The 72,089-nt window shown below is 31.3% G+C and overlaps 5 protein-coding genes and 2 non-coding genes across 7 annotated transcripts; 3 read left to right on the plus strand and 4 right to left on the minus strand.

Annotated features, from left to right (window-relative positions):
* Positions 1 to 15,482: 15,482 nt before the first annotated feature.
* On the minus strand, positions 15,483 to 25,998 carry LOC125422221 ((S)-coclaurine N-methyltransferase-like). The gene is made up of 8 exons (XM_048472871.2): positions 25,767 to 25,998; positions 25,406 to 25,517; positions 25,085 to 25,309; positions 24,478 to 24,577; positions 24,007 to 24,117; positions 23,712 to 23,813; positions 23,219 to 23,277; positions 15,483 to 15,794 (listed from the first exon to the last, which is right to left on the minus strand). Exons 1-8 carry the CDS (start codon positions 25,951 to 25,953, stop codon positions 15,575 to 15,577), a joined length of 1,116 nt encoding a protein of 371 aa, XP_048328828.1. The 5' UTR covers positions 25,954 to 25,998; the 3' UTR covers positions 15,483 to 15,574.
* Positions 25,999 to 29,458: 3,460 nt separating this feature from the next.
* Positions 29,459 to 30,804, plus strand: LOC125421934 (uncharacterized). The gene is made up of 2 exons (XM_048472143.2): positions 29,459 to 29,791; positions 30,429 to 30,804. The coding sequence occupies exons 1-2, from the start codon at positions 29,545 to 29,547 to the stop codon at positions 30,656 to 30,658; spliced, it is 477 nt and encodes a 158-aa protein (XP_048328100.1). The 5' UTR covers positions 29,459 to 29,544; the 3' UTR covers positions 30,659 to 30,804.
* Positions 30,805 to 31,174: 370 nt separating this feature from the next.
* TRNAV-UAC (transfer RNA valine (anticodon UAC)) lies at positions 31,175 to 31,247 on the minus strand. Its single transcript has one exon. It is a non-coding gene; the product is annotated as a tRNA-Val (tRNA).
* Positions 31,248 to 31,609: 362 nt separating this feature from the next.
* LOC107408285 (tetraspanin-19) lies at positions 31,610 to 34,798 on the plus strand. The gene is made up of 6 exons (XM_048472848.2): positions 31,610 to 32,127; positions 32,796 to 32,895; positions 33,240 to 33,320; positions 33,432 to 33,536; positions 34,188 to 34,377; positions 34,495 to 34,798. The coding sequence occupies exons 1-5, from the start codon at positions 31,961 to 31,963 to the stop codon at positions 34,347 to 34,349; spliced, it is 615 nt and encodes a 204-aa protein (XP_048328805.1). The 5' UTR covers positions 31,610 to 31,960; the 3' UTR covers positions 34,350 to 34,377; positions 34,495 to 34,798.
* Positions 34,799 to 43,727: 8,929 nt separating this feature from the next.
* LOC107417370 (expansin-B3) lies at positions 43,728 to 46,310 on the plus strand. Its single transcript, XM_048471308.2, has 4 exons — positions 43,728 to 44,055; positions 44,188 to 44,494; positions 44,669 to 44,798; positions 45,711 to 46,310. Exons 1-4 carry the CDS (start codon positions 43,884 to 43,886, stop codon positions 45,942 to 45,944), a joined length of 843 nt encoding a protein of 280 aa, XP_048327265.1. The 5' UTR covers positions 43,728 to 43,883; the 3' UTR covers positions 45,945 to 46,310.
* Positions 46,311 to 46,460: 150 nt separating this feature from the next.
* TRNAK-UUU (transfer RNA lysine (anticodon UUU)) lies at positions 46,461 to 46,533 on the minus strand. The gene has a single exon. It is a non-coding gene; the product is annotated as a tRNA-Lys (tRNA).
* Positions 46,534 to 47,771: 1,238 nt separating this feature from the next.
* On the minus strand, positions 47,772 to 51,965 carry LOC107417374 (clathrin light chain 1). Its single transcript, XM_016025989.4, has 3 exons — positions 51,129 to 51,965; positions 48,735 to 48,888; positions 47,772 to 48,580 (listed from the first exon to the last, which is right to left on the minus strand). The coding sequence occupies exons 1-3, from the start codon at positions 51,572 to 51,574 to the stop codon at positions 48,059 to 48,061; spliced, it is 1,122 nt and encodes a 373-aa protein (XP_015881475.1). The 5' UTR covers positions 51,575 to 51,965; the 3' UTR covers positions 47,772 to 48,058.
* Positions 51,966 to 72,089: the final 20,124 nt, after the last annotated feature.

The raw sequence follows: 72,089 nt of genomic DNA on the forward strand, positions 1-72,089 counted from the left end.
AAGAAATACGAAACAATGATGGTAAAACCAAAGAAGCAAGAAGGTCCTCTTTACCCCCAAAAAGAAACAACAAGTTTATCCCACCCTCTAATGGAATCAGAAGGCCACTGTAGTTGGGCAAAGACTCATTCTCAGCCTTGATGAAAAAACAGTTAGCTTAGTTTGTGATAAAGACATGACACCCAAGAACGTAACAAGAACATCACCACCACCACCACCACCACCAGAATGCATTACAAAGTCGAATCCTTCATAGCAATATAACTATATAAGGCACCTTTCAGGCGTAGTAGTCCACTATGAGAAATAGAGTACGTTAAATTTGACATTTGAATACCCCTTCAATTAATTCAATTTTTTTTTTTTTTACAAACAATATCATTTTTAAGGAAAAGAATCATTTAGGAGAAATGTTATTATTTGATTATTGAGAGATATATCCCCAAAATGGATCTAAAAGTCTAAGAGCAAATAAAAAATCCGGTACATGCAAAATGTTTATAGTTTGCTTTTCTTCGTCTATTTTGAATTAAATGGAAAAGATAATAAACTAAAAGATATATTTGATTTGTTGAGGGAATCAAAACCTCCAATAATAACTCGAAGAGTTTTCAAGTAATTTTAACCTAATGAACATATTAAAACTAAACCAATATATAGGGTATAAATTATACGTTATTTTACCTCAAGTAAAGTCATCCTAACTAAAAATTCCACTATTTCCATAATTTAAAGGATTATATTGACCTTATCTAAGATAATTCAAGGAAAAACAATTAAAATGAAAAATTAAATAATTAAATAACCATAACATTCCCTTCCCCTTAAATTTCATCTTTGTCCTTAAAGGTAATTTTATTCAACACTTTATCCCTTTCATGTGGAATTTGAATATGTAATGGTGACCCCTTTGGCTTCCTTGTTTCCCTTCACCAATCTCTTCTTCCTCCATTATCAAATCTCTATCAACTACATCTAGTTAAGATTCAATAAAAACTAATTTCTTGCAACAACGTCATGGTTTGAATTTTTCCTTGCAATTGTGGCAAAGCCCTCTATTTCTTCATTCTTGAATTTCTACAGGTGACAATTTACTTACAGCTGTCACTGAGTTGTTGTAGTTTAGATTCTCCATTTTTTTGTTATGATAGATCTCACGCTTTCAATAAACGAGCCAACCCAATTGCTTGAGATAAAGCAGTAGGTCTTCTTGCTTGTTGTAATATTCCAACCCAAGCAAACACTTCAAATTTGAACTTTTGACTAAGTTTGACTAGGGTTAATTGAGGTTATCCAAGTGGATTCTACAGTTGACTCTTTGCTGTGAGAGAAATCTTGCCTTGATCAAGGCCCTCGACAAAGTACTCATCGACCTAAGTTCATAGACTAATAATACGCAAAAGTTGAAGCTGAGGTCAGAAAGTTATGGTCAAAACAACTTACAGTCTGGACTGATTGAGTGAGCCTTAGGTTGACCTTTTAATTGTGTGGATTTTTATTTTGACTTATATATCATGTGATAGTGCTTGTCGATATAAGTCCATAAACTAGCAGCATGCTTAATTTGGATTTATGATTAGGACGATATGGTTTTGCAAAATTTATAATTGTTTTATTATTACTAATTTTTCTAGGTATTTTTATATAATAGTGAAAAATGGGTGTTTAAAAATATATATGACAGGTGCCATGTGTCAGAATTGGACATGGCTACATGTCCTTTTCCTTTTCCTTTTGTTTTTCTTTCTTTATTTTTTTCTTTTTTCTGTTCTTTTTTTTTTCTTTTGCTTCATATTGCTAATTAATATATTTAACTATATTATTAAGTTTTCACATGCTATATTTAATATAAATGAAAATTGCCAAAAAAAAAAAACAAATAGGTGACACTTTTGATGCTAAAAGCATTGCCTATTGCTCTTCAAATTATTTAAAAAAAAAAAAAAAACTTCGTCGATTTTTTACTTTATATTGCTAATTAACATATTTAACTGTATTACTAGGATGTTCACACACTATGTTTAAGATTAATTAAAATTGCCCCAAAAAAAAAAAAAAAAGACAATGCTTTTTATGCTAAAAGCTTTGCCTATTACTCTTCAAATTATTAAAAAAAAAACTTTTTCAATCTTTTGTTTCATATTGCCTATTAATATATTTAACTGTATTACTAAAATGTTCACACACTATATTTAACATTAATTAAAATTGCAAAAAAAAAAAAAAACAACAACAACAACAACAAATAGGTGACACTTATGATGCTAAAATGTCCCCTATTACTCTTAAAATTATGAAAATAAAAACCTTTTTAATCTTTTGCTCCTTATTACTAATTAATATATTTAACTGTATTACTAAGATATTCACATACTATGTTTAACATTAATTAAAATTGCAAAAAAAAAAAAAAAAAGAACAAATAGACAACGCTTTTGATGCTAAAAGCATCGCCTATTATTATGAACAAAAAAAGTTTGTTAATCTTTTACTTCATATTGCTAATTAATAATCAAATACAATTAATTTAAAATTTAAAAACAAAGAAATTAAATTAAATGAGTAGATTAATTATTTTATTTCATGTTACTAATTAATATATTGAATATTTAGATACATATAAATAAAACATAAAATATATGAAAATTTGAAAATTTCATACAAAGGTATGTTGAATATTTAGATACATATAAATAAAACATAAAATGTATGAAAATTTGAAACTTTCATACAAAGGCCGAGCTTTTGTTTACAAAAGCGTCACCTAACACTTTGTCGTCATAAATATAATAAAATAAATAATGTATTCTTCTTTAATATAGTTATTCTTCATAATGCTAAAATTGAATAAACTTGAAATAAGGTATGAAAAAAAAAATTACAATAGCCAATGCTTTCATCACAAAAGCATCAACCAATATCAATTATTTTTACTAATACATTGTTTATAAGAGCATCGGCTAATGTTTTTATTCATATAACAAATGATGACAAAAAAAAGTGTTGCTTATTGTTGTTATTAATCGATGTATGTATTATGAAAGCGTTGTATAATTTTAGGATTTTAGTCGACGCTTTATCTTCAGTATCGCAGTTTTATTTTTGCAGATCCAGTTTTTGTATAGTGTCGCTTAATTAGTGTCGCTAGTTTTCTCTTTTGGTGCAGTGTTTACAAAGCCATAACTTTTTAACCGTAGCTCCTTTCTAAGAGTGCAACTAGTATATGAACTCTTATCAAAGAGCACTATACAATGGTATGTAAGTCAAAACCATATCTTATATAATAAAAATTCAACTCCAATACCTATGCTAGTCAAATGATCAAACTTCGTCAAAAGCAAAAAATTTAAGTACAATTTTGCTATGGGATTTAACATTAACAATCTAACATAAATGATCAACATGATAATATGATAAAGGTTTTTTAGCTGTTTCTAATCACAATATTTCCAACAACATGTTGATTATGGAACATTTTTATCAACATTAGCCGAATGATTAAAATTTTTAATTAGTTATGATAATCATTATTATTAATAAATAGAGAAATAAGATATACATAAAATAGCATAATGAATTTTGCTTCAAATAGATATTGAACTTTTCATAACATACAAAATTATCAAATAAACGAAATTGAAATTTAAGTAAAACGGATTTATAAACTATCAAAAGAAAAAGGTATAATGTTAATTGTAAGCTATTCTCTAGTTTATAATAATTGTTGTTGTTGTTTTTACCAAAATTATTAAAGGAGAGTGTTCATTAAAAAATCATGTGAAAGGAAAACCTAAAACATAATAGAGAAAATATATATAACATCGAAGTTGAAGAATAATATAGGAAAAAAATTAGATTTATTTGAACGATTAAAGGGGAAAACTGGAATTGCAAAAGAATGGGCTAACAAAGGTTTGGGACTTTATTAATTTTTCTAAGTTTGGGACATGTATTATTTTTTAGGTTTTGAAATTTTATCATCAATGGATCAATTACTTCCTTTACTCATTAAATGGCACTTTCTTGCATGTTAAATATTACTTGCATCGGGTCATATATCTAATATATTTATATATATATATATATATATATACATACATATAATGAGGTTAAATTCAAATTTTTAATATCAGAATTTTTTTGTTTTCTGTTTTTTTAGTTCTTAGATCACACCAAAAGTTAATTTTTAAAATTACATTTATTAATTAGCATATTTTAACAAGGTTCACTTTTTTTTTCTAAATAAGATTTTGGTATATTATAAAGTCATATTTGACCACTTATTGAATTTTAAATCCTAGCCTTTGATGAGATCAAAGGGTTAATAAAAGAAAATATTGATGTTAAAACCATGAGGCCATCCTTTTTCAGCCTTCAAATCGCTTTGAAAGTTAAGATTTAAAATTATATTTATTAATCACCATTGCAAAAGTTTGTTTCCATCAATAATTGAATGGAGTTTTTCCATATTTCAACCAGAGAATCTAACATAGACATTAGTGTTAAGATTTTGACTAAAAAATTAAACATTCTATGCCTTCGAAGAGTGTTTTATCGTGTTAGGTCACTGACATATTGAAAGGATTTTCCTGTTGAACCCCTTTATGTCTGTATGAATTTTTGTCACATGGAATCTCCATAGCCAACTTTCCATTTTTTATTATGAAATCATAGAGTGGCTTTGGCACTACTCTTATTTCACATGATCTAAGAATGTTTATTTTCATAACCTTGAAGCTGTGACATATATCCAACTTTTTGCAAATCTACATTCAAAAAGTCATTATTGAAGTCAAGCTGTTTAATTGACCAATGTAAAAAGATAGCTAGACTCAAGACTAACATGATGGCTGCTAATCTAATCACTAGACTAAAAGTCTAATTGAAATCGAAACTTGGCTTTTGATGAAAGCCCTTGGCAACCAAATGTGCCTCCTAATGTTGGATAGATCTATTAACATTCTGTTTCCCTCGAAAGACCCATTTATGACCCACATTATTCATATTGAATTATAGGGGACCAAAGACTAGGTACCATTCTTTTGAAAAGCTTCATACTCAAATCCTAGCTGCGTTCCTCTTTTAATCTTGTAAAGTAGTTGAAATAGACACAGGTAAAGCGATAATAGAAGAAGTTGACATATAAACTTGCTAAACTGAAAAACATTTAGGTTTAATAATTCCATTCTTAGACCATGTTTGCATAGTATGAACATAAGTATTTTTTTACAGATTTGATCTAACTATATTCATGTTGTTGCTGATCAGTTGTTGAGGTTAAAACATGAGTAGATGAAATAGGTAATTCAACATAGAGATGAATTCCAGAATCTTGATCAACAACTAAAATAGAATCATCTTGAGCAGAAATAGAGCTATTGGAACAGGATGCTGAAGTATCAAAGGAAGAATTTTGAGAATTTGTAGACTTTGAAATAGGAAAGGGAAGATTAACATCACCAATAGTAGAAATCTAATGATGGTCTAAGTTAGGAAGTTGTGAAGCTTCATGAGACATATGAGAGCGGTAAGTTGGCTTTAAGAGTAAAATAGGAGCAACTCAGTAATTCAGAGAATTTTCAAAAATTTTTGAAATGATAAATCCAAAACCTGTTTGAAAAGGAAATTCATCTTCATTAAAGATGACACTTCAAAAAAGATAAACTCTTTTGGACTTGTCTAAGCACTTGCAGCTTTTTGACTGTCATTATAGCCAATGAAAAACGTTTGACTTTATGAAACTAAAAGTTATGATTATTATAAGGTTTGAGAAAAGGAAAAGAAGAGCAGCCAAAAACCTTGAGAAAATCATAATTAAGAATTTTATGAAACAACATTTGGTAAGGACTTTTGTGCTCCAATAGTGAAGATGGTAACTTGCTACTCACATAGACAGCAGAATTGAAGGATTCCCACTAGTAAACTAGTGGCATAGAAGCTTGTGACAATAAACATAACCCCGATTCAACAATATGGCGATGTTTCATTTCAACCTCTCCATTTTGTTGATGAGTATGAGGACATGAATGCTTAAAAGATACCAAGAGAGTTTGGATAAGGCGGAAAAACTTTATACTCACCACCCTAATAAAAAAATAAGTACTTCAGTTTGGTAGAGAACATCCTTTCAACCATGACATAAAAAGATTTAAAAACAGATAGAGCTTCTAACTTTACTTTTAGTGGAAAAATCCAAGTATAGTGTAAGAAAAATCATCAACAAAATGAATGTAATAACAAAATCCTTCTTTAGACATAGTAGGTGCAGGTACCCAAATGTCAATATACATTAATTCTAAAGGAACTGAAGCTTTAGATTTAGTCAAAGGAACAATGCACATATGTCATTCGCCATATTGACGAGCATCACAGAAAGTTGAATTGTTATTAATTGATAAACTTGGTTTATACATAGAAACAAATTTCTTGATCACCAAAGAAGAAGCATGACCAAGTTTAGGGTGGGTTTCGTGATGGTGTAGGCAGTGAGAAAGAAAACCGGTCGGAGATGGGGTGATTTGGCCAGAAAATTAGTTGTCCCCCCCCCCCTCTCTCTCTCTCTCTCTCTCTCTTTCCCCTACCATTTGTCTCCCTCTCTCTCTCTTAAAGTTGACAGGACCACCATCCAGATGCTGATGCATGGCATGTATTAGTAGATATTTTGAACTTTTCATCCATTCTCACGATCTCCTTCTATAAATTACTCGGAGAAACCTAACCAGAAAATAAATTATAAATTTTACAGAGCTATAACTTACTAATATTACCTCCTTTTAAGCATGCTACCAATCTACGGACACGTACTGACAAGCACTGCACAATAGTACACAAGTCAAAGCTGTCAAAAATATTACGAGAATATATGTAAATACATGTGGATATACAAATGTAAATAAAATATTCACAATTAAGCAAAAAAAAAATTAAAAAAAATTGAACCTGTATGTCTTTAGTTGTTGCTCTGTTTTTGATAAAATTAGTCTGAGGCCTGTGTGGTACCACAATGTCCTTAAAACTATTCATGTCCCACCGGTGAGGGTGTTTTCCAACGGTAGTCTTCTAGGATGCAACGGATTCGAAAGCCTCTAGAAACAGCATCACCAAACCTTTCCCTCGAACTTTCAGAGTACCTTCACTTTTCCACTCTATTATGCAATATGCAACAAAATATTCTCTTTTTTACTTTTCACTATTTTCCCTAAAAAACAATGTGAGTGCGAGAGATCGTGATTGAAAAGATTCAAAAAACTAAAAAACCTTTTTTCCCTTCTTTCCTCTTTTCAAAAGACCCAAAACGAGAAAAATTTAAAACTCATTTAAAACCATTAAAGGCCCAATTAAAGCCCACAAATCATTCACACTAAATTCAAATGTTCAAAAACGTTATAATCCCCTACATGAATGATTTGACTACTATGGACCATGCAAGACTCTGATGGTAAACCTCTGCAGTTGGAACCTACATAGGATAGGTAGACTCTTTGAACCTTTCCTTATGAGACTATATCCTCTTTACTGACTAATAGTAGATGTGATATCTTTGAACCATTTTGTCATTTGTGTAAACAACAACATAGTTCACACATATTCTTTCCCAGTACATTTCAGTTCTCACTGTTGTGTTCATTTTGGCCTTGAACACCTGCCTGGTTTTACAAAAGTTTCTAAAGAATTGAGTCCTCAACAATTCTCCTTTGAAGCGGCCACTCTTTTCTCTCACATAGATGATTCCTTTTTCCAATATAATCAGCATCACTATGCATAGATTACTAAACACACACTTATAGGAATCATTAAAAGCATACTTTATGCTGAACTTCTTTCTATCACTATTTCATCATAGAAATAGGTAGAGGATTAACCCCCATAGTGATCCATACCAGTCTTTATAATTGTGTTATCCCATTGAACCTAGATCTTGGGATCTTCAGTCAATTAGGTTGGGTTTCTATTATATCGACTTTACTCACGAGTTTTAATCCCATTCCCCTTAATGATTTTCTAAACTAATTCTCTATTTAACCCTTTGATTAGCGGATCCACAATGTTATCTTTCGACTATAGATAGTCTATCAAGATAACTCCAGTTGAAATTAATTGTCTAATGGAATTGTGTCTATGACGAATGTGTCTAGACTTTCCATTATACAACACATTATATGCCCTGCCAATGGCATATTAACTATCACAATGTATGCTTATTGCTGGCACAGGTTTAGGTCACCTTGGAATGTCTTCTAAGAATTGGCATAGCTATTCTACCTCTTCACCATATTTATCTACTGCAATGAACTCAGATTATATCATGGATCGAGCTATCACTATTTGTTTTGAGGACTTCCATGTTACGGCTACGTCTGCTAATGTAAATCACATAGCCACTAGTGGATTTTGAATCCTTGATATTCGATATCTAATTAGCATCACTGTATCCTTCTAATACAGCAGGATATCTCATATAGTGCAGTTCATATTCACGAGTATATCATAAGTACCTCAGTATTCTCACGATTCCTTTCTAATGATCATCATTTGGATTACTCGTGTATCTACTCAGTCTACTTATAGTATAGGCTAAGTCTGCTCTTGTACAATTCTTTAAGTACATCAGACTTCCAATCACCCTTTCGTACTCCACTTGAGATACACTCTCTCCTTTATTCTTAGATAAGTGTAAATTCACATCTGTGGGTGTTCTGTCTATACTAGTATTATCTTTATTAAAATTAGTCAGTATTTTATCTACATAATGCATTTGACTAAGAATGATTTCATTCGAAGTCCTCATGATTTTCATTCCTAAAATCACATCTGCAAGCCCCATATCTTTCATATCAAATCTAGATTTTAACATGGCTTTTGTAATTCGAACCATATTATCGTCAATACCTACTATGAGTATGTCATCTACATACAAACAAAGAATGACATATCCATTCTTAATATCTTTTACATAGATACACTTGTCACACTCGTTTATTTTAAACTCATCACTTAACATGGCATTATCAAATTTTTGATGCCATTGCTTCGAAGCTTGTTTCAGTCCATACAAGGACTTTACCAACCTACATACTTTCTTTTCTTGTCCTGGAGTGGAGAAACCGTCAGATTGCTCCATGTAGATCTCTATTAAAAAAGACTGTTTTCACATCCATTTGATGTACCTTAAGATCCTACAATGCAGTGATCGCTAGTACCATCCTTATGGAATTTATTCTCGTCATCCAAGAATAAATATCAAAATAATCAAAGCTTTCTTATTGCTTATATCATTTAATTACAAGCCTTGCCTTGTATTTATCTATAGTTCCATCTTCTTTCATCTTCCTTTTAAAAGTTCATTTGTAAACCAAATATTTACAACTTGGAGAAAAATCTACCAACTCCCAAGTGTGATTCTATAAGATAGAATCTATCTTACTTTTCATAGCTTCTTTCCATAAATTCCCTTCAGGAGAATTTATAGCCTCTTGGAAGCTTTGAGGTTCACTTTCTAACATATACGTAAGAAAATCCAGACCATAGGATTTTTTTAGTTCTTACTCTCTTGCTATGTCTAAGCTCAACTTTAGTCTCAACATCAGTTTTTTGTTCTCGATCACTATCATGATTATCTTCATCGATAGTATCATAAGTTCGTTTAGACAAACTCGGTTTTCTTCCACTTTATACGGAAAAAATATGTTTGAAAAATGACGTATTTCTCGATTCCATTATCGTATTCTTGTGTATATTAGGAATTTCTGACTTATATATGAGAAACCGATATGCATTAATATTTTGTGCATATCCTATGAAAATTCAATCAACGGTTTTAGGACCTATCTTCACTTTCTTTAGAGTTGATTCCACAACGTTGGCTAAACACCCCCACACTCATAAGTAATTATAGGGAGGTTGTCTTCCTTTCCATAACTCATAGGTGTTTTTACTTGGTCCTTCCGGGGCACCTTATTTAAAAGGTCGTTTGCCGATAAAACGGCTTTCCCCTATAAGTTCTGAGGTACTTTAGAACTTTCAGCATTTCCTTCAAAGTTCTATTTTTTCGTTCAGCCACACCATTTGATTGTGGCGAATATGGTGGAGTAACTTCATGTATTATGCCATGTTGAGCACAATACTCTTCAAATGGAGTCACATACTCCCCACCACGATCACTTCTGATCACTTTAAATTTTCTGTTGAGTTGATTCTCAGCTTCCGTTTTATAGAGAATAAATTTCTCTATAGCTTCATCCTCTTAAGCAAGTACACATAGCAATATTTCGTGCTATCATCAATAAAGGTGATAAAATACTTATTATCACCTCTCGTCGGTGCATATTTCAAATCGCATACCTCATTATGTATTAAATCTAAAGGTTCATTATTTCTTTCAATTGTTTGATATGATAACCTCGTTAATTTTGCCTCTACACAAGTTTCACATTTATGTTTGGAATCAATCTCAAACGTGGTAATATGATTCAAGTTAATTAACCTCCGCAGAGAATTATAATTAACATGGCCTAGTCTACCATGCCACAAAATGGAACTTAAGCAAGTAAATAGAAGAAGTATTAGCTTTATTATTAATATTCTTTGGCTTTACAGTTATTACATTCAATTTAAACATTCCATTGACTGCATAGCCCTTACACACAAACATCCCGAACTTGGACAAAATCACCTTATCTGACTCAAACACTAAGCGAAAACCATGTTTGCTTAGCAACCATCCAGACACAAAATTTTTACGAATGTCTGAAACATACAATACATTATTCAGAGTCAGATCCTTCCCAAAGGTTAACTTTAGGACAATCTTGTCCTCCCCTTGGATTTCTGAAGTGGCAGAGTTAACCATGAATAAATTCACCCCATTTTCCTTTGGTTCAAAGGAGGTGAACATGCTCTTATCTGCACTGACGTGGTGGGTTACACCTGTATCTATCCACCACTCTCTTGGATTAGAACCCACTAAGTTCACCTTAGATACAACAGCGCTTAAGTCAATCTCATCAACCTTTCTTGTGATGTGCTCGATCATCTATGTTTCTTTGTTCCTCTTTCTCTTCGGCAGTCTATAATTCGCCACTCTATGACCCATCCTATCACAATTGAAATATTTTCCTTGGAAATTGGCCTTCTTGGAGATGCCTCTTTTAGGCCACAATTAGAACTTTTTCCAAATTTCTTCTTATTCTTGGAGCTACTTCCATACTCCACAACATTGGCCTTCATAAATCTTCTGTCAGACCTTCTATTTCATCTTCAATTCGAAGCTTTTCAACAAAAGCTTCCATATTCATTTCTTTTTTCTTGTGCTTTAGGTAATTCCTGAAGTTTCCCCAACTAGGAGGTAGCTTATCTATCATAGTAGCAACTTGAAAGGCTTTATTGATGAACATCCCTTTAGCAAGAAGTTCTTGGATGAGCACTTGCAGCTCATGTACTTGACTTATCAATGGTTTGGTATCCACTATCATGTAGTCTAAGAATCGGCCTACAACAAACTTTTCGAATCCAGCATTCTCAGTCTTGTACTTCCGGTCCAAAGTTTCTCATAGCACTTTTGCTGATTTCATGCCACAGTACACTCCATATAGGGCATCAGATAACCCTTTCAAGATATAATTCCGACATAAATAATCAAAATTCTTCCACGCATCCACTGCCATCAGTGGTGCATCTTCAGTCAAAAACCTCGCAAGGTCCAACGTAGTCAAGTAAAACATCTTTTATTGCCACCTCTTAAAATTAGCCTCATCGAACTTCTCAGATCTCTTTGCATGACTTGTAGGAGGAGGCACTTGAAACATAGGTGTCTGAGTGGGCACTTGTGCAGCAGGCACATCTCCACTTGCCATTTCTATAAAATCACAAAAATAGAAATTAATTAGTTGTTATTTTTTGCCTCAATAAACTAATTAAAACCAATTTCCAATAGGAAAACACATAACAATGTGATTTTTAAGTGTTTCTATATACACCATAAAATTTCTGTATATACCCACCAAAATTACTGTATACACTCAAAAATTACTTTATACATCCACCAGGACTGACATCATTGTCACGTGTCAATGTTGCTTATGTGGAAATGTTGCTGATGTGGCATCCTACCACATCATCACTTGCTAACGTGGCTCTGCCATGTCATCAGTATGCTGATGTGGCACAGTGGCCACATCATTACAGGCTTTGATGTGGCACCAATGAGTCGACTGTGTTGCGCCATGTGGCATATTTAGGATCCAACATGTGGCGCGTTCTCTGACGGATACGTGTAGTGCCCCCGAGGCAACACGTTTCACCTGTAGCAGGTTGACACATGGTGTTTCCTCAGTTCAACATGTGGCTTGTGCCCAAGACCGAAACATGTCACTTGTCACAGGTCAACACGTGTCCCTCTTGAGCACTCAACACATGGCACATTGGCCGGTCGACACATGGCCTCGCCACCGTGCTCCATGTTGCCCGTCTCGCCATGTAGCGCTCTCTCATCTCGACATATGATGAGCCCAGAATCAGTTGGGTTGGTTTTCTCATGGGCCTGGGTTTAAATAGGGCCTGGATCTTGGGTTGAACAGTAGCATGTTCTAACCATGAGCTAGTCTTTGAAACTAGACTAGGTCCATTAGAATTTAAAATTCAGGCCCACCAACCCAAAATCTTACCCATACCCATTTAGTCGACCCGTTAACCCAATTTTGACTCATTTTCAACCTCCAACCGGGTTTTCTAGATCTTTTTCACTGGTAAACGGGTTTTCCGACCTGGTTCAAATTTTAAAGCCATTTTCACACTATCCTGGCGCCGGAAAATTGTTGGAAAGCCACCAAAAAGTTTAGAAATTCATGGGCAGATTAGTTTTTGGAAAAATTTGATTTAACAAAAGAAATATACATGCCTAGAAATTGATTAGAGACCCACAGGAAAAAAATAAAAAAATCATCTTTCAAACCGATGGAAACAAAAATAAAAACATGGGCAAGTAATTTTTTTTTTAATTGAAAAACAGGTTTTGATAAACAAAATAAGCACTTGCCTAAACAAAAACTTATTGATGGGTATGGAAGAAAATTTTTTTTTTTTTTCCTTCAACCGAAACACAACCATAAAGCAAATATTCACAGATCAAATAAATCAACATTTTAACATCCACATATATCTACATACATGGGCTATAGTCTTAAGATTGTTAAAAATATTATGAGAATATATGTAAATACATGTGTATCTATAAATGTAAATAAAATATTCACAATTGAGCAAAAATAAATTAAATAAATTTGAACCTATATGTCCTTAGTAGTTGATCTGCTTTTGATGAAACTAGTCTGAGATCTGTGTGGTACCACAGTATCCTTAAGACTATTTCCGTCCCACCAATGCGAGTATTTTCCAACGGTTGTCTCTTAGGATATAATGGATTCGAAAGCTTCTAGATACAGCACATCAAAGCTTTCCCTCGAACTTTTAGAGTACCTTCGCTTTTCCACTCTATTATGCAATATACAACAAAATATTCTCTTTTTACTTTTTTACTATTTTTCCCAGAAAACAATGTGATTGTGAGAGATTATGATTGAAGAGATTCCAAAAACTAGAAAACTATTTTTTCCCTTCTTTCCTTTTTTCAAAAGACCCAAAATGGAAAAACTTTAAAACTCATTTAAAACCATTAAAGGCCCAATTAAAGCCCATAAATCATTCACACTAAATTCAAACATTCAAAAATGTTACAAAAGCTATATCTTATATAAATAAAAAGTCTACTTCGATACCCATGCTGGTCAAATAGATAATCATCATTATTAATAAATAGAGAAATAAGATATACATAAAATAGCATAATGAATCTTTCTTCAAATAGATATTGAAATTTTCATAATTTGCAAAATTATTAAATAAAGAAAATTAAAGTTTAAGTAAAACGGATTTATAAACTATCACTAAAAAGGTATAATGTTAATTGTAAGTTATTCTCTTGTTTATTATAATTGTCGTTGCTGTTTTTACCAAAATTATTAAAGGAAAGTGTTCATTAAAAAATCATGTGAAAGGAAAATCTAGTAATATAATAGAGAAAATATATATAACAGCAAAGTTAAAGAATAATATAGGAAAAAAATTAGATTTATTTGAACGATTAAAGGGGAAAACTGGAATTGCAAAAGAATGGATGATAAATGCCCGTGGTAGCAACCTTATTTCGCATGGCAATAACCTCTACAGATATAATATTAATTAGACATTACTCAAACTAAAGGTTACTGTATACAGTGTAATTAATCCTTAATTTTTCTAAGTTTGGGACATGTATTCTTTTTTAGGTTTTGAACTTCTATCATCAGTGGATCAATTACTTCCCTTACTCATTAAATGGCACTTTCTTTCACGTTAAATATTACTTGCTTCGGGTCATATATCTAATATATATATGCATGTAATCAGGTTCAATTCAAATTTTTAATATCAGAATTTTTTTTTTTTTTTGGATCACACCAAAAGTTAATTTTTAAAATTACATTTATCAATTAGAGGATTTTAATGGGGTTCACTCTTCCTAAATAATGTTTTAATATATCACTATAGTCATATTTGACTACTTATTAAATTTTAAACCCTAGCTTTTGATGTGGTTAATGAAGGAAGATATTGATGTTAAAACCATGAGGTCATCCTTTTTCAGCCCTTAAATCGCTTTGAAAGTTGAGATGTTAAATTACATTTATTAATCACCATTGCAAAAGTCTGTTTTCATCAAGAATTAAGTGGAGTTTTTCCATATTTCGACCAGAGAACCTAACAGAGACATTAATGTCAATATTTTAACTAAAAAATTAAACATTCTATGCCCTCGAAGAGTACTTTATCTTGTTAGGTCATTGACATATTGCAAGGACTTTCCTATCACCCTTTGTGTATGTATGAATTTTTGACCACATGGAATCTCCATAGCCAACTTTCCATTTTTAATTATGAAATCATAGAGTGGCTTTGACACTACTCTTATTTTACATGATCTAGGAATTTCCATAATGTTGGCTTGATTCAGTTTTAGCAACGGATCCTAACGTGATAAGGGTTTGTTTTCTTAGTTAAGGTTTTAATATGCCACTAAATTTATATTTAATCACTTTTTGAATTTTAAATGCTAGTCTTTGATATAATTCAAGGGTTAATAAAGGAAGCCCTATGATGTGAATTTGACTTTATGTGTATATATATATATATTATTTGCTCCAACCTTCAGAACTTTAAATGCAATGGAAAAAAAATCAACCATACTAAAATATAATGTGAAGGCATGTATGAGATTCCAGCTCTATCTTTTGAACTAGCTATGTTTATTTTCTTTCTTTATTTATTTTTAAATAAATCCTGGCTTTTCTGTTTCTCTCTACTTCCAATATAAATAATAAACAAGAAATTAATCACCGGGCATATTTAAGTGTAAACAAATTTTTTTATAGTTAATATTTTGAGGAAATTGTTTCATAACAAAGGCCAATTAATAGTAATACATTCCCACAAAAACAACTAGGATATGCCATAAGTTTTATGTTTTTCGCTGAAGATTGCCTCATATTGTAATGGAGGCTTCATTATTTCCTTTCTTTCTGAAAAGATAATGAGCAACCATCCACTCTTCTCCATTGTTGAATTTAAAGAATTCAATAAAAAATATGAAGAATGATCTCCAATAGACAGTCCACTTCATAGCTGAATCCTTGCCATAAGTTGACTCCATAATTGGTTTTATAGAAGACCAATTTTGATCCATTCTTTTGAGCCACTCTTCACTGAAATGAAAGAACCAAAAAGTAGTTTTACAAATTAACACACACATACACACACACACACACACACACACACACACACACATATATATATATATTTTTTATTAATTGGTAAAAACTTTTTTATCTAATGTTGAAAACAAAAATTTCAAAAAAAAAAAATGGCACCTTGATTAATAATTTAAAACGAAAAAGCCAAAAGGTGAAGTAAACAATCCTTGGCATCATAATTTAGATGAGAATATATACTAATCTTGACATATCAAAATTATATTTGTATATATTACCTATACATGAACAAATTGCATGCTATCAACTAAACGATATAAACAAAATTTTGTCAGATGATTCGATAATCAAGACAATAAAGATGCATGATTTTTTCCATATCACTGTCAATTTGTCAGCATAAATTATATTTTGAAATTTTAAACAAATCAACTACATATTAAAGCAGCAACAATACAAAATGATGCTGTAATTTGCAACCTGGCAACAACTAGTATTTCTAATTAAACTTTGCTTCACCAACCAATTTTTCTCAAATAGCTCACCAACCTATAAGCATGTAAACACACCTTCTACAATCCCTCAAAATTAATGGACCCTTGTGTAGTTTTCTAGGACACCTAACACATGTCCACACACTTATCACAATACTCACACACATTTGACTCATGACACAATATGCATATATACTAGATACGTGTCACATACTTGTCACAAAATTCTCATATATTTGACACATGTGCAACATTTGTCATAATTCAATAATAATTATAATAAAAGAATATATTTTTATAATAATAATAATAATAATAATAATAATAAATAATTGTGATGCTTATCCATTTAAGTCCATAATAGGGCATAATTAAATAGAAAACACACTATAAGAGAATAAGCCCAAAAGGACCTTACTGTAAATACCAGTTAAATAGAATTTTCAATCCCATTATTGGGACATAAAGGTCAATGAAGTAAATCACATTATTATTGGCAGTCTACACATAAAAATTCTAATATTTTCTCACTTGGACTGCATAACCATAACATAAATAAAACTCACTTAACACAGAATCTCTCAAATGTAAGACCATTTTACTTAAGCACATTGCATACCAATAGGATACAACAATTTATATAGTATAGGTCATAAAGATTCACTCTTATAGCATTAATGGATCTAAAACACCCATATACAAAGACAAAAATGCCTCAAGCAAGCATGTACATAAGGAACAATAATTAATGTCTATAAACATCTCATTTATATATATTAATGATCCACATGCATGCATCTATACTCAACAAGGCAATACACTATAATTAATGCAAATTACTGTGCTCCCACTAGCTCTTTGCAGCCAACACCCCCATACGAGATACATATTTCTCAAATAACCTAAAGATAAATCTTTGATTACTGGATTCACCAACATATTATAAGTAGGCGTATACTCAACAAAAATGATGCTCTTCCTCCTCTACTTTGTAGAAATTTGTATCAATGTACTTAGCTCCGAATGTACATTTAAAATTATTGGAGAAAGATATAGCTGTGTAATTATCATAATACATCCTTATAGACCTTTCAATGGAGTAAACAACTTTTAAATCATTCACAAAATCCCATAGCCAAAATACATGATTGGTCGCTCAAAATATGCCACCTACTTTATCTCTATCGTTGAGGAAATTTAATTAACTAGTTAGCACTATTCCAAAATACAGCTCCGTTTGCCATAATGAACACACCCCCGATAATGGACTTTTTATCATCCATGAGACCACCATAATCAACATCAATATATGAAACAACATCAAGTTTGTTGGTCTGTCGATATGTTAATATAAAATCTTTTATACTTCGAATATACCTTAAAACCTTTTTAGCTACTTTCCAATGCATGAGTCCAGGATTGCTCAAGTATCTACAGAGCACACCAACTACATAAGCAATATCAAGCAATTTACAAACATGAGCATGCATCAAAACGTAACTACATAAGAATATGACTTCTATTTCATTATATTTATTTCACTCTTTTTCTTGGACATTGACTTTTAAAGAATTTGTCATCCTTTACCAATCGTGCACTAGTAGGAGAACACGTGTTCAAAACCAAACCTTTTTAGATTTCTATTAATATAGGCTCTTCGAGATAATTTAAGATAATTCAAAAATACAATTAGCCATATCTCAAAGAATTTTTATATCTAAAGAAAATTATGCTTCTTTAAGCTTTTCCATATCAAATGACAAAATAACATCTATTTTGTCTAAGCCAATATGTCAGAATCATTAGATGCAAGCAACATGTCATCAATATAAAATACCAAGAATATAAAACTACTCCCATTGACCTTCGCATATATGCGTCGGTCAACAATATTTTCCTTAAAACTATTATTGATCATAATTTCAAAATTTCAAATAATAGTGCCTAGAGGCTTGTTTCTATCCATGAATAGATTTAGTGAGTTTACATACCAAATTCTCATTCCAAATGGCTTGGATGTCTATTAGTTGAACCATATAAGTCCTCATACAAATCACTATTCAGAAAAGAAGTTTTGACATCCATATGAGGTAACTTTATGTCAAAGTGAGCTATAAAAGCCATCATGATTCTAAAAGAATCCTTTGTAGGTGTAGAGGAAAATGTTTCTCTATAATCAATTCCCTCTTTCTAGCTAAATCCTTTGGCAACGAATCTAGCTTTATATCTTTCCACTTGACCATTGAAGTCATATTTGCTTTTATAGACCCATTTACATCCAATTGGTTTGCTACCTTTTGCTTACTCAATCAAATCCCAAACATTATTCAATGTCATGGATGTTATCTCATCTTTCATAGCATTTAACTAGAAGTTGGAATGCAAATTGCTCATGGCTTTCTCATAAATTACTGGATCCGACTTATCATTTATATCAAACTCATGTTCTTTCAAATAAACCAAATAGTAATTAGGTATAGCTAGATCTTTAAACCCTCTATGACCTTCTAAGAGGTGCATTAACATTAGCTTTATATGGAACATCTTTTTATTCCATAATGGTTCATTCTAATTAACGATTGGTTGCTCAACTATTGAATCAATTATTTCTCTAGCAGGAACATCAATTGTGAGAATGAATAAACTTCCCTCTCTAAATTCAAGCTCTTTTGGTATTTGGCTACCAGTAATATGAACATTATCCTCAAAATAAACCAACTTTTTTTAGATATGGACAATATGAATCCTATACAATAACCAATGAAAAAAAAAAACCATTAATAGTTTTGGTATCCAATTTCTTGATTTGATGATTATAAGGTCTAACCTCAGCTTTATAACCCCACAACTAAAAGATGATGTAAACTAGGCTTTTTACTTAATCATAATTCATACGGAGTCTTTGGAACAGAATAACTTGGTGCTTGATTTAGAATGTAAGCTGTAGTCTTTAAAGCCTTTCCACATAAGAAATTTGGCAAATTAGAATTTGCCAACATACACCATGCCATATTTAACAATGTAAAGTTTGTCCTTACCTGAAACACTATTTTGCTAAAGAGTATCAAGCATTGCATATTAAGCATCAATGCCAATCATGCAAATACTTTTCAAAAGGCCTTGGGTTTCGTACGGTCTTGTCATATCTACCATAATATTTATCATCTTTATCAGACTTCACAACCTTTAACTTCTTATTCTTTTGAAGTTCAACCTTAACTTTAAACTCTAATGAAGGCTACTAGAGAATTAGATTTTTCACAGATAAGCTCAACATATTCATTACAGAAGAAGTCATCGATATAAGTGATCAAATATATATAGCCTCCCAAAGCAAGTAGTGTAAAAGGTTCACAAATATCTATGTGAATTAATTCTAAAATATCGCAACTCTACCAACTTTATTCTTTTTAACTTTAGTAGTTAGCTTACGTTTCATGCATTCATTACTAATGGAGAAGTTTGAGAAGTCAAGAATAGTGAGTATACCATCCTTCCCTGATCTTTCCATAATCTGTCTAGAAATATGTCCTAGACTTTACGTCATAGTATATAAGAATTATCATTAATTCTGGCACATTTAAAAGCAACCATAGGAGCGCCAATAGTATTAACAAAAGAATTAACAGAATCATCACCATATAAAGATCCATATCCTATTAAGATATCATCTTTATACAAAATAACTTTTCCATTTCTAAAAAGAAAACTATATCTACAGCTATCCAAAAGGGATATAGATATAGTTCCTCCTTGTTGATGATATGAAAGAAACTTCTTACAACTCCAAAAAGTGTCCAATGTCTAGTTTTAACTTAATTGTACTTAAGATATGAACCTTCGCTCTTGAGCTATCACCCATATATACATATTGCTCAATATTAGTTGGCCTCCTTTGGTGTGTCATTCCCTGTGGACTAGCAATATGAATTGTTGCTTCAATATCCAACCACCAAGTAATTACAAATACATTAATAATGTTGGTTTCAATCATTTTAGACTTCAAGAAAATCAATATTAAGGGATTACTTTTCTTCTCTTATTGTGCCTTTAATTCCAACAGTTCATCTTTTTGTGACCAAATGTATGGCAATAGTTACATATTCCATTAACGAATTCCTTCTTTCCACTTGCTATTGATGAGTCACCTTTGACCAATTAGACTTCGTACCTTGTCCTTCTTTCTTGGATGACTTAGATCCTTGACCGTTCTTTAAGAATGCTTCTTAGATTAGTTCTTATGATATGTCAAAATAGCCATAGACTATAATCCGTTATGATTTATGTCATCCTCCGTGACCGTTCTTTAAGAATGCTTCTTAGATTAGTTCTTATGATCTGTCAACATAGCCATAGACTATAACTTGTTATGATTTATGTCATCCTCTTCCTTAACAATGATTGTTGTATTCTCTTACAAAGTCTGTGCACATTTTAAGTGTTATAGCTCAATCTAATGTAATCAAACTTCAATATAAGTAAAAAAAGAAAAAAAAAAGTCTCATCCAAATTCATTTCCATGTTTTTGAGCTTATTATAAAAGGAGAAAAGCTTTAGTATATGTTCTTTTACACAATTAACTCCATCATACATGGTAGATGTAAGTAAACCTAAAAAGTGGTGTTTTTCATTCTTTTATCAAATTTGATAAATTTGTTGCTAATCTTACCTAGGAGCTTCTTAGCAATATCTACCTTTCGGATACTTATATACATGGAATCATCCATACAATTCTATATAACCATCATACAAGATTTATGCAAGTGCTTCCAATCCTCAGACAACTATCTAGCCTTGAGAGTGTTGTCATTATTAGAAGTTGATGGTGGATCCATTTCCTAAGATAAGTTTAGCTTCATACAGTCAAATTCATCATCAAAGTACTTTTCAACCATTGATAATTGGTCCCATTCAAAGATATCATGGCATTTATTGGTAGAGTATTTCCAAGAGTGCTACCAATTGCAGAAATAGCAAACATCATAAATGCATAGTATCAATAAAATTATGCAGATATTATTTTCCTAACTTCTTATTCATATTATGTCAAATAAAATCCCTACGGTCCTATAGCACAAAGCATACCCATGTAAGAGTTCAGGATAGTTAACCGAATAACCATAACTAAATGTATTAAATTAAGTTATTGACAAAGTAACCTAGAACCTGCAATTAATGATTTTCAATCAACTTTCACTTTCAATCTAAGCATTCTACCAAGTAATTAGACAAATAATAAAATGGACTAATCACTTACATGGACCTTAGTAAATAAAGTGAAAAGAAAGAGTTTCATTGGCAATTTCATGGCAATAGGCAAATTTAAGTCTTACGACAAGCAAGTACTTAAGTATCCTATTCATATGTCGACTTGTATTATTGCATTGCTAATTTTATGGTATGAAAAAGTTAAGTCTCATGAAGTCGAGTTCCTAATATTTCACACCACTGTGTCAGTTATGGCATTAAGCCTAAATCAAAAGAAAATATCATAAAATATTTCAATTTTGACCATGGGGTTGCATAAATTTATGATTGAATTCTCATGGTCTCAAACCAAATTCAATCATAAAAAAACTTTTTATTCCAAGCGAGAGTAAGTATTTAGCAAAACAACTGGAAAACCAAAGAACTGGTACACCTAACACAATAAAGCATCCAGCTTAACCATTCTTGGACTATTCTTGCCTAATTGCACTTAACTTTGAGTTCTTTTGAACTCTAAATCCAACCACTCTTAAAAGGCTTGATGTTTAAAAAGTGACTATCATTACATTTGAACCATATCCACCTCTCTTGGGTCTAGTAGCCTCATTGACACACTTCCAGCTGGATATAAAAGTGACTATTATTACATTTGAACTATATCCACCCCTCTGGGATCCAGCGTCCTCTCTGGCACACTTCAACTGGGTATAAGCTTTGATAACATTTGTAACACCCTGCATCCACTAGTGGACTTGTCACTCTCTACCAATATTGTCCTCAATTTAGCCACCTTACTTAGTATGAGATTTTATTTAAAGCTTCCCAAAAGGTCACTCATCCTTGAACCACTCTCGCCTGAACACACTTAGTTCCAAAGTTCTTTTAAGCGCTGAAGCCAATTGCTATAGTCTGCCAATGCCTTACACCCACACACACTGGTTGTGAATGATATGTTTGCTTCAATTCCAATACAAAAAATTGCATGCTATCAACTAAATGATATAAACGAAACTTTGACTGATGATTCGATAATCAAGAAAGTAAGCATGCATGCTTTCCCATGATCACCATACCAATTCGGAAGCATATAATATATTTTGGAAATTTAAACAAATAAACTACATACCCAAGACAATTGCAATAGAAGATGATGCCAAGATCTGCACCTATTAACAACTAGTATTTCTAATTGAACTCTGCACTCAACAATCAATTCTAAGTAGCTTTCCTACCCATAAGCATGTAAACACACCTTATGCAAGCCTCCAAAACAAACGAACCCTTATATAGGTTTTTAGGAGACATTTATACTTGTCGCATATCCACACACTTGTCACAAAACTCACATACATTTGACACATGTGCAACACTTGTGTAATTCAATAATAATTGTAACAAAATAATATATTTAATAATAATAATAATAATAATTTTAATAAAAAGATTGTGATGCGTATCCATTTAGCTTCATAATGGGCTTAAGTAAAGAGAATTGGTAATTTTGTTTAATGGTTCAACCAAGCATTATAAAAGATCGAGCCCAAAAAGACCTTATTGTAAATATCAATTAAATAAACTGTTTAGTCGTATTATTAAAATATATAGATCAATTGAATGAGTGATAAAATCATAGGCAGTCTATGCAGAAAAATTCTAACGGCCATCCTAACAAGCCTGTGTTACTTAAATTAATTACAAATTAGTTCAAACACGTACCATGTTCGTGAATTATGATTCCCATTCAAAAGCCATTGATTGACAACAGAAACATCGTCCTGCAAGAAAATTATCATGCCAAGATGCCTCAAAAGGATGAGTTGGAGTAATTGAGCCAAATTCTTATTACAATCTTTCTCTTTTTTAACCAATTGATGTTGAAAATATAACATTGTTCTTGATGGGACTATCTCCTAGCTTATGCTGAAAGACAGTAATATGGATATTGAAAATGAGAACTACATAATTTTATAGAAATTTAAATACTAATCCTTAAATATTTACTCTTTCATATTAAATTTTTAGTATTAAAAAAAGTTATAAAAAAATAACATATAAAACTAAGCTAACGTGAATCTCATTTTTATTATTAATATGATTATATCTTCTAGAATAAATTGAAAAATAATTTCCAAAAGATCAGTCCTGATTGAAAATAATATATGTATATATATATATATATAATATAAGTTTGAGAGTGAGAAGTACATACTTGAAAATAAAGTAGTAAATTGGCCGATAGCATTGTACCTCCCGCTAGAAAGTTTCTACTGAGCCAATCGTATTTTGCGATCCAATCGTTCTCATTTACATCCTACATTAGATGTAACCACAGAAAAGTTGCAAATTTTTTTTTCTTTTATTAAGCCAATGTAACACGTGCTTTTGATGTATTACCCAAGTTCCAAGAGTTATTTCCAATTATAAAAAAAAAATAAAAAAAAAATAAAAAAAAAAGTCAACCTGGAAATGAGAAGCAATTTAAAAAATAAAATAAAACAAAATACCTCAAAGCGGTAAGCAAATGCTTTATGACAGATATGATCAACAAATAGAAGACTATCTTGTTTCATCCAGCAGGAAATCTTTTTGAGAAGATCTCTGTAGTTTTTCATGTGCTGCAAGTCATATTACAAAATTAACCTTATACTACTTGTATTAAACAAAAATAATTAAATTATAACCATAATTAATGCGCTAAAAACATGAAACTGTTTATCTAACTTATTTGATTTATCAAATGAGATGTCAATTTTCAATTGGTTTCTATTAAATTTTATTATATGCCCCTTATAGTTATATTCAATTTATTGATTTCAACCACACATATGGATTTGAAAAAACAGAAAAGGAAAAAAAAAAAAAAAAGATTTCAACCACATATACTAATATATTATCGTATCTATTTGGCAAATAAATTTGAAACAATTTGATGCCTTTAATGTCATAGCCTTTAGTATCATAGCGAAAATTTGTACCTCAAACGTTCCAATTGAAAATATTCGGTCATAACATGCCTCCCTTTCAAATGTGGTAATATCAGCTGCAATGATCTCTACATTCTGTAGCTGAAGATCTCTGTGATAAGGTTAGAAAGCAGCGTGTTAGTGGTTATTAATAGAATCAAGCTCAATATAAATTATCATGAATATATGAAAAATCTCAAAATTAATATATATGTATATAATTTTTTTTATAATAAGTGTCTAATCAATTTTTTCGAGTCTGTATAAACATGACCGTATATATATGATTTTGTTATTGTAAATATGCACGTTCACATTTTTACATGTGGAGAGGTGTGATATGACTGTATATATATGATATTGCTATTGTGAATATATATGTTCACATTTTCACATATGGAGAGGTGTGATATGCGCAGCATAAGATGAACATAACCCATTATAATAAAATTGTATATAAAATTTTTTTATAGTATGAATGTTCATACTTTTTTAACATAAAAATGCTCAAAAAAACAATGGTTAATAATGATTTTATTAACCGTCTTTTTTTTTTTTTTTTAGACATCTGCACTACATCATAGAATATATATATATATATATATATATATCACATTACCGGCACTGTTCATCAACATATTCTTTCTGCGATACTGAATCGGTAATCCCAGCAACGCTGCAGTTCTTATACTTTTGTGCAATGTACAGACAGAGTGATCCCCACCCACATCCAATATCCAAAATACTTTGGCCATCTTTTATTTGGGCTCTCTCACAGTAAAGCTCCAACATTGCTTCTTCAGCATCCTCCAATGTGCTTGACTTATCAGAGAAGTAATAGCAGCTGTATTTGTACAGAGTTTTTTTCTTAATAAAACGGACAATTTATTTTATTAAATCTAATGTAATCAATTATCATAATAATTCATATATATAGTACCTGAATTTAAGATTCTTTCCGAGCACCATCTTGAAGAAAGACGTTGGTAATTCATAAAGGATATCAGACTCTTGCTGATCCGTGCTCAAGGCTATAGGCATTTCTTTCAAAGCTGCATAACATTTGTAAATATATATATAGTAATTCTCTTATCCAGAATATTTTTGTCCAAGATTGTCCTGGAAAACTCCCAGCACTTATATATATATATATATATAATATTTACACGTCCCAATGTATCTGGTGTTACATTTTTCTGGACAATTTCGGACAAAATGTTGCTAGATATATTATTTCAATACAGCAGGGAAAGGAGAATATATATTATGCTAGCCTTTCAGTCTGAGTGTTTAATACATACAGTGAACAAATTGGAGAAGTTGGGAGAGCTGAAGTTGGGCCGAGGGTCTATAACCGTAACGAAGACGACTGGCTAAGAACAAGCGGATGAGCCTTCTTAGGACACCGTCCGGTAGGATGTTGCGGTGCAGAGAAGAGATCATCAGTCTCATGATTGCATCAAACGGTGCCTGTAGAATTCCATACATTGTTAATTCTCTTCCCTAACTCAGTGTTAAAACTTCTGGTTTTATTTGTTTAAATGGCCAAAACCAAACTATGTTTATTAACATTGCGTGAACGGTATAAAACATGTGATCATTATTCAATAAATTAATAACAGAGGAAAGTTTGCATAAAAAACATAGAAAGGTTGTCTTTTATTAATATCTATTTTAATAAACATTACATTAGAGATACGGAGAGATTCGTAACTGAATTATTACCTAAAGGGTAGTGCTGAAAGACAACGATGCATCAACAAAATTGTAAGGTATATATATATATATATATATATATAATATAGCAATGATTTAGGAATAGGATTCGCGAATCATATAGACAATGTTAATTGATAGAATTTTTTATTTTTATTTTTTAATATTAATTAAAAATCTAATAAATGAAAGCAACTTTTTAATAGAAGGCAATTAAATTTTCATATGATATTTAAATGATGCTGAATTTTTTCTTTAGAAAAAATAATTGAAAATTTTATATATTTTTCTTTTATCCCATTTAATTTTATATCACATCAATATCTAGCATTATAAAATGAGATATCTAAGTCCATTGAATCAAAACTCTATGCTTATATATTTATACAAGATTACATATTATATTAATCTTTTATGCAGTAGAGATAAGATGCTCTCGTGGATTAAAATACTCAATTAAAATAAAACGGGTTTTGAATAAAAAAAAAAATTGGAGATTCCTCCTTTATATATATATATATATAATAGATTTTGTGAAAAATTGTATTTGGCCTCCCAAAAAAGAACTTCAAACTCAAATATAATGTTTTGAATTCTTTAAATTTAATATTTAGCCTTTTAAATTACTTATTTATCATGAATAAAATGTAAAATGTGATATTTGATTTTTTATAATGGAATACATAAGTTTAATGTTTAGACTGTATAATCACTCATTTATCATGATGATAATATTAAATATGATTTTTTTTTTTGGTCCAAAAAAAGAAAGGAAATGTTATTTGACGTTTTATAATGTAATAGATAATAAATGTAGTAATTAATATATTGTATATTTAATTGAAATTTTATTATATAAAAAATTTCAATTTCTTGTTTTTTAGTTTTTTTATTTTTATTTTTGTAATTTTGCAATTATTATTTATCTCAATAAATTTTGAAATATGTCTTTAATTTTATTCAAAATAAAAAAATTTCTTAGATCAATATTTTTAACTTATTATACGGAAATAAGTTTAAAATTTAAAGTTTAGATTTGATGTGTGGAAGCCTATGTTGGGACAACTAAGTAATAAAACCATTGTTTTTTAAGATAATGATTTTGAATTTGAATTCTTCAACCCCTAACATAAAATAAATAAATTAAAATTAAAAAAAAAATGATGTGTGAAGCATGATTTCCATCTTTTATTGGAATATTTTTATCTCTACCCCAAGTTAGTAGGTTTGAAACCCACCCCATTAGCGATGGAGTCTGCAGTGCTTAAAAAAATATATATATATATATTGTTTTAAGTGGATCCCTTGGTCAAAATTTCTTGATCCGTCCCTATATATGTATACGATTGATCTATGCTTTAAGTGATAGTTAGACATTTCACCTAACTAAAAATATAAAAAATGTCAAAAAACAAAACTATTAAATAGAAATTTCAAGCTATTTACAAAGTGAGATTTATTTTAATAAACATTCTTCGTTTTGTCATTACATATCATATATGACACTATTAAATATAATCTTAAGGATGTGGGCAATATCATCCATCACATTAAAACTATATGCATATAAAGGAGTAATTTTATTTAGACTATAAAATTTATAGTCATATTACATTTTACACACACTTATATTTAATTCAACTTTTACATCATACACCAATAAAATATAACTAATTTATTCTTAAATAAATAAAGTAAAATTACATATATTACATTATTTTTACCCCTAAGTCCCATTGAAATTGCTAGACACTTTTCAACCACACTAATTCCTATTGAAACTGGTCACCTCTCATTGAAATTGGTTCACTCTAATTTATAGTGGAGTATGAGTTAGACCCCAAAAAAATAAGACTGCATAAAAACATTGTTCAAATAGATTTAATTATTAAATATTTTTAATAATAATTTTAAATGAGGATAAAAATGTAAATTAATAATTAAACTTTATAAAATCAATTTGGTAATATAATTAGAAATTCTCTTTAAAAAAATTAGAAATTTTAAAAATATTCATTGATTGTTATACAATTTTATAAGCTCTATATTGAGGATGAATTTCATATAGATATTTTAATATACAATTTTTCTTTTAAAATCTCATTAAATTCAGTAAAAACTATTACATTTTAAAATACTTTAAAATCAATAATCTTTTAAATACTTTAAATTTAAAAAGATTTTTATAAATTTTTAATTAAATATGACTGAATTTCAACTAACTTTTATAAGATTTATTAAAAAACGTAGATTAAACATCCCTTACTTGTAAAGATTATTTCAAAATTTGAACTTAAACTTTTATACTTTTTTTAAATCTATCATAATATATTAGTTTTCAAATTTTAGTGCTCTTTCATCGTGTACAAAACTTCTTTGTCTTTTTCTTTTTCTTTTTCCAAAAACAATATAATAAAGATTCAACTAATCATTGTTATTTTTTAGTTTAAGTGGTAGCAGGTATAATCTAACATCACAGCTATCAACAATCTAATTAACGGGTAGGCGAACAAATAAACATATCCAAGATTTTAAATTCTAAGTAAATGGGGGAAGGAGACAAAAGCTTTTGCCTTCATTACTTGCCTTGCTTTCGTGGCCTTAGGCTTTTAGACGAGACGCCTCGTTATTGTCTCAGCATGTCCTACACTCAATACACAACATAATATCTATGATAGTATTTTAAAAAAAGCATCTTTTTATTTTTTAATAAAAAATTTTAATAGAATATCTTTTGGCTATTTTTATGGAATTTTAATTTTAAAAAAAAAGTTAACTTTAAATAAAATCAATGGACAACAACATGTTATTTTTGCACATAATATTAGTTAACTATTTATTTTAAAGGTTATCGGCTTTTGTTAATTCTTAAATTATATTTATAATTATACTTTGGTCTTTAAATTTCAATTTTTAATAAACTTTGATCTTTAACTGATTTTTTTAAATATTTTTAGCAGTTTCAAAATATACAATGTACTTGATAAAATTACATGGAATTATATGAAATTCTAATTTCATTGTAAACTAGTTACAAGATACTGCATGTTTCAAATCTGTTAAAAATTAAAATAAAAATAAAATTCACCAAAAGTGAAAATTTATTAACCAAAATGTTAAAAAAAAACTAAATCAGGACTATTATTCTTAAAAAAAAATAAAAGTGTTATTATTGGTCCATTTAAAATCAATTAGTAATAAAACTACTCTACTAACAATCAAAAGCAAGCGTGTTAACCACCAAAAAGAATAAAAAATAAAAAACAAAAAGTATATTCCTCCTGACCCTCCGTGAATCATCATAACTGAGAAAATAAAAAAAAATAAAAAAAAAATCTTGAAAAAGGTCAAACAAACCCGCCAATGGCGACAAGGAAAATTGTACAGCTTGAAGGAAACTCTTCAAACCGATCCAAAACAGTGGAAGATATAGTGAAGCTAGAGAGGAAGATCTTCCCAAAGCACGAATCACTTGCTAGATCTTTTGATGAAGAACTCATAAAGAAGAACAGTGGATTGCTTTACGTGGAGGTTGATAATGGACAACTTGCAGGCTATGTCATGTATTCCTGGCCCTCTTCCTTGTACGCTTCCATCACAAAGCTAGCAGGTTTTCCAAACCCATTTTTCTTTCTTTGCATATTTTCCTTACAAATATAGCTTTTCGTATTTAGATTTTTTTTTTTCCCCCCTCCAATTACGGTTTTCTAGCATTATTTTATTATGGTTTTGGTTGGATAGCTGTTCTGTAGCATAGATTTTCGATGCCTTATAATTTTTTGTTTCCTGGGTTTTGATGATTTGGTGGTATCGCTAATTTTGTGTTTCACCTTACACTGTTTTAAGATGGATATGGTGTGTGTCTGATTGAATGAGATTGAATGAAGCTCTTCAAGACCCATAAATGGAGATGTTCAAAATGTTTATATTGTCGTCATCTCTGTATAAATATGAATTTAATGTGCAAAACACTAAAAATTGCCCATTTTGTAAAACTGCTTGGTAAATGCAATGATATGATAATAAGCAATTGTGGACATGATCACAAGCTATTCGAAGAAAGTTCTCTTTCAAATATAGAACTTTCTAAAACATCATCAGAGTCTTCTTTTTTTTTTTTTTTTTTTTTTGATATAGTATTTTCTAAATGAGTGAAGCTTTTGTATATACAAATTTGGTTATAAATTAGTGCTTCCTTCTCACGTTTGCCACATATTGATTTCTTGTATGTGGTTTATTTTCCACAGTGAAGGAAAATTATAGGAGGCAAGGCTATGGAAAGGAACTGCTGGAAGCAGCTATCCAGAAATGCAGAACCAGAAATGTCCAGCGCATATCACTTCATGTTGATCCCTTAAGGACTCCTGCCATGAATCTCTACCAGAAACTCGGTTTCAAAGTTGATAGCCTCGTAAAAGGTTACTATTCTCCCGATCGAGATGCCTATAGAATGTACTTGGATTTTGATACTGAATAGTTTAATGGAGATGAGTATAGTTTTGTTAGAATTTTCAAGATATATCCATAATACTTTTGCAATTTGCTATCTCAAAACTGGATGATAATAAACTTTTGATCAAACGTAATAAGAAAGCTTTTAAGTGTGTTTTTGGTTTTTCTGCTCTTCTGTGTTGCCATTGTCTCTTAAGGGAGATAAAATGCATTACTTTCTGAGACAATGAATCTGCAGATTAGTCACAGCTTCTTGAGGGATGGTCTGCTTCTGTGCATGTGTAATGTAGAGACAGCAAGTGCATTAAAAAATGTTGTACATATATATATATGTGCACCAGTCACATGTCATCAAGGATTCGTGCACTGTAAATAAATCATTGACATTTAAAATTGAGTGAAAAAATAGGAAAGTAAGAATATAGTATGACCTTTATCCAAAAAATAAATAAATAAATGTTATGGCCCGCTAATGCAACTAAAATGTTCACAAATTGTAAGAAATATAAAGCAAATAAAAATTTATATAAAACATTAAATTTGATGCTGCCCAGGATCGAACTGGGGACCTTCAGTGTGTAAGACTGACGTGATAACCACTACACCACAGCATCCGTTAAGATTGCAAGCTGACAACTTACTAACTTCAACAACACTTTGATTTTATAAAATTATGTAATTATCTAATCTTGTTTAAGAACTGAACTGTTTTCTTCCTCTTGTTTTATTGTTAAAAATGATAGCTTTTACAACAAAATCAAGCATGAAGATGTAAATCCAGTAACTGAAAGATAAATGTGATGGTATAAATAAAAAAAATATATATATATATATATATAAATATTTTTGGTCAAAATATACGTGTATATATATATATATAGATATTAAATGTATAATTTACACAAAAATATTAAATTATATGCTCTTTTGAAACAACCAGGCGAAAAACATACATTACCCAAAAAAAAAAAAAAAAAAAAAAAAAAGCCAACAACAACAACAACAAAACGAAAAACATTTCAACCGAAAAAAAAAAAAAAAAGGCGAAGACGGAAAACAGTTTTTCAAACCCGAAACACCAACTCAAGCGTCAAAGAAAATGACAAATCCAAACAGTCCCTTAAATTTCGTATAAAATTGTCAAACACCATTATTCTGTAAATTTTCAATCGTTTTAACACGCGATTAAAGCCCTAGCTTCCAAAGTCTAGGACTTCTGCAATTTTTTTCTCTTTTCATTTGTTGCTTCTTTTATTCTTCTGTAAAAATTTTTGGTTTTTTTTTTTTTTTTTTGGTCTCTGGTGAATTATTGAGGTTTGGGTGAAAAATGGTTAGGCTGGTGAGGAGCTTTGTACAGTCGATATTGAAGTTGGTGAACTCGGTTATGGCGATGGTTGGCTTGGCAATGATTTTGTACGCCGTTTGGATGATTAGTGTTTGGCAGAGGCATACGGGTGAACTTCCCTTTGGTGGCTCTGATTATCCAGCTCCTTGGTATGATTTTTTTTCTGTTACAATTTTACTGTTTTCTTTTTTAAGCCTTCTATGTTATTGTTTGCTTGCAAAGAAAATACTTGCATTTAGATTATGGGTTTGCATCCTTTGGACCCAATATGGTAGTTGAGTAAATACTTTTTTTTCAATTTTGGGTTATGGGTCTAAGTTCAAAAACGTGAAGAAAAAAGATGTGGGATTGATGGGGAGGGGGGATGGACTCGAAAATTTGAATTGCTGAATGCTGTGTTTGTATGTAACCTGGAAAACATTGAGCTGTAAACAGAGCGTGATTGAGCTTATTCTATGACTTTAATTGCTAAATTTAACAACCTTGAATATCAATTTCTCACCACATCTTTGTCTTTCATATATATATATATATATATATATTATCATTCAAAGGGATGCTTATTAATCTATTTATGTTATTAGTTTTAATGTGGATATGCATATTGGTTTGCAAGGTTTAATGCTTCACTGGAGAAACTAAGATACAAAAGGAGGATGCGTGCTTGGTTGTTGGATTTATGTTATTTTCGCCATTTAGTTCATGATTTCTTGTTTTTTAGTTCATGATTTCTTGTTAAGGGAACAACAATATCTTGCTGTCATATGGATTACTTCATAAGCAACTAACTTTCATTTTTTTTGGGGCACAAATACAGGTTCATTTACACTTTTCTTGGACTTGGGATTACTCTTTGTGTGATTACATGCTTAGGTCATATTGCAGCAGAAACTGCAAATGGTTGTTGCCTGTTTTTGGTATCCTTTACAACTCTTACCTCTTATCAATCAAGATCAAAGTTGTTGAATACATTATATCTCTTAGCTTCAATTTTACTACCCTTAATGCTTAACTTTTTTTTTCAGGTCTTGATTTTTTTTTTCTTTTTTATTTTTTTTTTTGGTCTCCTTTTTAACTTGTAATGTCTACTTATATTGTAGTTAACTGTTTTTCTTTTTTACATGATTTTATTTTAAGTTATTTGTTTTTGTTAAAAAATGAAGTTTTCAGTTCCATAGTGCTTGACTTTTAATATTTCATCCTTTCCCTTTGATGAATTACGTGACAAAACGAATTTATAGTTGACCTTAAATGGATGCAGTATATGTTTATTGTCTTCTTGCTTCTCATGCTGGAGGCGGCAGTGACTGTTGACGTATTTTTAAACCATGATTGGGAGGAGGTAGTTACATTGTTAACTTTTTCTAGTGAGTTTATGAACTTATGAACTTACTAAACATGCTTTCCAACTATTCGTTAGGCTATAATTCTGTTATGATTTGATGTGAACCAGGACTTTCCAGCAGATGCAACTGGAAATTTCAATGAATTAAAAAATTTTGTCAGGTCAAACTTCAAGATTTGCAAATGGATAGGCTTGTCAATTGTGTCTGTGCAGGTCTCTCTCTCTCTCTCTCTCTCTCTCTCATATTAATATTTTTCCTGTATGTGCACTCATTTTTGTGTGGCCATTGTTCACTTGTATATTATATATATATATATATCCAAGTTTTTAGCATCCATATGAGGGAAGACGATAACTAATAAACGAGTCAATTAATATAATTCCCAAAACTGGTAGAACCAATAGAAACTTCAAAATCTGTTTTCTGGTTATACTTCGTGAAAACGAGAAACTTTTTTTTTTTTTTTTTTTTTTTTTCCTGGGTGGATATTGGATAAGTTACTTTTTCTGGGTCGATATCGGATAAGTTACTTGAATATGAATTTGTGAACTAGAAGTGAATTGTAGATTATACATGCCTTCTCTACAACTCAATTTCCAATTGTTACAAAGTGCATCCCAGGCTAGGTGCTTGCCTTCTCATTATGTTGTTCTATGGTATTTAATATTTGATGTATTCTGGAAAGTGGCATCTGCTTGTTGGTAATGTATTATGAGATCTCCAGATTGCTTCTTAAAAGCTTATATAGCTCATCCTCAACAGTATATTTTCTTCACCCAACTTGCAAACTGTTTTTGATTTATAGATGAAGTTCACTTCCATCTCTCTTTGATCTGTTGACCGTCCATGCCCTTCTTTTGCAGGGACTCTCCTTGTTATTGGCAATGATACTGAAAGCCCTTGGGCCTCATCGATATGATGATAGCGATGATGATTATTCTCCTGAGACAGCTCCACTCCTGAAAAATGCAGTTCACCCACCTTCATATGTCGTTGGTGATCCTGCTTATGGATCCAGAAAATGATCTGTGGAATACCAGGAATGATGACAAGGTAGAAAGTAGTAACACGAAATGCTTTAATTGACAATGTTGTAATTTAGGTTCTATAATATCATTGTCTTGTATTCTATGTTTTTTCTGCTTCAAATTTTTCTCTTTTTCCAATCAGACAAACAGGTAAAATGATATAGCTTCAGTTCATGAAGCATATGAATGCAGAGGAAGCACAGGATTACTGTCTAATGCTCGGAAGCTTCATCGACCATTGGGGGATTAACATGAAACTCCCAACAGCCATACATTAAAAGATGTTCTTGTGGATGATGGAAACAATATTATTATGATATTTGCGAATTGCTATACCAATCCTTGTTAAAATTACATGACATCAAATTACTTTGTTATGTAGAATGTTATCCATTTGTAACATGTATAAGTATTATATACGCATTTTTTTAGTTTATCATCTCAAATTTTTCTTCTCCAAATTTTGTTTACTTGTTCTTTGTTTCTTGTGCTATTATTCGAAGCCTGGTGCTAAGATTGGATTATTATTTCCTTAGGCGCCTTAGACCTTCTGATTGTTCACACTGGTCATTGACTTTCAAATGGTATTCAATTTTTTCAGTTTAAGCTGCTGCTTTTCTATACTGTCTATTTTTTCTAAAGTCCTCGAGTACAATTCCGGCATTTGCTTTTCTCGAGCTTGAATGTGTCATTGACTCGTTAGCCCACAAATCTTGAACTTCTTGTTACCAAACGACACATTAGTAAATAAAGTTTTGCTCTAATGCTACTGATGATTCACATGCTCTGTGGTTGAGCAGTGGACCAGACACTCTTTTTTATGTTGCGCCTAATTTTATAGTTATATTTCATAAGGTATTTGTAGGGAAACCAAATTTGAGTACCGAATGACTTTTTAGTTTGTTAACATGTAACATAATTTGTAGGGAAACCAAATTTGAGTACCAAATGAATTTTTAGTTTGTTAACATCTAACATATTAATATGTTTACCAAACCCAAAAAAAAAAAGAAAAAAGAAGAAGCTAACATACTAATATGATACAAAATTACGGAAATTGAAACCAATAATTTAATGATATATTATTTGTAGATCCAGATTTTTTGCATCATCTTTGTCTACCAAAATCAATTATATGATACCATTTTATGTAAAACACTAATAAAAAGATAAACCAAATGAAAAAACAAATAATAACAATAATAACAATAATAACTGTATTTTAAGATGAAATTAGTTTTTTATAACTTATTGAATATAAATAGAAAAGAAAATTTAAAACAAATAATCTTATTTTCATTTACTTCTCTTATAACAAAATCTTCATTTTTCATTTTATATTTAAAATTTGAAAAATAAATTTGATATCCGCTTTGCTGATCTTTTAGCTCGTTTAGTGGTCAAATTTTAACGAGTTACATATGTCTCGAATTTTCACACACTACGAATTGTCACTTCACTGAATAAAGTTTTAAGACCTTAACAAAATGTGGAGTGGCAGCCCATGATCGATTTGACATTAAAAAATATTTATGTACAAGATCAAGAAGAGATCGATCAGAATATATTGTTTTTGAGAATCGTGCGTGCTCGAAAGTCGAAGAATCAATGGACTACGTAAGTTATATTTCAGTTTCTGATCACGTTGGTCTTTTTTCTTCACATGCATTTCTCGGTGGTTTAATTATAAGCCAACCAGTATATATATAATAAACAAATAAAAGTTAAAGACAGAAGCTTCTTTTACAAATTAAGTCTGTTTCGGTTAACTAACACAATGAGACTCTTATATGCAGAATGACACCATGAGATATGTATGATTTGTAAAGCTGCATGACTTGTACATATACAATGTATATATATATGAAGTCTATGAATATCTGTCTAAAGAACCCCGCTGATTCTACAGTAACATGCTTAGAGCAGCTTGCTAGGGCGAAAGTAAAGGGACAAACCAAAAGAGAAAAAAGAAAGTTTAATTAGCCATGTTATAGAATATATATATATATATATATATATATAGGCCTTTGTTGGAGCTTTAATTTCATTGCTTTTCTAAAAGCTTGATTCGGCTACTCATTTTCTGGATCTATTTCATGTTGTAAGTAAAGGTGGCCATTTTTCCAATTACATTCTTTTTATTGTTATGTTCTTTAGTTAGGTATTTTTACCTAGAATTATTAATAATTCGGTATGGTTGTGTGGTTTTCTATAGGTATCTTTGCAATTTGATTGCAAAGAAATGCCCAAAAAAAAAAAAAATTGGTATGAATAGACAATGAAGAATGATGGAAGAGTGGAAAGAGAGATGGAAAGAATGAGGTTAAAAATAAAGAAATTTATAATTTTTTAGAAACACATGTTACCATATCAATGTGGACGGACCACTTAGGCATATGTGTCTTACCTACCGAAGATTTTCTCGTTTGATATAGATCATTATGTTTAGATTAATTAATATAGTGAACAATTGGATGAAACAAAACAAATCTTTCTTACTTCATACCCCACATTGTAAATTGTGACAAAACTTAGGAGGTATAATTAGTCCGTGATAAAGAGAAGCTAAAAAAGTAACATTTTTTTAATGGCTGATATGATTTGGTGGGTCTTGTTGAAAGGATTTGCTACAGGGAGTTGGTCAAAGACAAAAAATGCCTTCACATATTATATGAATTTTAGTAAAAGATCTTCTTTTAAGAGCACCATCTCTTTATTTGTCCGATGCACTGTACTTTTAATTTAATTATGCTGTTTATGTATACTACGTGGAGTTTTTCTATTGACTAGTCTTTTTTATATAAACCGATAATCAAGGCTTTGCTTAAATAAAATATGCATCTACTGTGGGTCCGATCCGCAATGTACATTATTATTATTATTACAACTTTTATAGTACATGACAAATTAAATTAGTTTTCCAAGCGTTAGGAAGTGCTGCAGTTAATCATTATGGCAAACGGTTAACATGCTTGTGTTAATTAATTAATTTGTATCATGGAAGTATTCTTTTACGTAATTGTCATTTAAAATGAAAATAAAAAAACCTTTTTTTCCACCATAAAAAGGAAATTTTTACATTAAATATGAAAGGATATGCATACAATATAATATTTATATAAAATTCAGATTTTCTGTCTGATTTTCTTAACCTATTTCATTTATTTTATTTAAAAATGGTAACAATAAAGAGAAAAGATAATTAAGAGTAACCACTTTTTAGACCATATGGAATTCTATCATCAACCATATACATATTGAGAAAGAAAAATTAGAACAGAAGATCAAAAATCCTTTTGTATAAAATACCCCTAGGAAAATGTGCATTTATATATATATATATATATATGAATCCCAAAGAAAAATATTAGGGTAATAAGCAAGAGTTAAAGAAATAGATGGTTTATTCATCAGGGTTTCTACATATATTTTGCATATATAGAAGTGGTTGAGAAACGCAATAAGTGAAAAGGATCAAAAACTTTCATAAGTAGAAAAGAGTGGGAATTTTTCATTATAATTAGATAATTATCAAGCAAAGCATCTTTTTTTCGAAGTTGATGACGCCTTGGATCACTCAACAATTGTCGAATCTATAAGACCTCCAGACAAACAGACAAACCTGTAATTATGCACAAAGAAACTTCTAATACTCCATGAATATCAATGTTGCTTCACCCACTACAAAACATTGAGTGGAGGGCCTCCAGACAAGAACCTTACTATCAGTGGAAAATATAGTAGTACAAAAGAGTCTATGATATGTATGTATACAATACATACATGTACGAGTTATAAGCCTTTGAACCATAGTTTTTACAAGATTAAATTTACATATTATATGTGACATAGTTATGTAATGATGAATGTTATCACTCATATATTATGAATATGTTATCCAATTACATGTAATTTTTAAAATGTATAATTCCAAATTATATGTAATAATTCAATATTAAAATTCTATCTATGCAAAATGTCATCCATTTGTAACAAAATTTTATATGTATATTATATTATAGTTAGAATGTTTAGAATGTGAATGAAGTAACACTTCCTCAATGAATTCTGTGAATTTAATTGGTGTATCCTGTGGCTGGTCCCTGTCACTGGATAGATGTGGTACATACCCTTGACATTTTGAACCGTTTGGGCCACACCCAATGCCAATAATTCATTACTTTTCCCCGCAATCGTCTCAAGTACATATGCTATTCATAGATATTTAATTATTTGTTAGAAGTTATGTTTTTGTTTTTGTAAAAATATGGGCATCCCATGTGATCAACTAGGCAATTTTCATAAATACTGGGAAATTTGTTTTCAACTTGATCATCATTTTTAATGAAAATAGTTGGGTGATGATTTTATGATGATGGGAAAGTTTTTCTCCACCCTCATTGAATAACGTAGCAACGATCACCAATTTTTTTTTTGGGAGCTGAATCACCAATTATATTTATTAAAATTTTTACCTAAATGATGTAATGGCATAATAAATTTTAGGATTTTGCTTTACTTACTTTCTATATGATTCATATTTAATTAGTTATTAAAAAACAACAATTAACATGTTGATGCATTTATTACAACAATATTGAAGTTAAATAAATGCTGTATTCTTAGTTATAATATTGTTTGGAAATATTATTTAGTTTTAATAAGACTAAGGTTGATATATATTTGAGATATTATCACATTTGCAAGTTCTTTTACTCTCATTTAATATACAATATTTTATTGATGATAATTTATATATTAGTGAAATAGTAAATTAAAGATTAATTTATACATTAATGAAAATACGAAGAAAAATTATTGTTAAAGGAATAATACCAAATTAGCTAAGTCCAATCAAATATTTTCAAAGGTATCTTCGATGGACATTCAAATGGACACCTCTATTTATATTTGAGCAATGATAGAATCGCAACTTATTTATAAAACAATTTTTTTATTATATATATTTTTTAATTCTTTGCTATCATTTTTAAATAATATGGTATCATTTCATTAATTGGCATAGAAGCAAGAAGACCAAAAAAAAAAAAAAAAAAAAAAAAAGAAGACAAAAGATAGATTTAAAAATATTTTAGTATGTGGATGTGAAGAATATACCAACTAAGCTATACTTAACACCTAAATAAAAGTTCAGTATATCAATAATTACATATTTGGTCAATAATTAAATTCTAAATATAATTGATGTAATCAAGTGATTAATAAAGAAAAACTTAGATGTTTGATGTAAGACTTACTCGATAATATATATATATATATATATATGAGAATTTTACATTGCGGACTGCATTAAAAAACGACGTTTTTTGGATGAAAACATTGGTTTTGATATGTACAATGTATAGCAAAGCCAACGTTTTCATTTGAAAAGCGTCGGCTTTAGATGTGTCCGTACCGTAGACGCCCTATATAACAAAATTAGTCAAACCCTTTTAAAGCATCTCCAAAGACGATTAATATTGATAAAATTTGATATTAGCATGAGTAAATACTAATGTTAATGCTAAAGTTTAACATTAGCTCTTCAATGATGCATGTTAAAAATTAACATTGTCAAATTATAAATATTAGACTTTTACCAATAAAAAAGCAAAGTCATAATAATTTATGTATTGAATAGTGATGAATCTCACTCATTTTTACTATATTATGAGTATACCTGGCAATTCGGGTTGGTGGGTCGTGTTCGTGTCAACCCGTTTAATAATCGTGTCAAAAATGCCTAACCCGAACACGACCCATTTATTAATCGTGTCAGGTACCTAAAACACTAACCCGACCTGTTTATAAACAGGTCAACACGACACGACCCGTTTAACACGATTATTTTAACGGGTCGTGTTGACCTATTAACCCGTTAACCTGAAATTGACCTATTAACCCGAAAACTAACCTATTAACCCGTTAACCCGAAAATTAACCTATTAACCCGAAATTTTTTTTTATTTTTTTTTATTTTTATGTTTTTGTTTTATTAAAGATGTATTTTTTGTTTTTAAAAAATTAGTAATAGAAAATTATTTTTATAAAATTTTTAATTTATAATATTTTTTAGTTATTAAATATTATATTAGTGATAAAATATTAATTTAAAATTAAATTTAAATGGGTTGTAATAGGTATATAATCGTGTCGGGTTGAAACTGACACGTTTAATAAATGGGTCGTAACGGGTCAATTTCGAGTTAAACAGGTCAACCCGAAAATGACACGATTAATAATCGTGTTAAACGGGTTGATCCGATTATAACCCGAACCCATTTATAATAAACCCAAACCCATTTATTCCGTGTCGTTTTCGAGTCGTGTCGCCGTGTCATGATCCAAAATGCCAAGTCTAATTATGAGTCCATTATCAAAATTTTTCACTTGTAAATTTGGCATCATGAATGACATTGGCCAAATTTGCCACTAGCATTGGACAGGGAAAAAGTTGCTCATATGTTATAACATGGTGATGCATTGCCAAAATACTATATCTGTATTTTCAATGGTGCTGTTTATTTTGAAAAACACAATTTTTTAATAAAGAGCCTTTTGAAGAATCTTATATAATAAAAAGTGGATTGTTTTATTAAACTCCAATACCACCTTTTATCATCATTATTTATTTTTCAAGTCTCAATAAAATAATTATAATTTACTTTTTTTCTTTTTTTTTTCCTCTTTTTTTTATGAAATTAAATAAAAAAATATGAAGTTAAGCATAATTATTATTGTGTATTGAAAATTGTAGAGTAATAAATAAATGTAGAGAGAGTAAGAGAGGCTGTTGGAGTAATAGATAAATACCTAAACAATTTCATTCTCTCTCTTTATTTTTAACTTTTCAATTTGAAAAGCTCATAAGAGTCATAAAAAATAGATATAATTATTTTAACTATGGAGATTTAAGGCATCTCCAATAACTTTGTCTATTATTATATTTTTTTACCATATCAAAAAAATAAACAATCATTCAAATATTAAAAAAAAAAAAACAAAAAAAAAAAAGAAAGAAAACTTTCTAAATGAATTTGTTTAAACACTCTATCAAATTGATATAACAAGGGAAAAAAAGAAAAGAAAAAAGATACTGTCAATGTGACCTTCTAGAAAGTCCACTTTTAAAGGGTTTATCAAATATTGTAAAAAGTTTCTTTAAAGACAAAATTTTACTTAAAAAATCAATTTTTTCAAAAAAAAAAAACTTAATAAAATATATATAATTAATTAACAACTATAAATAATATTTTTTTTATATTTCAATTGGAAAACAATTTTGAAAATGATTGTATATTTATGCTATTTAAATTTTGACGGTATTAATTTTTTAAAACAATAATCCATATTTACAATCGAAGATGATCTTAAGTTTTTGAAAGACCTGTTGAAGATGCTCTTAATATAGTAAAATACAATATATTGTGAAAAGCTATTTTTTAACTCCAATCAAATTTTTAACTCCCTATCTGTATATTGTGAAATGAGGTTGATTTAGTTAGTATGTCATTCACATCTACATGTATAATATTGTGAGTTTGAAATATTAGAAAAAAAAGAAATTGTTGTAAATGAAAAAAAAAAAAAAAAGGAAAAGAAAAAAGAAAAAAAGAATTCCTTTAGCTGTGTTCCACTACCTTTTTACATCTGTACAGTTAAGGGTAAATTTACAAAATATCCCGCTAAGCATTCACTTAAGTTTCAATTGGCCCTATAAATTTTTATTTTTTAAACAATTTAATTTTCTCGTGAAGTTTTTCTCAACCAAAATATATATATATATATATATATTGTGGGCATTTGGCATAATTTATTGGCTAGTATTTAAATTGATTACTAAAGTAAATCAAAATATTTCTTGAGCAAATTTGATAAAAAAAAATTAAAAAAATAATATCAGAGATAAATTGTTTAATTTGTTTTTTTAATAATTGTTTTAGAAACATTTTATTTATATATAAGCAATCAATTTTAGTATTAACAATCAATTTCGTTAAAATCTAACCGAAAACTAATTGGTCAATTTCATTAAAATCTAACCAAAAAAAAATTAAGTGTGGAAATTGAAAATATGCTAATTTTCAAGAATAGGAAATTACTGAATAAAAAATAAGAATAACAACAAATTAGGGGGCAAATTGAAATATTATTAAGAATTTTTTATATTACTATGTATATATATAGATACTTTTTAGAAAAAATATAGATTTTGCTATATACATATACACAATAAAATTGTTATTAAAAAACATATCAATTTTGATAAGAATTCGTATACAAATAAAATATATTGTAGAAATATCATGTATATATATATATATAAGATAATTATATAGTATGGTTTGTCTCTATATGAATCCACATTAAAATCAGTATTTTAAAAAAAAATTATCAATTTTACTTTGTATATATAACAATAAAATTAATATTTTGATTTTGATGTTATGGGTATCCGAACGATCCGCACAAGGTAGCCTAAAACCTTAGTTAGGGGTTGGGAAGTAATTTTGTAATTTTCGTACAGTCTAAAAGTAGAAAATATGATATAATTACCCCATTGAAAAACTGAGTCAAATAATAATTGCCCCTGCCGTTCTACCTATCTAATAATAACAGGAAAGACGTTGCAAAAAAGAAAAAACAATAATAATAACAGGAAAGAAACCCAGTGACAAAATAGCAAAAAAAAAAAAAAAAAAAGGTAAATATTTTCAACCAAAAAGTCAAAAAAGAAAGAAAAATTGTATTATTTTTTGAAATAAAAAAACAGAAAGTAGAAAACAGAAAATAGAAAAAAAAATATTCGTAGAGCACAATCTCCAAAGTCTCACAACAGTCTCCGAGCTTATGCTCGACATACAAACAGGTCAACATAACAGGCTAAACCACTTCCACATTAGGAGCCACATATACTATCATTATTCCCACACAGCCACCAGTTGTTACAATAAACTAACTTCAACCGAACGTCGCCGTTTTCGTCAACTTTTTCTGTTTTTTTTTTCCCTGATAATAGTAAATTGCACATGCGCATCATGAATCTCTCTGGCGCTCCCCTCAAATCTCCTCCTCGCACGTGGCTCAGAACAAACAAGTTTAACGGTAGAAAGATCCATTTAGATCAAATTTACCAAAATACCCTCTCAAACCCCAACAGACAAATACGGTCGTGCGGGATCAACGCCTTAACCGCCGCTGGGTCCCAAACACTATAATGGTATTCCTCGTAAATAATACCTACAACCGTGGGTCACTTTGTTATACCAGAAAAATAAATAAAAACTGAAAAACTAAAAAAAATAAAAAAAATAATAAACAATTAATTTAATTCTTTTTTCCCGACCTATTTATATATGGGATAGAATGACGAAAAGGCTTCCAAAACAGTGAACCACACTGCCTCCTCCTTCTCTCTCTCTCTACACTGTCGGCAGAAACTCTCTTCTACGACTGCGTTTTGTGTCTCAAACACTCTCTTTTCTCAGCTCGACGGTGGTGGAGCAACCGAAAACTAATCAACGGCTCACAATGCAGCACCGTCGCGGTCCTTCTAACAACCTCATCTTCTTCTTCTCGGCCGTCATTTTCAACTGTCTCGTCGTAACAATGTCGGGTCCGGTCCAGCACCGTCTATTCGACCCGCATTGGAAACCCGCAACCGCCACGTGGTACGGTAGCCCGGAAGGTGACGGTAGCGACGGTGAGCTTCAACCTCAGCTTCATAAAAAATTAAAAAATAAAAAATAAAAAATTTTCCTTTTCGGTAATTATGGACTTGGTTTGTGTACTTTTATGTAATTTTAAGATGTTTTTTTTGGAATTATTAATACAGGCGGAGCTTGCGGTTACGGTTCGTTGGTGGACGTTAGGCCGTTAAGAGCACGAGTAGGTGCGGTGAGTCCCGTGCTGTTTAAGAACGGTGAGGGATGTGGGGCCTGCTACAAGGTTAGGTGTTTGGACAAAGAGATTTGCTCGAGACGAGCCGTGACAATAATCGTGACGGATGAGTGTCCGGGTGGGTACTGCTCCAACGGCAAGACCCATTTCGACCTAAGCGGAGCGGCTTTTGGTCGAATGGCTGTTGCCGGTGAAAATGGTCAACTCAGAAACCGAGGCGAGATCCCAGTCGTATATCGACGGTATTTTTACTATTTTGCCATTTGCCGCTCTTTAAGTCTTTAACGGTTTCCGTTTTGTCACTTTTATTTTTATAATAATACAATTTTTTAGCCTAACATCACGCCATTTTACTAAACTGCCATTGTGTTTATGTTTAATAGATTAATGGGATTTTTTTTACTTAATATATGCAGGACACCATGTAAATACCCAGGAAAGAATATAGCATTCCATGTGAATGAAGGTTCAACTAATTATTGGCTATCACTTCTCGTGGAGTTTGAAGATGCGGATGGAGATGTTGGAGCAATGCATATAAGACAAGTAAGCAAAATTAATTTTATTCTCCTTTTACAATTTTAATTTGTTGGTTACTATATATACATGTTACAGGTTACATTTTAGAACTCATTTTCCTTAAAAAACAAAAAAAAACAAAAAATTATTGTTATTTTTTATAAAAATCAAAAGGAGTTTAATATTAACAACATGTATTATATATATATATATATATGCCAAATCAACAAAAGGCATAAAAGAAGATTCATCTATGGAATGAAAATGGAGGGTCTTGAAAAGTTAACGCAAAATCCCAACTTTTCCTAACCCCAAAAAGAAAAAAAAAAAAAAAAGAGCACACTTGCTTAAACGTGCTCTCAGAAAAGAACACCACGAAAAGCAATGAGCCATTTCCAATTGACAAACTTTAAGGGAAAAAGGTACAAAAGCGATTAATGGCTTTTTATTTATTTACCCTTTGTGAGGTTTATAGAGATTCCTAATTTCCCGGATGTGGTTCCCTAATTATATGCTATATAGCCCTACTTTAGCTGTCTTTATTCAGAAAAAAAGATGTTCAACGAGTCTAATATTTTAATATTTACTACTACCTTGTTTCTCTCTTCATTTTATTACTATTACTATGTGTAGTAGTGTGAAATGGAGGGAGCCAATATGCAAAGTGTCTTAAAGCTCTTTTTCTTGCAACTATTTTCCTGACTTGGTGCATGTGATAGATGGTCCCCACTGAAGTTACATAATAAATTCCAGGCATGTCCAAAATTGTATTTATATTTTGCTTTTTCTCTCAATTTCTTGTATATTATATATGTATAGTAACCTAAGTGTATATAAGCGTGTAAGAATCTCTGTGTTTAGTCCGAAAGATGGTGATATTTCAATTTTGCATAAAAAGGGTTAGAAAAATTAATGAATAAATTTGATATATATTGGCAGGCAGGGTCAAGTGAATGGTTACAGATGAACCATCTATGGGGTGCAAATTGGTGCATAATTGGGGGACCTTTACAAGGACCATTTTCGGTGAAGTTAACCACACTATCAACAGGAACAAGTTTGTCTGCAAGAGATGTGATTCCAAGGAACTGGTCTCCAAAAGCAACCTACACATCTCGCTTGAATTTCTTCAACTTGAAAGAAAAATCTACCAACAACAAGAAGAATTTATAAACATATATATATATATATATATATATAAGCATTTTACCTTTTTATGCCAGAAAAAAAAAAAATCCTGCTTCTAAATGGCACAAAAAAAAAAAAGGGTACCGTTGTCGGTTTGGTTTGGCATTTTTTTTTTTTCTTGTTTTTAAGGGAAAAGTGGCCGTTGGATCGTACAAGTAAGATTAGCATCCAATGCTCTTTCCTTTTTGTTATTGTTTAGGTGAGGTGCGTAGTTGTGTGGAAGCTGTGTTGCGTAGTAGTAGATTGCAGCCCCTCTCCAAAGGAGAGAGAGCGAATGTTGTTGCTTGCTTTGCTTTGTAAGAATTTGTGGGCTCACTTGGCTTTTAAATGGAATTTGGACCTTTTGATTTATTGTTCTGGTGTTTGTTGCTCTATTATTAGTCTATCTAGACCAATTCTGCAATGTGGGTCCTATCTGTACTCGGATATCAATGAACGACATCACATGATCTTAAGGACAAACCAAAAAAAGAAAAAGGAAAAATTAATAAATAATAAAAACGCCGTCTGTGGGAATCGAACCCACGACCACACGGTTAAAAGCCGTGCGCTCTACCGGCTGAGCTAAGACGGCTAGACGGAAAAAGGAGCTGATTATATATTTATAACTTCTAAACGTTTCGGTGCATAATTAAAATTTTTGACCCTACAAAAAGTTTGTGCTAGAGCATGTTATACAAGTTGTTCTGTTGTTGATAGGACGGAGCTTTTGAGTAAAAAGTAATGGTTTTCAAAATTCCACAAGTTGAGGAGGTTTAAAAGGCTAAAGATTTGCCAGGGTGGGTCACACATGCTCATCCACATGCATAAAAAAAAAGCTGCTTGGAGAAATGTAGTTCTTTCACCAATTTGGGTCCCTGCTTTGGATAAATGGGGTGTGGATGACAAAACATTGTGTGTGACCACCACTGTCCGTGGGGGCCGAAATGCAAATCCCATTAAATCCAGGCTGATGCCCACATGATTTTCTTTATATCAAAAGCCAAATACAACACCACATGGACCAAGATACATAATATCTCCCACTTTGAAGCTCTTTTATAGTTTGAAAAGGTCCTTTGACAAATTAGTTTATCAGTCTGTCCCCCTCTATTCAATTCGCCAATAGACTGTTGATAACAATGGATAACATATTCAAAAGCTGACCCAGATGGAATATACACAAAATGGCAGTAACTCCAATTTCTTGGATAGGTACTCAAATTTGGAACTCAAATCTCTTTGTTGTTTTATACTGACCGTTAGAAAAAAGAAAACGTTATAAGGTAGTTTTATGAAGTTCACATTTCAAAAGCTGGATGTTTGCATCTAGACAAGGTTCTGTGCCCCATTGCCCTTGAACTTCTTGTAATTTTGCACTTTATTAGCCTCTTTAACATTTTTTTAATTTTTGCATTTTATTAGCCTCTTTAACATTTTTTTAATTATTTTTTTAGTTATTAGTATTATTATTATTTTTATGGCAACAATACTTTCTGAACTTTATAAATAGTGCGATTACAATCTCTAACACACAGTATACAAGTGAATGACACATTCGTTGTTCAGTTGCTTCACATGTATTTTATTTTCATTTGTTTCACAAAAGATAAGACTCGTATTTCTCTACTAATTCCATACTGATTACAATCCCAAATTACCGTGAAAATAAAACAGATAGTTCATCTAACTTACTGAATCATTCAGATAATCTCATAACCCATCAAGAGAACCACAATACTTCGTACACGGAGAAAGATAGAAGTACAAGTTGTAAAGAATACTAATATGTTTTATATATCTGGAGGCAGGGAGGAACGGGGCACACCCACAGACCCAAAAACTAGTAAACGTGACATTCAACTCTAGTGAATATATTAGCTAAATAATGAATGTCAAAACAAGTGGAAGAAACAGGGTTTTTTCCCTTACAAATGCTAGCCCTACAAAAATCCTAAAGCAAGGCAGGAAGAAGGTCCGCACAGCTAATTCCGCAGACTGGTGCTGAATCTAACTGATAACTGTGCTTATTCTTCGAAATGAATAGCAAGCAGAGAATGTAATAAAATTCAAAATAATCAACAGAAGGAAATTAATTAAAAGATGAGGAAAAAGTATTATCACTCAGCAGCGACCGGCTCTGTTTCTGCAACTTTCTTTTCCTCAGCTGCAACAGAAGCCTCTTGATTGGATAAGTCAGGAGTACCATTTGAACTGACATCTTTAGCAGGTGATGGAGGAATCTCTCCAGCTGCCGCTACCAACGCCTCCCCAGCAGCAGTTGGTGTAGTTGCTTTCTCATTATTGGCATCCTTTCCTTCTTTTGTGTCCTTCCCTTTCTCCTTTGCATCCTTTCCTTCCTTCGCATCCTTACCATCTTTGCTAGGTGCAGGTGGGGGAGGCATCATATGAGGTGGAGGAGTCTGTTTTAGCTTCACAAAAATTTGCCGCATTCTTGAAAGATCAGTTGGTTTCCCAGGCTTAGGGCCCTGAATGATCGTGATTGAAGACTTTTTCTCAGGATCTTTCTTCCCTCTTTTCTTCTCAATGTTTGGGACCTCACGAGGAATGAGCTCTGCTATTGCTTTCCAGTAATGTTTGTCAGCTTCTTTGTGAAACTTCTCTTGGTTAGCCAAGTAAAGCTACAAAAAGGTTAAAATCAGTTTATTGACATGAAACATCGATGATATGTGTTGCATTTGCATACGTCATTTGTATGAATGGGAAAATTGGTGCGAAAGGGATAGGAAAGAGGAAAGGGAAAGGAGGGATACAGAAACATAGAGGATACCTTACCTTCTCCCTTTCCCTGTTGTTAGCTTTGTTAGTTTCACAAGTGACCTTTCTTTTCTCATAAAAAGATTTTTTGTACTCCTCAGCTTCGTTGATGATTTGGTTCCTCATTTCCTTCTCTCTTTTCTCCTTCTCCTCGAGATGGATCATGTTCTGACTGCACTAATAGGTTAAAACCATGAAATCTACAAATTGAATGCATTAAAGTAAAAAAATACAAACGATCTTGTGAACAACGATGGCATTTTAACTGATTTTTACCAAGTGTTCAAGATTTTATTAGGTTATAAGTTAGAGAATGGTGTGGGCTTTATCTGAATAAGAATATATCGAACGCTGACATATTAGAAACAAAAGCAGCGAAAGGTAAGCAGGAGAGCACAACAAAGAACCAATATTAATGTTGCATAGTGTCGCAAAATTTTCAAAGAAACCTGGTATAAATCCATGAGAAATGCCACCTTGAACCTGAATTGTAGAAAAACGTGTTCTCTAACACTATGTTTGATAAGAAGGAATGAACTTCGGAAGGATGAAGAGATAAAGAATAGTCATAATAATGTTGTATAGCAATGTAAATTCCTGAAAATGATCTAGATTTCAACCCATGTGAAAAAGCCACCATGAACTCATATCCTAGAACAATAGATTCTTTATATTTTACTAATAACACTATCCTCGTAAGAAGGAAGAAAAGAAAAATCAGAATCGAGATTACTAATCCCCTGCGTTGTTTGATAGGACAGAAAGGACTGAGAAATGAAGGAATAAAATAAAGCAAACAAATTGAGCATAGTTCAAAGGGCATAGTTCAAGTATGTTCAATAAACACTCAAGTTGTCCATCTAGGGTAGCAGTCAACCTTATTTACAAGCAAATTAAGCATAGTTCATGTAGGAAACAAATTAGGGAAACCCCAAATGAAATAGGAAACCAAATAACTTAAGAAACTTTAATTAATAATCACAAGTCTTTAAATTCTTCTTTGGATCTCCATCAACTATATACATCCACTACTTGATCGCAAAGTCTACATAATTTTACTTCTAATCACAAGTAAAAGATAAAAAATTTGCTACACTTCCATCCTCAAGTGTCCAGGCATTTAATAAAAAATTTCTTCAACAAAAAACAGGAGCTTGGTAAAAACATGCAGCATACTTGCTTCACTGAATACAAGCCTAATGCTATCATCATATCATTGGTGAACTTTGCATTAAATTATATGACCTCAGATTTTTTTATAGATTCAACATTTAAACATTTTTGAGGGATCATGGGCAAACTGTAAACATTCCTCCAAATGTGGTCAAAAGTTCTAGCCAGATTAACTTTTGGGATACTGGATTCAATCATAAACCATCCTATGGCTTCTAGACTAACTCATAAACCATATAGCCAACGTGGGACTTTTTAACCATGCATAACCGAGTTAACAACCCAAAATGGGGGTCTACACTGAAGGGTAAGATAAAATTAAAAACAACATACACCATTGTCAAGTCAACAACTGGCCCATACTCCTTCCTATTTATTTGTTATTGATCGAAAAGATCTACGAAATTTCCAAGCACATGCATAACAAACAGTTAATCTATTCTGGATCCAGTTTCCCCTTACACAGACAATAAAATTACAAACGGTCAAAACCCAAGTTGAGTAAAGTCCATAAGTATAAATAATTAAATTAAAAAACCCCAGAACAAAAAGGACAATCAACTATAGACAAAAAACATTGATTCACAGCACCATACGAATATTTCACTGTAGAAAAGAAGTCCTATGCTGTTTTTGTAACTACTTTAGCAAACAATACTGTAGATACTTAGTGAGTTTTACGATATGGTCAACAATAAAATTTTGGGGCTTCAAGATCGATACCAAGTCCAATAAAGAAGGAAACTTGCTTATCATTGTATTGAGCTCAAAATATCCATGTTAAAATTATGCTTCTAAACGGAACGACCTGAAAGGTCATATCGATTGCCCTATAACACTATACAACCATCCATAAATATTAAAGTCAACATTTAAATCTCTTATCAGAAAAATTATGATTTTATCCGGATGAAGACACCACGATATATTAAAATAATGAGAAAACGCTCACTTCACATGATTTAAACCATATTGTGATTTTTGATTCCTTAGATTAGCGTATAAACCAATCCAAAATGCATGAAGACACGTCAAATAAAACCATACAGCCCGCTTGCGCAATTGAAAAAAAATTAGGAACTAAGCTCCTCTACGAGCAATTAAAATGAAGATAACAGAACCCAATTAACAAAAACGCAATCTGATTCAAACCCATAATTCAAAATTCCAAAATAGAAGCATTAAGATCATCAAAATCAATCCCTTGAAAACAACTCTATCGGGAAAGGCCAAACTCACCGACGCCATTCTCGGCGTGCGAAACCTTCCTCTTGCATATGTTCAGGCGGGGGTAGTATAGGCCCTTCGGAGGAGAAAAACCCATCATCATCATCAATAGGAGCACCTACACCGTACCCTTTGCCATCCCCATTGACCTCGGGCTTGGCGGATTCGAAACGAGAGGAATAGTCCGGATTTGGGCTCGTCGACATCCCGAAGCCATAATCGTCAGAAGCATGGTGGTCGTGGTGGATGGTGTTGGCGGCTACGTCGTCTTGGAAATCAGAGGAGGATGGAGGTGGGTGGTCGGCTGAAGAGGTGAAGTCATCGTCGTTGGAAGGGTTGTTGAAGGAAGGGTCGTAACCCATGTAGGAATCGTCGTCGAATGGTCGGGAGGTGGGGGAGTGGGTATGGAGGTGGGACTGGTCATCTGCTTCGTTGGTGAAGGAGTCGAAGGACGCCATTTTTGGAAGCCTCTATGTGAGGTTGGGTTGTTGGGAGTGTTTGAAATTTTTTGATAAACGGTGGGGGTGTTTGAAATGGTAAAGAAGCAGACCGCTATGTTCGGATCCGAAGAAACAATGTGAGAGGAATTTGGATTTTTTTTTTTTTTTTTTGAAAGAGAGAGGAATTTGGATTCAGACTGGGAATTTTGAACCCAAAACTCATAATTTAAAGGTTTAATGACATGTAACTCTATATTTGGAAATACAGATATTTAACAAGTTTATAAGTGTAAGAATACCAGTATAGCCTTTTATAGAATATAATGAAGACACATTAATTTCCTGTTTCTCCAAAATTTTTCACATTTCCACTCAATGATCATCTTTTTCTTCTCTTCGGCTTCTTCCTCATCAACTAGTTTCTTTCCAATTTACCCCCAAAAAAAAAAGGTTTCTTGCTATCAAACCCGCATAGCTTTTTTATATATACAGCGGAAAATATGTTAAACTACATTCCAATTAGTTTTACACTTGTGTCAACTCCAAAAGTTGAAATAGAAAAGAAAAATAAATAAATACGGCTTGTGGTAAAGTAAAAAATTCAAAATTTTGGATATTATTAATCGATTAAAGTGTTTTTTTTTTTTTTTTTTGGGTTTTTGGGGACGTTAATCGATTATGGTTGCGTATTAGTATTTTTCCCAAATAGTATCATAATATATTTGTGTGTGTATATATATATATATATATATATATGAAGAAGAAACTGTTAATGAAGGGATACCCAGAAATATTTTCTTGTGTCCATAAAACTAACGAAGATGCTAACCAATTGTTGACTATTTCATGAATTTAAGAATAAGCAGAAAATCAAAAACAACAGTAAAGTGGGTAAATCTCTGTCTTGTTGATTTTGTGCGCAAGTTATTATACTACATTAAAAAAAGAGCAATGAGTTTGAAAAATAATAATAATAATAATAATCATTTGTCACATACTGTAAATTTTCTTTAATTTTTTTTTTCTTTTAATGAAGGAAATTTCCAATGTTATGAAACAATTTTGAGGATTTCACATCAATGGCAGGGTAGGGACAACATAGCAAAATATAAATAACAATTTGCATAGGGATCTCATTTCAATAATAACTATGCGTTTTGTTTTGAGAGAGACTTCTATATTATTTTGTGATATAAAAAGTGGCGAGCAATTCGTTTATTAAAATTAAAGAAGAAACAAATAAAGCACTTATTTTAACTCTTTAAGGAAAAAAAATAATAATAATAATAAAATATTGTTTTCAAAGCTAACCAATTCTCCATCGTACCTAATCATAATACAGACTTTAGTCACACTTACAACACATAACAATCAATTAAGCACAATTTATTTGAAATAAATGTATTAAATACATAACAAACATTTAATAGTTGAAAAATTACAAACATCACTATAGTATAGTATAACACTATAGCAAAGTAATACTCTACTGTTAGTACAGTAATACTCTATATGTGGTTACACTACTATAGTAGATTAATACTATTTTATAGTAAAATTATTCTATTAGGGTAGTGTATCACCATACTTAAACTATGATACAATGTTTATTAGATCTTTGAAATAAATATATTAAATACATAACAAACATTTAATACTTAAAAAATTACAAACATCACTATAATAGGGTATAACACTAATTGAAGCATAGTAATACGCTACTAATTCTACTAGTAGAGTAATACTCTATTTGGGGTTACACTACCATAGTAGATTAGTACCATATTATAGTAGAATTACTCTATTAGCGTAGTGTATCACTATAGTTAAATTATGATAAGATATTTATTAGATGTTTGAAATAACAACCTGAAAATTTCATTTTCAATGTCCAAACATTATATACATATATATATATATATATATATATATGTAAATCTTATTTATTTTAATATTAATTCATAATACCTTTATTTTTAGGGTGACAATTTAGATTATAACATGGTAATATGATTCAAAAATGATATGTAGTTAGTAGATTTAGATTTATTATAAATGGGTTTGAATCAATTTCGTATTAGCTTGTTTAATAAAATTATTAAACTTGTTAATTTTGGATTGATCTGTTTAATTCGAAATTGATCCAAATTGATCCATTTTATTAAAAATGTTAATTAACGTGTTAGTCTAATCTGACGTGATTATAACCTGTTTAAATTGTAACTTTAATATATTAAATTTACCATTAATAAAATTTTAACTAATACTCTTTTATTACTAAATTACAAACTTATTTAAAGTTGTATTATTAATTTTCTTTTATTAATTAAAAAATAAAAATAAAAATATTAAAATAATATTTATTTACTTAAATATAATATGTTTAATACATGTATGGATTTATACATGTTGAAAAAATAAAATTAATATGCTTAAAAGTATTGAAAATGTAGAAAATTAAAAACATGATTATTAATAAAAAAATTTAGATATTATTTTTATGGAAATAGTATTAGATTTATTATTATATATATATATATATATTTATTTATATTTAGCTGTTATATAAGATTGTTATATTATCATATTATATGTTATATTAGTGTAAATTTATAATTATAATTATATGGTTTTACAAATATATTTTAATTTAGGATTAATTAATGACTAAATTATTTCTATTTTATATAAAATAATTAAGTCAAACAAATTAGTTTATTTAATTGGGTAAATTTCACATAAACGAGTCAATTTCATATAGATGGGTTAATTTGTGTACACTAGTCAATTTCGTATAAACGGTTCAAATTCGTATAAATGAATCAATTTATATAAATAGGTCGTGTTAGTCTAAATTGATCCATTTGATAAATGCGTTACTTAGATCGTGCAAGGTTTACTTTTTATTAAACAGATCGTATTTGAGATGAAAATTCTTGACACGATTAATAAATGGGTTGTGTTAAGATTGAATAATTTTTACACGATTAATAAACAGATTGATACGAATCGAATAGAGTGACACGAATTACCACCCTATTCAATTTCTTTAACTATAATTGTTAAACTCTTTTAAAACTCCAAAATTAAAAACTTTATTCAAAAATTGTTAAAATATAAAATGACCACTAATATTGATATTTCAATAATATATATGCAAATCCTACTCAAGAATCATTAAGTAACAATCAGATCTTACAAAATATACATTTTATATTCAATGAAAAGTGAAACAATATGAATTTATATTTTATAAATTTTGAACCATGAAAAGGTACAGAAGACGGTATATTACGCTAATGAAAACCTTTCAAAATTGGTAACGGATACATGAAAAATTTCAATCTAAAAAAATATAAAATAGAAGAAAAAGACAGGGTATAAAAAATTTGGGAAAAAAGAGAATAAATATGTGTTTTAATTCTTATCTAACTAAAAAGTGTATATTGGTACATTTACGTGAAAAAAAAAAGTTTAAATATCTTTACCTTCAAAAGTAGGGTCATATTTCATTAAGGACTTAAATCATGAGTTATTGGCTTAAATTTCCCAATGGTAGTGGATCAAAAACTCTCTCTCTCTCTCTCTCTCTCTGTGCCTACAATAGAGATGAATTACAAATATTTTAATGTATTAATATCATCTGTAGCCTTTCAGGTTTGGCTAATGTCAAATTTAATCTATGACTTTTCCAACAATTCAGCTGTAATCACTATTTTTCATGGACATTACACATCTGTTAATAGGCATCCTATGTGGCAGTGGCAATTAGATTTATACCCTTATTGCTTTATAAAATGTGGTCCAATATTCAAATTTGAAAAAAAAAATTGTCTAAAAATTGAAAAACTAGCTATTGGTTTAAATGGGTATAATTTAGCCTACATATTGCATTAACCTGCACTCATTCACCTTATCACCAGCATATGCCAACCTACATCAAATTTTAAACTTACACCATATACTAACCAGTACTACGCCTGATACCACCATATACCAATATTGCACCACCATATACGAACTTATTCAACCATATACCACTTGATACCACCTTAAAAATCTTGCACTAGCTTAAATCCAGCGCATATACCTTCCTACACCATCTTTACTTGCCTACTTGTTCAACCACCATTCAAATTTCACAATTACCATAAAGAAAAAGGAGGGCAAGACAATGTAATCATCTTATTCTAGTTCTACAATCAATGGAGGCATGATAAAGTTTAAAAATAGAAAATGTTATTGTGGTAGAAAGGTAGAAATAAAAATTTTATAGTCTGCAGGAAATCCATCCAAATTGTACTTTTATTGTTATAGTAAAAAATGCAATTTCTACTCATTTTGGACACTTGACGATGAAAAATACAACGTACATAAGAATGCAAATGAAGGTGAAAATCAACAAGGTAAAAATCAACTCCAAATTCAAGCTTTGACTGTTAGAGTGCAAAATTTAAAGTCAATGCAAAGTGAAATTAAAATGATGATGTTAGTGAATATGTTGCTTTTTGGCATAACAATTTCTATATTGCTGTTAGCAGTAATGAAGTAAAAGTAATTGAATGGAAACGTAATCTTTAGTTACTAAGTAAAACTAAGAACTTTCATTCATAGTATAAATTCATTAGGTGATACATCCATTAGTTCAAACTGTTAACAAGAATAGGGGATGTAGCCCCTTACCACAACCATGTAATGTTTCAATGTGGTTGTACAAAAAACAAGTGTATAACTCGAGCCATATAAAAATCTAACAATGGCTTTACAATTTCTGCACAAAGCATTCCTATATTAATTGCACCAACTAACAGTATAATGTTATATTATTTGCACCAAATAAATAGTATAATGTATACTATGTGTAGTGTCTTAAAAAAAAAAAAAAGACATAATAAGCATTCCTATATCATATGCTCTCTATCCTAAAATGATCAACAATAAGCACAATTGTCATTCATAGCCTCTCTCAAAATAAAACATATCAACAAATCTAACTTTGCAACCAAATATAACCACCTGATGTAAAATGAAAAAGTCACCACAAAGTTGTATGGCCACCTTACACCTTTTTCTTCCTTTTAATTATAACATGCTTCTTTAAGAAAAAGAACCTGTTGGAGTTGAAGCTGCTAGTGGTGTTAAAGCAACTATTGCTGATGCTATAGTTGAAGTTGCGGCTACTATTAACATGTTGAACCAATTCTAGGCCTTTTAACCTAAGTATTAAGACATGCCAATCATGATATTAGAGATTATATATATGCAAAATTTAGTTAGAATTTAACAACTAAGCAAAGAAACATATATTTGATTACTAAATCTATTGTTTACGGAATTAAACCATCCCCAAGCTTTAGATCTCCTATAACCTAAGACATAATAACATTGATATTAGACTTGACATGCAAAATGTAAAACACATAAATAAAGTAAGAAAAGAAACATATGATGTTTATTGATGTTGTTGAACTTGAAGCATTCCTTTGCCTATGTTGATCTCAATCATAACTAACAAAGTATATTAAGAATGACATTAGAGTATTTATACAAATTTTGTTAAAGAAAAAAAATAATAGAACAAGAAATTGCATTACCTTGTTGCTTCTTTCCTTCTTGCTACTATTTTGAACCTAATTGCATGACCTTTTACTAAATCCTTCTTCTTAGTGTATATGACCTATACTATTTTAGTGGTTCATGAGGCTCCTTTCTTCTAGCCATTTTTGGCCTTCTAGGTAACCTTCTTCTTTAGGGTGGTAATGATTCATCAACTTGCATTTCAGGTCACTAATTTTCATCAGCTATAGGATGGATCATGCTATCATAGATGGCCAAGTAAGCTGCCTTAGTCAAACTCAAATCCACGTAGGTAAAGGATTCAACTCTTTTGTAAGTAATGTATGCCATTGCATGCTTACAAAGAATGCCACTGGCCTGCTAAGCTCCACAATCACAACTAAACTTCTCCAAATGGATAATAATCTCTTGAGTCTCCTCTATTACCTTAAATTCTTCATCTCCAGCCTATATGACTTTGACATTTCTAGCTTCTTTTTTACATAAATTCAATCTATTTTGCACTTGACGAGGAATATTACTTATCTAAGCAAAGGTCTTGATTTGTCTTTTCCAAAACCTTTTCATTTTATGCCTTCTAATGACCTCAAGCAAAGATAATAATGACTGGCTCCTATATACATTCAACTTCCTGTTGAATGACTTGGTCATCTTATTAGTTACATGATCACTCTTCACACTAACATCAAAAGTATGTCTTGACTAATGAGGAGTTGGAATTGCCTTCAACAACTTATAAGTAGCCAATGAAATGTTCTTGATTGCTTTCATGTTATAACATAAATCTTGGCCATTAATTACCTTGGATCCAGCCTAAAATAAATTCCTAATTTGCAACCCAAGGAACTTAGTCTTGAAATTTAGCAAATATGCTAGCATAAAATCTATTTTTAGCTTTTGAAAAATCTATGTTAATGTAGTCATAACTCCTTTTGTTTGTTTATCATAAAGGTTATGGACCTTCTCTCTGCCTCACCAATTTGTTGATGCATTAATTGTAGAAACTACCTTTAACTATTTAGATTCTCACCCTCATATATTGCAAAAGCAATTGGAAATAAGCTACTATTTGCATCTAAACAAATAGCTATAAGCAGAACACCTGCAAGTTGACTTCTCCGATGACATCCATTAAGATCAATAAATGGTTTACAACCATTCAAATAACTTGACCTTTGAGTTAGAAAATAAGAAAGAACCTTTGAAATTGAGGGTTTTTAGATATAATAGTCCTTGGACTATATGAATGTCACTATTCTACTATTTGAATGCCAAAGAATATTGGCATACCTATGCGACCGAGAGGCAACCCTTTGAATGGTTACCATCAAGCTGAGCAAGTGCAATCCATTTAGGCTTGTAAAGTTTTTTCTTGCCACACTTAACTCCAAACTTTTTTATCACTTCCTTTTTTATTTATTTAAACTTAATCTCTGGATTTGACCTAAATTACTCTCCTAACTTATTTACAATCCATGTATCTATAGTTAATGGATTCTCTATCAACCTCTCACATGAATGCTCTTTAAAATATATTCTATCTTGAAAGTGACACCATCATACATTGGAGATGTATGGATCTTTCAAGGATAAGCCTCACTGTTCCCATACAATCTTTATCATTCTAAAACTCTCTTGCATAATCATTTAATACTTGATGCAATGTTGATTGGATTTCCCCATTCTTTAACGGCTTGTATGCCTTTCTACTTATTCCTCTAGGTAACTTTTCTATAAGTTTGCATCTCAAATTCAAAATCAATTGGCATATCTTAACCATCTGATTTAAAGTCAAATAAATCCACTTCACTACCTTTACTATCACCACTATTTTCCACATTCACATTGTCTTCACCCATATTATGACTCAAACCATCATCATCCTCATTATCAATCCATTTAAACCTCTCATGAGGATCTAATTTCTCTTCATCAATGACATTGTGTTTAGAATGGGGCTTAGGGATTGATTCTTGGTTAGGAATAGGTTTAGGGGCTGGTTCTTATTAGGGTGGTTTGAGAATGGGTTATAAAGTGGGGCTTAGTGGTTGGTTCTTGGTTGATGATAGGTTCAAAAGCTGGTTCTTGGTTAAGGATAGTTTGAGAATAGGGTTCAGGGGTTGGTGTAGACTATGACTGAGAAATTTCATTAAAAGACCAAGTTAAAGGTAAAAAAATCCACATTTAATTATACCCTTTCTATACCTCTATCAACAAACTCCTTAAACACATCAAGAAGCTGACTATTAGTGGTTAGTTTGACCTCTCCCCATTTTTCCAAGGTAACTTAATATGTACATTCATTGTCTCCCTTAGCTTAAGCCCAAAACTAATATTTTTGTATCTGACCATTGTATTACCAAGCTATGCTCATGCTTATCTCATAGACAACAAATTCCAAGTTCTAAAGACATTATGTTTTAAAATAAAAGAAAAAAATAACAAGAAAGTAACAAACAAACAACAAAATAACATATGCAACATAATTGACAACAACATAAATTTACATCAATATACTTTATAGCAAGATATAAATTTATGTAAAAGGCTTACAGAATATGTATATAAGAACAATTTAGTTTTAACCACTGCATTGCAATTTACATATCAATATAGTAAACTGATTAAGAAAAGTGTCCAACAATGTACAAATTACCATAAAACATATAGTATAGATGCTGTTAACCAACATTGGTATCTAGAATACATGTCACCACCCATTTAAGCATCCCTAACATACATGTAGTATAAGTTCATACGTTCAAGTGGAAATGCACTGTACTAACACTTTAAGTTTTGAATTTTCTGATAATGTAAGAAAATACAAGCACACATGCATGTGAAAAGTATATGCAACACCAAATTTAGAGCCAACCTATTTGTTTATCAACAATTACAAATTCAAAACCAACATGCATAATCAAACAAAAATATCAGGCCTATGCAACAATAAATATCTAAACCAGATACATGATCAAAATAGTATACCAATTTATAAACCTTAAACCACATAATCAAAGTTCACCAATTGAATTTGGTGTACCATATAACTGTTCAAAATATTATGTATATAATATCAATTATAATTATTAGGATCCTTCCCAGAGTTCCCTATTAAAATTCTAGGATGACCTCAACTAGAGGAAACCTCCGTAGAAATTCTACAAAAAATCCAGCAACATTTACCCTATCAAGGAAATTTCCTTAAATTTAATGCTGCACAAAAAATGTACTTCTATATATTTGTAGCCACTCACACCTCTCACTTGCTACAATTCCATAGATTTACAATACTTCATAAATATTTACTTACACATAAATATAAATACAAATATAAATATAACTATAATACGTATCATCCCAAATCCATAGTATTATTAATAATAATGAATACAACCACAATAATGTTGATAACAATAATAACATTAATTTAAATAACATAATCACTATCCAAAACCAACGTAAATATATATATATATTTTTATAAACACATGCAAATGTATACAATTCCTTAGGTTCTAAATAATCTGCTCATAGATTGAAAAATCTGGTAGAAATCTGAGATACCTGCGTAAAGGCTGCAATACCTGCTTAAAGGCAGAAATACTTATCTGAAAGCTAAACAACCTATCCATAAGTTGCAATACTACCCAAAGGTTGAATGACTTGCTTATAGGTTGAAATAAATAAATAGATAAAAATAAATAAATAAAAATATAAATGAATAAATAAATAAATAAATAAACAATTAAAATAATTATAACTAAACATAACGATTAAACTTACAAATATCATGAAAACAATTGTAACCTTACTCATTTAAATATCACCCCAAAACCAATAATTTATAATAAATATTTTGAGACCCAAAATGTAATTTTAAGAAAAATATACCATGTTAGAATCACTCTAACACTAAATATTTTTATAACTCTCAATTATTTTAAATCAATATATAAGTAAATAAATGAATGAATGAATAAATAAATATAAGTAAACAAATAATCTTAAAAAATCATATATAGATATATATGTATTTATTTATACACATACATATATATATATATATATATAAATAAACATGTTATAAGAATATGAATATCTCAGTAAATGTAAAGTTTATAATAAATATTTTTCATCACTTAAACATAGTTTAGGAAATGATATACCACTCATATTTATAAAACTTACACATATACACATATACATATATTTATAAACAAAATTAATGCATTAAAATATTTAAAAAGAAATTATATAAATAATACTTCTTAATTCTAAAATCAACCCAAATAAATAATTTCAACCATTTCTCGTAACCAACTTACAATACTATAAATACATCGGACAAGCATATTAATATCCCAAATCTTTTTTTTTTCTTTTTTTTTTTGTTTTCAAGTATAGTGGAAATCTTATATAATAATAATAACAACAACAAAAACAACATATATGTATGCATATACAGCACACGTAAAGATAGGCATGGTTGGGAAAAACCTCATTAGAATTCAATGTTAGAATAATAATAATTTAATATTTAATTATGCCCAAATTACTTTAGGAAGAAAATGAAACCACTTTTAAACCAACCTCAAGATCACAATCCGATACTTAAAACTAATAAATAAAATTAATTAAACAAAAACATATCGATTTGCAATTTACAAAGATTTATAAATCACGTTTCTATAACTTAATAATATAACCATTAACAATATAAATAACATGCTAATCTAAACTTCATAAAATAATCACAAAGAAACATAATAAATATACTTACAAGAATCCAAAAAAATACATTTACACATTCTATTAATATAAACACCTCAATTAATTAGACAATTGTTGTTCATATTATACTCAAAAATAGAACTTAAAGGAAATATACCATTAAAAATACTGATGCTGCATATTATTGCTTCACCATAGCGTCAGACGCATATTTTGTTTTACTTCCATAAAAATAATATAAATAATTAGAATTACAAATACATGTTTGAAATCATAAAATGAGTCTCCAATTATCTAACTACACAATAAAACCTGATGACCGATTGTTCGAAAATTGGAGTTTTTCACTTAGAACATAAATGCACTAAGAATTACTTTGGGAAACTTCCAATTACAGTCTAATTTCATAGTATTTACAGAAATTAGCTTAAAAATAGTAAAATTTTAAATACCTAACCATAATTGACAAATTATATACCAACTGAAAGCTTAAGGGATGGGAGTTAGAAATACTTAGCTTAATTTATCCAAACTCACCGGCAGTGGCCACAAAATGGATGGGAAATTTTAGCCAAACTTCAAATAACTAGGGTGGTTACACGGCCTAAATTTAGCTAAAATTGGGTAACTAAAGCATGATGACTCCGTCGGGGTTTTGGGCCGATCCTAGCACATGGAGGTGTTTGCTTGTTAGAAATTTTGGTGGCAAGTCGAATAAGAGGTCGGTAAACTAGTGGTAAGGATGGTGAGAAGGAACAGTGATCGGTTTTAGGCAATTTCACCGAATTGCATAGTAACAGTGGTTGCTCAGCACTTTTGCATGGGGAAAGAAAAAAACTGGTTGAGGGAGGAGAGGAAGAAGAAGAAAGGAAAAAAGAAGAAAATGGTTGAGGGAAGAGAGGAAGAAGAAGAAAGAAAAACAGAAACAAAAAGGTAAAAAGAGAAAAAAAACAAAAAGAAAAGAAAATAGAGAAAAAGAGAGAGAGAGAATGAGTAAGAGAGATAAAGAATTATAAGAAAAAGTATAATAAAATATAATAATATTAATAATATAAATGTATGAATTTATGTATAGAATGTTTATAGGTTTTAATTGATTCTAATAATAATAGTTTAGCAGTAATATAAATAATACTCAAATATGAAGGGTCAAATTGGTAAATGATCAACAAGCCTTTAACATTCTTTTAACCATATCTTTTTAACTGTAGCTTAAAATTAGATATGTCGCTAGCCTGTTAACTTGTGTCAATGAGTACCACACAATGGTATGCTAGTCAACACCAAACCTTGACTACGTAAAAAGTCAACCTTGGACTCTACTTGGTCGAATTAGGTCAAATCTTGTTCTGACCATAACTCTTTGATCCTAACTTTAAATCTGGCATGCCACTAGTCTATGAACTTGTGGTGATGTACTATTTGTAATGGTGCCTTGGTCAAAATGAAACTCCAACTACACCGAAAGATCAACTGTGGAATCCACTTGGTCAAACTCGATCAACTCCAATTAAACTTGGTCAAAATTTAACTTTTAAGCGCTTTCTTGGGTTGAAGTGTTACAATAATTACTTTAAAAAATATATTATCATAAGGAAAAATAATTTTATTTGAAATTAATAAGTCTCAAATTAAATTTTAGAAATATATAGTTATCGAAAAATCAAATTCCTATTTTCTCCTTCTAGTAAAAGTTTACTAGAAATTTGAAGACAAAAGAAATGAAGACTAATAAGGGTTTAATGGTTATCTTATCATTTCTTCCTTAGGTTGTTGTGGGTTTCATCTTTTTGGTCTTCTTTGTAAACCTTTCTCTCTTCGTTACTACAAATTATAGTCAACCACCTTTTATCTAAGAAAGACCTACACCTCTCATCTCTCTCGATCATATGCCCAATTATGTTCTCCTCCAAATGCTTAGCATTTAGAACTTGGCCATTTGAGGACACGGATGATCTCCTAAAATGGAATACCTTCACCAATGAGCAACATGATACGAACCTAGGACGACCTGCTCCTAAACCCGTATTATATTAGCCCGGATCTTTAATTAAGTTCAAGTTCTAATGGAAATGACCTCAACCCCTAACCAACCTGTGGTTAGAAACCTTGGTATAATGTAGACGCCACAATAGGGGATGGAAAACCTATTGATAAGTCAAGCTAAAACAACCAATTCTCTAATGGTGTTTTAAGGGTTCTCAAAGAACAAAGAGATAATTAATCTCACAAATATTTTCTTAATCAAATCAAAGTTGTATTATTATTGAAAAAATAAGCCTTTAAATAGGCTTTGAAAGAAACAAAATAAACCCTAAAAACCCTAGGAAAAACCGGCCACACAATGAAGAAGTCTACTTTGGCCGAAACTTTCCTTTTCCTAAACTAATTTGGATTAATTAATTCCTTTATTTTGAATTAGGAATTAATTAATTTACAATGAAAATAATAAAATAATAACTTTCCTAAACTTATTTGTCCAGAAAATAAATAAATAAAAACTAAAAAATAATGGTAGTTTCCTAAAACAAAAAGTAGAATAAAATTAGGAAACTATAATACTAGCTTTTTGACTAAATTGACTTTGACTATTCTTTGACCAAATTGAGCTCCAAATCAGCTTCAATATACTTTGTAGGATGCCAAATAAGCTTATTGTGAAGTTCCTCACGTTGCCCTTGCTTGGAAGTATGAGAAAAGGCTAATACAGTAAAATACAGTAAAGCCAGCAAGGAATACAGCAAATCCGGCCTTTCCTTCTCCTTGTGCGCAAACCACCTTGTTGGTCGGCTTTGAAGCTGCTTTGGCTGGTTTCTATGACTCATCCTCCATATGAATTGAACCCATAAAGATGGGGTTCCAATTCATACAACCCGGCCTCCTTATTATCACCAAAAACGTCACCCGACCCTGTTTTGGCTTCTATTGCTTGTATGAGTAAAACATGCCTTGGTTCTTTAGATGTGGCCAACCCCTCTTGACTATGTCTTATTCCTTGTATGAAGACAGCAAGATTGTCCTTGAACTTCTTGGCTTGGGCCCTAGTGATCGGTCCCACCTTCATTTGTATTGGGTCAGCACCCCAGCGGGTTGTCGACAGAGTAGTCTCGGGTGGATTCGTATCATTCCCCTCCTCTTGAAAAGGATTTGTCCTCAAATCGAAGTCATCACCTGTAGCAAAAGGAGATAAATCAGCAACATTAAAGGTGGCACTAACATTATACTCACCCGGTAGATCAAGTTTGTAGGCATTGTCGTTTATCCTCTCCAAAACTTGAAAAGGTCCATCACCCCTCGGCATGAGTTTTGATTTCCTTTGTTCGGGGAATCTTTCTTTCCTTAAGTGCAGCCACACCCAATCTCCAGGTTCAAACACCATTGATTTTCGGCCTTGATTAGCCACCCTTGCATATTGCTCGGTCCTTCTCTCAATGTTTGCTCGAGTCTTCTCATGAATCTGCTTTACAAAATCAGCTTTTTGTTTTCCATCTAGATTAGCACGCTCACTTAAAGGCAAATGTGTTAAATCTAATGGAGTCAAAGGATTAAAACCGTAAACAATTTCAAACAGAGTAAATTTAGTTGCTGAATGCAAAGACCTATTATATGCAAATTCAACATGTGGCAAACATTCTTCTCAAGTCCTTAAATTTCTACTAATTAATGCTCTCAACAATGCAGACAAGGTTCTATTTACTACTTCGGTTTGTCCATCAGTTTGTGGATGACAAGTAGTTAAAAATAAAAGCTTAGTACCTAATTTAGCCCACAATGTTTTCCAAAAATAGCTTAAGAACTTAGCATCCCTATCCGACACAATAGTTCTTGGCATGCCATGCAATCTCACAATTTCCTTGAAAAATAAGTTAGCAATATTGGATGCATCATCAGTTTTGTTACATGCAATAAAATGTGCCATCTTAGAAAACCTATCTACTACAACAAATATTGAATCCTTACCTGTCCTTGACCTAGGCAATCCAAGAATAAAATCCATAGACAAATCTACCCAAGGATAGGTAGGAATTGGCAAAGGCTTATACAATCCATGCGGTTTCAATGTTGATTTTGTTTTTCGGCACTTCAAACATCTTTCACAAATTCTCTCAACATCTCTCCTCATGTTAGGCCAATAAAAATGTTCTTGCAGCAAGGATAAAGTTTTTAAAATACCAAAATGACCCATTAAACCACCCCCATGTCCTTCCCGAACCAATAATTCCCTAATACTACAATTAGGCATACAAAGTTTGTTTTCCTTAAACAAATATCCCTCAAATATGTAAAATTTATTAAATTCATGTTTCAAACAGGTTCTAAAAATTTCTCCAAAGTCACTATCATGCTCATAAAGTTCTTTCAATTGTTCAAATCCAAGCAATCTAGCATCTAAGGTAGAAAAGAGCACATACCTTCGGGATAATGCATCGGCAACCACATTTTCCTTACCTTTTTTGTAGTGGATCACATATGGAAATGTTTCAATAAACTCAATCCACTTAGCATGCCTTCGGTTGAGCTTTCCTTGACCCTTGATATGTTTCAAAAACTCATGATCCGTATGAATCACAAACTCCTTTGGCATAAGATAATGCTGCCACGTCTCCAAAGCCCTCACCAAAGCATACATCTCCTTGTCATAAGTCGGGTAGTTTAGGGCAGCTCCATTCAATTTTTCACTAAAGTAGGCTATGGGCCTTCCTTCTTGCATTAAAACAGCTCCAATACCTACACCCGAAGCATCACACTCAATTTCAAAAGTCTTAGAAAAATTTGGCAAAACTAACAAAGGTGCATTACACAATTTTTCTTTCAACAAATTAAAAGATTTTTCTTGTACTTCCCCCCATTTGAAGCCAACATTCTTCTTGACAACTTCATTCAATGGTGCTGCTATGGTACTAAAATCCTTGACAAATCTTCGGTAAAAGCTTGCCAAGCCATGAAAGCTCCTCACTTGGGTGATAAAAGTAGGAACCGGCCACTCTTGAATTGCTTTCACCTTAGCTTGGTCAACTTTGATTCCTACAGCACTTACTACAAAACCTAGAAACACAAGCTCTTCTTTGCAAAATTCACATTTTTTAATGTTAGCAAATAACCTTTCCTTTCTAAGAACTTGCAAAACTTGCCTAAGTTGATCCACATGGTCATCCAAATTTCGGCTATATATTAGAATGTCATCAAAATAAACAACCACAAATTTACCAATAAATGGACGCATTACATGATTCATAAGCCTCATGAAAGTACTAGGTGCATTGGATAATCCAAAAGGCATAACTAACCATTCATACAGTCCATATTTAGTTTTGAATGCGGTTTTCCACTCATCACCTTCTTTCATCCTAATTTGGTGATAACCACTCCTAAGATCAATTTTTGTAAACATGCAAGCACCATGCAACTCATCAAGCATATCATCTAATCTAGGAATGGGATGTCTATATTTGATGGTAATATTATTTATAGCCCTACAATCAACACACATTCTCCAAGAACCATCCTTTTTAGGTACCAACAAAACAGGAACAGCACATGGACTTAAACTCTCACGAATGTATCCTTTGTCAAGCAAATCACTTACCTGTTTTTGCAGCTCCTTTGTTTCTTCGGGATTGCTCCTATAAGCTGGTCTATTTGGTATGGCAGCCCCTGGAACAAAGTCAATTTGATGTTCTATCCCTCGAATAGGTGGTAGTCGGAATCTCACTTGGGAAGACATCTTCAAATTCCTTCAAAAGAGAAATCATTGAACTTGGCAATTCAAGTTCTTCAAAGTTAGTTTGATCATTTAAATAATTTTCTTTGTAAAGCATGACCAGCAAAGGTTTCTTACACTCAATAACCTTATTAATATCCCCTAAACTCAAATAAAAATTCTGGTTTTTCCTCTCTTTCCTTTCTTTTCTTTTTCTTCCCTCGGTTTGGCTCTCATTGGCGAAAATTTCCAGATTTTGTATGCTCTCGGGTTTGCTCTCTTTTCTCACCCTTCTCTCAGCTTTTTCTTGGTCTTTCCACTCAATATGAACCTTAGAAACCTTACCTTGGTCAGCAACCTCAATCTTACCTTCTTGAAAGGATGGTGAAGCCGTTGGTGCCATACTTGCTTTTTCCTTGATCTTTTCGGCTTCTCTCCTTTGTTGCATTTGTAATTGGTCTTTGTAAACCTCTTTAGGAGATAATGGTTCCAGCTTGACCTTCTTCCCTTTAAACCTGAAAACAATACTATTTTCTCGACCAAAATGAGTAGCATCTTTATCAAATTGCCATGGTCTACCTAATAGTATATGTCCAGCAATCATAGGCACAATATCACATAAAACTACATCCTCATATCTACCTATATTAAATTTTACTTTGGCTTGTTTGTTTACTTTCATCTCACCACTATCATTAAGCCATTGTAATCTATAAGGTTCTGGATGTTTAATTGTTTTCAAGCCTAATTTATCAACTACAAGATTACTTATCACATTAGTACAACTCCCACTATCTATAATCATACTACAAATTGTACCTTGTATTTCGCAGCGAGTGTGGAAGATGTTTTCTCTTTGTATCTGCTCTTCATCTTTGTAGACAGCAAGTACTCTCCTTGAAACCAAGCTCAACTCGGCATTAGATGTATCTACAGGTTCGGCCTCTTCTTCATTGCAATCCTCCTCTTGCTCGGTTTCAGCCCCACTTTCTTCACTTGCGGATTCCAGCTCACCATCACCCTTTAATACCATGATTCTTCTATTTGGGCATTGGCTGGATATGTGTCCTCTTCCTTGGCACTTAAAACAAATTATCTCTCTGGATTTTTGAGGTTTAGGATCAGATTTTACCTCACCTCTAAGTGCTTCGACAGATTCGGTCTTGAACTCCCTTCTTGGCCGGTTGGTAGATTCGTCTCCTAACTTCGGCTTCAACTTGTTTTCATAAGAGGAATTGTTTTTCCAGCCACTTGAACTTGTCCTTCCACTGCTAGAAACTCCTCCAAACCGTGTACTAACACCCCTCCTCTTGAATTGGTTCTCAAGCTTAATGGCTACATGCAACATCTCCTCCAATTCCAAGTATTGTTGTAATTCAAGTTGGTTGGCAATGTCTCGGTTTAATCCTCCAAGAAATCTTGCCATGGTTGCCTCCCTATCCTCATTCATATTCAGCCTCATCATTAACATCTCCATCTCTTTGTAATAGTTCTCCACGGACCTACTTCCTTGAGACAAAGATTGAAGCCGTTGATGCAGCAACCTATGGTAATGGGATGGCACAAACCGCTTCCTCATGGCTCCTTTCATTTGTCGCCATGTTGTAATTAAGTCATCACCAACTCTCCTTCGGGTGCTTTGCTCTTTTTTCCACCATTGGAGTGCATAATGGCCAAACTCCATTGCTGCCAACTTCACCTTCTTACCTTCCGAATAGTTGTGGCAGTCAAAAATCATCTCCATTTTCTCTTCCCACTCCAAATAAGCTTCGGGATCACTTTTACCCATAAAAGGTGGGATATTAACCTTGATATTTCCCAAATCATCATCTGTATCTTCCCTCCTATATCTCCCACGGCCAGCTCTATCTTGGACAGTAAAGGTTTCGTCCATACCTTCCTCAAAATCACCGTCGAATGGATCCTCATCAATTTCCTCTCTCAGCCTCTCACGACCTCCTCGTCCTTGGCCTCGTGCTCCATGGAATTCTTGCCTATTTCTTGTATTCGGCCTTCCTTGTGAGGCTTCTAGTCTTCCCACTCTTTGATTTACATGCTCAACTTGAGCACTAACCCGCTGTATTGATTCCAAAACAGCTCTCATGTCTAATTGGTCTCCACTCCCGGTAGCTCGGTCATCGCCATGGAATGCTACGGACTCTTCCTCATTGATCCTCAAGGGTGGATCCCCTCTTCTTATTCTAGAATCTGCCATGTTAGTAAAATACTGCAAAAATAAAATAAATCCTCACAATATTCACTCCCTCACGTGTTTCACTCAAACAAGGTCTCGACACTCGTGTTTGCACACTAGTTTCGGCTTTTACCCTCTTCTAAGCTCTCACACTCTTGCCTTTTTCTACTCAATGAATTATCTCAAAGTTCTAATTAAAACACCCACAAAACAGCAATTAGATCACTAGTATGTTTTAATTAAACTTATCAACAAAGCAGTAGCAAAAAATAGGCAATACCGAAAGAATCCAACAAATCCTAATTTTTCGGCTTTCTAGACAAGAAAACACAAAATAATGGGAAAACGTTGGAATTTTTGAAAACTGCACCAGATGGTAGTAGATTATGAGTTTAAGAATAAAATTCCAGAAAAAGAAATTCCAATACGAACAAGAATCAAAGAGAACAAAATTATAGAAAAGTGTTGGTTGTTGTTCTTGTAATTCAAGTTTTGCATCAATTCCTTTATCTAATTTTAATCCAAATAATTTAAGCACCCAAAATCCAAATATCCAGCAGCAATATAATTTCCCAGCAACTCAAATATTGAATAGAAAATCAAAAAACCAGCAGCTCCAACAAATTTCCAGCAAACAAATCAAACTCCAACAAACCGAAATATTTTTCTTCTTTTTTTTATTTTTTTTATTTTTATTTTTATTCGGCTTTACCTCTCCTTTTTTTTTTTCACTCACAGAACATAAACAACTACAGTAGCAAGAATAATTACCAAAATTGCAATTCCAACTCCAAAACAAACACCAAACTCGTGACCTCCAAATAAACAAAATGTGCAATTTTTTTTTTAAATGTTGCCGCAAACTTCTTTTTTTTTTTTCTTGTTTTTTTTTTTTTTTTGAATATATGAATGCAAATATTTAAGACTAAAACAGCAAAGAAAAATCAACAGAAACCAAATTAACAAGAACAATGATAAAAGACAACCAACAAACTAGGAAACAAAAATACGATAAAACTAGGAAATCCTAATTCAACTAGGAATGAATTTTTTTTTTTTTTTTTAAGATGCTGAACGTGTATAGGATGGATGCAACCTTAACCTAATGCTAAAATTGCAGAATAACACAAAAACAAATAAAGCAAATAAAGATAGATCAAACCTAAACAAAATTTAGCTCTGATACCAAATGATACGAACCTAGGACGACCTGCTCCTAAACCCGTATTATATTAGCCCGGATCTTTAATTAAGTTCAAGTTCTAATGGAAAGGACCTCAACCCCTAACCAACCTGTGGTTAGAAACCTTGGTATAATGTAGACGCCATAATAGGGGATGGAAAACCTATTGATAAGTCAAGCTAAAACAACAAATTCTCTAATGGTGTTTTAGGGGTTCTCAAAGAACAAAGAGATAATTAATCTCACAAATATTTTCTTAATCAAATAAAAGTTGTATTATTATTGAAAAAATAAGCCTTTAAATAGGCTTTGAAAGAAACAAAATAAACCCTAAAAACCCTAGGAAAAACCGGCCACACAATGAAGAAGTCTACCTTGGCCGAAACTTTCCTTTTCCTAAACTAATTTGGATTAATTAATTCCTTTATTTTGAATTAGGAATTAATTAATTTACAATGAAAATAATAAAATAATAACTTTCCTAAACTTATTTGTCCAGAAAGTAAATAAATAAAAACTAAAAAATAATGGTAGTTTCCTAAAACAAAAAGTAGAATAAAATTAGGAAACTATAATACTAGCTTTTTGACTAAATTGACTTTGACCAAATTGAGCTCCAAATCAGCTTCAATATACTTTGTAGGATGCCAAATAAGCTTATTGTGAAGTTCCTCACGTTGCCCTTGCTTGGAAGTATGAGAAAAGGCTAATACAGTAAAATATAGTAAAGCCAGCAAGGAATACAGCAAATCCGGTCTCGCCTTCTTCTTGTGCGCAAACCACCTTGTTGGTCGGCTTTGAAGCTGCTTTGTCTGGTTTCTATGACTCATCCTCCATATGAATTGAACCCATAAAGATGGGGTTCCAATTCATACAACCAGGCCTCCTTATTATCACCAAAAACGTCACCCGACCCTGTTTTGGCTTCTATTGCTTGTATGAGTAAAACAGGCCTTGGTTCTTTAGATGTGGCCAACCCCTCTTGACTATGTCTTATTCCTTGTATGAAGACAGCAAGATTGTCCTTGAACTTCTTGGCTTGGGCCCTAGTGATCGGTCCCACCTTCATTTGTATTGGGTCAGCACCCCAGCGGGTTGTCGGCCGAGCAATCTCGGGTGGATTCGCATCACAACACCCACTGAG

This window comes from Ziziphus jujuba, chromosome 4 (genome assembly GCF_031755915.1).
Source record: "Ziziphus jujuba cultivar Dongzao chromosome 4, ASM3175591v1".
Lineage (NCBI taxonomy): Eukaryota > Viridiplantae > Streptophyta > Magnoliopsida > Rosales > Rhamnaceae > Ziziphus > Ziziphus jujuba.

Bases quoted from the DNA above. Each gene is read 5' to 3' on its own strand.
- LOC125422221 (XM_048472871.2), bottom strand. From the start codon at position 25,953: ATGTATGGAATTCTACAGGCACCGTTTGATGCAATCATGAGACTGATG. The intron at 25,310-25,405 runs GTACTATATATA...GTACAAATACAG, and splicing joins GGAAAGAATCTTAAATTCAG to CTGCTATTACTTCTCTGATA. The intron at 15,795-23,218 runs GTACGTGTTTGA...CTTTCATTTCAG, and splicing joins AATCATAATTCACGAACATG to TGAAGAGTGGCTCAAAAGAA.
- LOC125421934 (XM_048472143.2), top strand. From the start codon at position 29,545: ATGGCGACAAGGAAAATTGTACAGCTTGAAGGAAACTCTTCAAACCGA. The intron at 29,792-30,428 runs GTTTTCCAAACC...TATTTTCCACAG, and splicing joins TTCCATCACAAAGCTAGCAG to TGAAGGAAAATTATAGGAGG.
- LOC107408285 (XM_048472848.2), top strand. From the start codon at position 31,961: ATGGTTAGGCTGGTGAGGAGCTTTGTACAGTCGATATTGAAGTTGGTG. The intron at 32,896-33,239 runs GTATCCTTTACA...AAATGGATGCAG, and splicing joins ATGGTTGTTGCCTGTTTTTG to TATATGTTTATTGTCTTCTT. The intron at 33,321-33,431 runs GTAGTTACATTG...GATGTGAACCAG, and splicing joins TAAACCATGATTGGGAGGAG to GACTTTCCAGCAGATGCAAC.
- LOC107417370 (XM_048471308.2), top strand. From the start codon at position 43,884: ATGCAGCACCGTCGCGGTCCTTCTAACAACCTCATCTTCTTCTTCTCG. The intron at 44,495-44,668 runs GTATTTTTACTA...TAATATATGCAG, and splicing joins ATCCCAGTCGTATATCGACG to GACACCATGTAAATACCCAG. The intron at 44,799-45,710 runs GTAAGCAAAATT...ATATATTGGCAG, and splicing joins GAGCAATGCATATAAGACAA to GCAGGGTCAAGTGAATGGTT.
- LOC107417374 (XM_016025989.4), bottom strand. From the start codon at position 51,574: ATGGCGTCCTTCGACTCCTTCACCAACGAAGCAGATGACCAGTCCCAC. The intron at 48,889-51,128 runs GTGAGTTTGGCC...CTATTAGTGCAG, and splicing joins GCACGCCGAGAATGGCGTCG to TCAGAACATGATCCATCTCG. The intron at 48,581-48,734 runs GTAAGGTATCCT...ACCTTTTTGTAG, and splicing joins ACAACAGGGAAAGGGAGAAG to CTTTACTTGGCTAACCAAGA.